The 72,089-nt window shown below is 40.9% G+C and overlaps 2 protein-coding genes across 2 annotated transcripts in view; both read right to left on the minus strand.

The window, feature by feature from the left end:
- Positions 1 to 17,131, minus strand: part of pla2g15 (phospholipase A2, group XV) — an 18,684-nt gene extending 1,553 nt beyond the window's left edge. The window contains exon 1 of the mRNA XM_048605715.1: positions 16,757 to 17,131. Coding sequence (XP_048461672.1) covers positions 16,757 to 16,892 — 136 coding nt within the window. The 5' untranslated portion in view covers positions 16,893 to 17,131. The remainder of the gene's footprint in view (positions 1 to 16,756) is intronic.
- A 6,277-nt stretch (positions 17,132 to 23,408) lies between these two features.
- On the minus strand, positions 23,409 to 51,568 carry lcat (lecithin-cholesterol acyltransferase). Its single transcript, XM_048605714.1, has 6 exons — positions 51,394 to 51,568; positions 38,775 to 38,931; positions 37,278 to 37,393; positions 34,486 to 34,581; positions 33,308 to 33,532; positions 23,409 to 24,013 (listed from the first exon to the last, which is right to left on the minus strand). Exons 1-6 carry the CDS (start codon positions 51,566 to 51,568, stop codon positions 23,469 to 23,471), a joined length of 1,314 nt encoding a protein of 437 aa, XP_048461671.1. The 3' UTR covers positions 23,409 to 23,468.
- Between the last annotated feature and the right edge of the window lie 20,521 nt (positions 51,569 to 72,089).

The following is a 72,089-nucleotide window of genomic DNA, read 5'->3' on the forward strand; positions in this document are numbered from 1 at the left end:
CCTTATCAATTTATGAAGATCTATCAAAAAAAAGCTGAAAATCCTGCAGATGTGCCTGCCTTTAGAACCATAGAATCCCTACAGTGTGGAAACAGGCCCTTCAGCCCAACAAGTCCACAGCGACCCTCACAGCATCCCACCCAGACCCATCCCCCTATAACCCACCTAATCTACACATCCCTGGACACTCTGGGCAATTTAGCATGGCCAATCCATCTAGTCTGTAAATCTTTGGACTGTGGGAGGAAACTGGAGCACCTGGAGGAAACCCACGCAAACATAGGCTCTTTGGCCCAAAAAGTCTACACCAACAAGACCCTCAGAACATGCCACCCAGTCACATCCCCCTAATCTACACATCCTTGAACACTGCAGGCAATTTAGCATGGCCAGTCCACCTAACCTGCACATCTTTGGTCTGTGGGAGGAAACCGGAGCACCCAGAGGAAACCCACACAGACACAAGGACAACGTGCAAACTCCACACAGACAGTCACCTGAGGGTGGAATCGAACCCAGGTCCCTGGTGCTGTGAGGCTGCAGTGCTAACCACTGAGCCACTGTGCCAGCCTTTCGTTTATGTTCACCACCTGCAATTTCAGTGCTAGCAGTGGCTGGTTTGCTGGTTTTAAGAACCACTATGCTCTTCATAATGTAAAGTTATGTGGTGAAGCTGCCAGAGGAGACAAGGGGAATGAGATGGCATTGCCTCCCAAAGTTAAGAGAGATTAATTGATGAAGAAGGCTACAACTTAGATCAAGTTTTCAATTTGAATGAGACAGGTTTATACTGGAAGTGAATGCTATCAAGAACCTACATTTCTAAGAATGAAGCACACACTCCAGGCTTTAAGGTGGCAAAGGATCGTATGACTATGTTGCTGGGTGCCAATGCTAGTGGAGAATTAAAGCTTAAGCCCACAGTGGTGTACAACTCTGATAACCCGCGAGCCTTGAAAGGCTACCTTAAATCTATGCTAGGCGTCTAGTTTAGGTCAAGCAAAAAGAGGTTGGACAATGGGGCAAATTTTTTCTGACCTTATTGTTAATGATTTGGAAGATGTTTTTAGAAAGTATTGCAGGAAAATAAAATTGGATTTCAAAATTCTACTCATCCTGGATAATGCACCAAACTCTCCTCCCATCATTAGTGAGCTTTCTGAATACATCAAAGTGCTATTTCTACCCTCAAACACAACCTCTTTCCTTCAACCCATGGACCAGGGTCCAATAGCAGCCCTTAAAACTTGTTATTTCAGGCACACATTTCACAACAGAGCAACGTCAAAACCTCCTCCCCATTAATTCATCTTGACATTTTTTTCAAGGCAAGGCATTAAATTTACTTTTATTTCATACTTAGATATGAATTAAACTTTCATCCAAACTGTGCTATCTTTTGTGTTAAGCTTTTAAATGATTTTTGAGCGATTATTTTGGTGGTCTGCCCCTAACCTCGCTTTTACCATTGGCCCTGTTGTTTCTATAGCATGATTTTCTATATTGTGATGTTGTGCAGGAATGCAACTATCGCGTTATAGCAGAACCCCCTGTATTAAGTTTTAAATTAGAAATTAAAAGCTCACATCACTAAGTAATCACAAAACTTTCAGATCTTTGTGAAGCCCAACCTTGTTCATTAGCTCCCCTCCGGAAAGGCAAGCTGCCATTTGTGTTCAATCTGGTCTGTATGTGACTCCAATCCCTACACTGATGTAGCTGAATCTTAATCACCAAGTAGTCAGTTGTGGCAGTGAACAATGGGTGTCAATGATAACCATGTCCCAGAACATATTTAAAAAGCACTCTTGCCTACATTGCTTTATGATATTCATGACAGACAAATGTTAAAGATGTGCACCAGATGCGACATTTATACGTGGATATTAAAAGCAATGTCAGAAAGCATTACAGCATAGCAGTGGTGCCAGCTATGATCCAATGTGTCTATTACAGGGAAATCACGTCAGTAAATAATTGGACATGGAGCACATGAGAATCTTATGAGGAGGTTGGCGTCTACCCATGTGCCAAGGGCTGGCTAGAAGCCAAGGAAACATTTAATTCTCGATTGAGAAAATTAACACATTAATTACTCCGAAGGACAGAGCCTGCATCAATAGTAACACAAAACAAGTCAAAAATAAGGACTTAATACCAGAATGCACATCTCTCACCAATTTAGGAGCTTCACCCTGGTTGGTAAAACACATTATTGTTTGGTAATGCACAAATTCAACCAAAACCCATGGGTAAAGCACTTTCTAGGAGGAGATTGGTGGACTGTTCGATATTTGCCGACATTTGATGGTGGATTTCCTAATGTATGACCGAGGTGGGGGGAGACAGTACATTTGCTATGTCAAGTTCAGTGACATGGAGCAGCACTAGATCAAGTGAAGATGGCCATTCACGACGGGTTCAAACTTCATGTGGAATTCCCATGTTGCTCAAAAAATAGCCAAATTGCTGCTGTAATGTAGAAGCAGGTTATAGATTGAGAAAGAGTGGGCTCCCGGTTACTCAGAGGGGAGTGTAAGACTGATCAGGGCTCTGCCTCCTGTATTCCTCTCTGTTATGACTGAAGCTCTTAGGGCCATACCTGGCATAAAGAAAGATGGTTGTGGCTGTTGGAGGTCAATCTACTTGGGAGTTCCTCAGGGTACTGTTCTAGGTGCAACTATCTTCAGCTGCTGCAATGAAGTTCCCTCCATCATAAAGTCAGAAGTGGGGATGTTCACTGATGATTGCATAACGTTCAGCATTATTCGCAACCCCACAGACACCGAAAGAGTCCGTCTCCATATGCAACAAGACCTGGACAATGTCAGGCTTGGTCTGAAAAGTGGCAAATAATATTCATACCACATCTGCCAATTAATGACCATCTCCAACAAGCAAGAATCCAAACACCTCCTCTTAATGTTCCAAGGCATTACCATCACTAAATCCTTTACAACTTCTTGGGGTTACCACCAGCCAGAGAATGAACTGGACCAGCCATATACATATTGTAACAGCTGGAGTCAGAAGCTAGGAATTCCACAATGAGTAACTGCCTCCCCAAAAGCTGTCCACCACCTACAAGGCACAAGCCAGGAATGTGATGGCATATTTCCCCCATTTGTCTGGATGAGCGCAGCTCCAACAACACTCAACGGGATTAACACCATCCAGGACAAAGTGGCTCACATGATGAAATCTCATCTATTATCTCCATGATTTATTCCCTTCATCATAATCACAGCAGTGTGCACTCTGGGTCAATCTACCAAGACACCTTGCAGCATCTCATCAATGCCCCCCTCACTTGGAACTCCACAACCGTTCCTTCATTGTTGTAGATTGAAAGTCCTGGAACTTCCTCCCTCACAGCACTGAGGGTAACCCATAGCCTCCAGGGGTTCAAGAAGGCACGTCACCACCACTTTCTCCAGAATAATTAGGTATGGGCAATAAATGCTGCCCTTGCCGGCAACACACATCTCGTGAACAAACAACAATAAAACGTACTAGGACAATAATCATTTCAACTGACCAAATTGTTTAGGCCACTGACTCTGTCTTTTGAATGCAGCTTTTCAGTACTTCATGTAAGCAGAGGCAATAACATCCAGGACCTACAGAACACATTGCTAGAAGTTGAGGGTTTCAACAATTCCTTATAAATTTCTTAGCATTCTTAGTATTAAACCAAAAAAAAAAAACACCAGAAAACTTTAATTTTGGTCAGCTAAGAATGGAATAAAACAGAAAACATTAAGCTTCTTCAACTGACCACTTGGTCCTGTCCTATTCTTCATTTACATGTTTTCTTTTGGCAACATCCTGGAAAAACACTTCAGGTTCCATATTTACACAGACAATACCTGGCTGTACCTCAGCTTTCAAACCCACATAGACATCATCATAAACAGCAGCTATTTCCAGTCTTGTGCACTCCCAATTCCACCAGTGCAGGAACCTGCATGCTATTGGAATTCTCATCCATGTCTTTGATACTGCGGGACTGGACTACTCAAACTCACTCCCTCTTACATTTTGTGAGCTTATTCAAACTGTGCTGTCTGTATCCTGACAGGTACCAAATCCCATCCGACCAACATTCTCCCCCTACCACCCAGCATTCACTGACCTCCACCAATTTCTACATAAGCAATGCCTAACTCTAAAGTTCTCATCCTTGTTCTCAACTGTCTTTGTAACCATCTCCTACGTTCTTCCTGGATATTTGCTTGTTCTCCTATTCTTATGCTTTGCACCATTCTGATTATAATTGCACCATCACTGGTGGCTGTGTTTTCAGCAGCTGAGAACTTATCAACTTTGGAACTCCCTTCCTCAAACTTCTACACCTCTCTTTCCTTCTTCAAATTGCTACTTAACATTTACCAATTTGGTTACATTTTTGATCACCTGCATGGATGTATTCCCATGTAGCTTAGTGTCGTGTTTGGTTTGAGAATATTCCTGTGAAGGTCCTTAGCATCTTGAATGTAGTAAAATGTTCGATGTCGGTGTAAGAAGTTGTTGTTGCTGCCTGAATCTGATCAGAAGGCAGGCTGTCTCTGTAATTTGGCTTTCAGAAACATATAACATTGAAAATCAATGGCACATCTTCTGCATGAAACCTGACCATAGTTTCCCAAATGCAATGGTATTGTCAGTGGACTAGTAACCTGGACCCCAGGCAAATGTTCCGGGGACATGGATTCAAATCTCACCATGGCAGACGGCGACATGTGAATTCACTAAAATCTGGACTTAAAAGCCAGTCTAATGGAGACCATCTAACGATTGTTGTAAAAACCCATTTGCTTCACTGGTGTCCTTTAGTGCTGGAAAATTGCCTCCTTACCTAGTCTGTCCTGAGAGAAAGCAACATGGTTTGCTGTCAACTGCCCAATGATTTGGAGTGCAAGACCAGCATGGCCAGGCACTTATGGACTGTGGTGTTGAACGGTTAACTGTGTTTCTTTGTTTTTCTACTTTTTAGTAAGAAGGACTATAACGTTTAACTTCTTAAACTTAGTTTTCTTTATTTTTCTGCTTTGCACCAGGATTCTGTACCTAGGTAGGTTCGTACCTAAGATAATGCTGTAAGTGGCGATTTGTAAACTGTTCGTGCACTCATGTGAGTACATGTGACAATAAATCTAATTCAATCAATTCAAAAACAGCCACTTTGTTAAAGACGAATGGACAAATGCCAGTCTAGCCAGTGATACCCACATCCCAAGAAAAAATAAAGAAAATTGTTGCAATGGATTTTAAAAGTTTTTCCATCATGAAACCATCTCGGACATCATTATGGCTCACTTAACTCCCTTATTGCTTTGAATCCTGTTGCATGATAAATTCTATCGCCACACCTTCTACGAATTCCCTAAATTCCTTCATATCAATTTGGGTATTAATCTCACAACTATGTAAAGGCACTAGGTGTTGTTTTGCCTGCCAAGCATCACACGGGCATAATTAAACAAAATCACACGACTTCATTTATTTGCAGAGTTCTTCAAAGCAGTGAACCATCTACCAAGATAGTAGGAACTGCCGATGCTGGAGAATCTGAGATAACAAGGTGTAGAGCTGGATGAACACAGCAGGCCAAGCAGCATCAGAGGAGCAGGAAAGCTGACATTTCGGGTCAAGACCCTTCTCCTGAAGAAGGGGCTCGACCTGAAACGTCAGCTTTCCTGCTCCTCTGATGCTGCTTGGCCTGCTGTGTTCATCTAGCTCTACACCTTGTTATCTCAACCATCTACCAATCTTTCTTTCTTCCCTTATCTGACTGACTTTTAAAACCAAGCTTGATATCCTCCTTAATCACTTCTTCTAAATTTTAATCTCCAATCTTTCATTTCTATTGCAGGTGTGCTGCACTCAGAAACCTTCAGGTTTTTTAACAAGAGTTACAATAGTTACATGCATTGGAGGGCTGACTAACTGCTCCAAGGTTAAGAGTCTCCTTGAACACATTCTAATCAGTACAATATACAAAAGGGAGTGCTACCATCATGTTAGGTTTAGTGAGAGAGATCAAAGCAAGAAGCCATGCCTTAGCTTCATATTGCACAGGAGTAATACACAGACTACCTCTTGACCCAAGGGATATTTTTTTTTGTAATCAAACTGTGGAGAGCTGGCATCTCTTCCTGTATCTGTGCTCAGTGTGGGTCAGTGCACTGAAATGTTTGAGAAAGCTGGGGATACTGTAAGACCGAGATATATATTAATGACAGACCAGTTTGCCAACTACCATCTTTGGTTTCTTACCAAGATGGAACACATCTATTTACCTGGGGTTACGCAAAGCATAATATTCAATGATTGGAATTGCTCCATCTTTTAGACAAATGAGTATAGGATTTGGTCCAGCCAAGTTGTATGTACTGAAACTGAACTGGCCACATAACTGCTGTGGCTACAAGAGCTGGTCAGAGGCTGATCTTGCAGCATTTAAAGACCAGAAGATATAGGAGCAGAATTAGGCCATTTAGCTCATGAAGCCTGCTCCACAATTTGATCATGGCTGATATGTTTCCTCAACCCCATTCACCTACCTTCTCCCTGTAACCTTTGATCTGTTTACTAATAGACTCTGTCTTAAATACACTCAGAGACTTGATCTCCACAGCCTTTTGCGGCAGTGGGTTCCACTGATTCACCATCTTCTGGCTGAAGAAATTCCTCCTCATTCTCAGTTCTAAAGGGCCATTCCTTCACTGTGCCCTCAGGTCCTAGTCTCTCCAACTAGTGGTAACATCTTCTCCGTATCCACTCCATCTAGGCCTCTTAGTAGTCTGTTAAGTTTCAATCAGATCCCCCCTCATCCTTCTAAACTCAGAGTACAGATCCCAGAGTCCTCAGCCACTCTTCACATCACAAGCCCTTCATCCCCGGGTTCATTCTTGTAAACCTCCTGTAGGCCCCCTCCAACGCCGGCACATCCTTCCTTAGATACGGGGTCCAAAAACTGCTCACAATGTTCCAAATGCAATCTGACCAGAGCTTCATATAGTAACTCACCTTCTCACTCCCCAAAAGCTGTCCACCATCTACAAAGGCACAAGTCAGGAGTGTGATGGAAAACTCTCCACTTGCCTGGATGGGTGCAGTTCCAACAACACAAGATTGACACCATCCAGAACAAAGCAGTCTGCTTGATTGACATTGCATCCACTCCTTCCACCACTGATGCTCAGTAGCTACAGTACATGCCATCTACAAGATGCACTACAGAAATTCACCAATTCTCCTTAGACTGCCCCTTCTAAAGCCATGATCACTACCAGCTAAAAGATAAGGGCAGCAGATAGATTGGAACATCACCACCTGCAAAATTCCCTCCATCGCGCACCATCCTGACCTGGAAATATAATCACTGTTCCTTCACTGTTGCTGGATCAAAATCCTGGATCTCTCTCAATAATAGTATTTTGAGTCTACCAGCACCTAATGGACTGCAGCAGTTCAAGAAAGCACCATTCTCTTTTCAAAGGAGAGGCAATAAATACTGGCCAGCATCATCCATATCTCATGAATGAATTTTAACAAAGATAGAATGCGGTAGCTTCATGCCATAAACTGACAACTTAAGATAATGCGACGGTAAGCTATTATGAAATCTTGCTCTTACAGTGAGGCAAGTTGACTAATGCAATATCAGTAATGCAACCAAACATCTGCAATAAATTACTCAACAACATATTGCACATCGCTGAGAGCAAGAAACCTTCAAGCTGATGACAGATTCTTTCCTATGATTATCTGGTTACTTGGACAACTGATTAAACAATACAAAGAACGAGTGAATAGAAAGAAATCTACTCCTTTAAACAGGTTGACCACTCTATGCACCAAGTATTTAACAGTGGAAGAACTCATTTACACAGAGCAAGGTCTAATGGGCATTTAAAAAGTATTCAACTCCCAGGCAATTCACATTGCATGTTCTGACCCATTCCGAAGTTTTCTTTTCACAATACACAATGGTTCAGCTCAGCAAACCAGGTCCAAAAAGCCTTAGGTCTGTGCAGAATCGGGTACCTTCAGTGAGATGGTGGCAAAGTGCTGCTAACGGCTTCACTGCTCTGGTCTAAGGAAGGGCTAGTGACAATTGGTCAGCTAACCTAGTTGATCTCTATTGCTGCCCCGGTTGCAAGTTCCACATCAATGGTTATCAGTTGATGGTAGGTGCAGGGTTGTCTGCAAAGGAGCGATAGTTGAATTGATTGAAACACTTGCACGAGAGAGCACACTGAGCGAAGTAGTTGTGATGCTACTGGCCAGAAGAATACAATGATGATAAGCAAGTGTATTAATACATGTACATCTATGAGCATCAGTAAAACTGTATTGAATCAGAATCAATAAATGTCTCAGTCTTGCTTTTCATTATTATTGGCAATTGAACAACAGCATGCAACGCAACTCTTAAGATAATGCGTCTTTGAGCAAATTTTTAAACTATGTCTCTTGTTATTAAATATACTGTCCTCAGCTTAAGAGGTATAAATAAAAGCAACATCATGTCAACTTCAACACCTGTGACACACAAAAAACGCTCCATTCGAAGAAAGGGTTGATTTTTAACTTCAACTTTAGCTTTAGCTTTTCAATTTTAGTTCAGTTCCACTTGCCTTACAACACAAGGTCTTACAGGGCTAACTCAGGGATGGCATCACCCATGCGCAAAATTCACAGCCAAATGTCAACACAAAATCATTTCCTTCACAGTTCATGCTAATTTTCAGCTAAAGATAGCCTAACATCTTCTGAATCTTTCCTCAATTTCATTTCCTAACATATCCATTGTAAACAACTAATATATAGCTGCTGCTGTGACACCATTCTCCTCCATTCTTTCCTAATGGAAACATGGATCTAAATTCCCTGCCAATTTAGTTTCCTCTGAGTGACATGGCGATATGAACAGCTTGTTTCTCTGTCCATTTAGTAACAGTCAGTCATGTGATTGAAGTGTGGAACATGTTTATTGTTAAACTCCAACTTGTCACACTTAATATGAAATGAAAAACAGATTTATAAGTGCGTGCGAGTCAAAAGGAAGCTGCAAAAGGAACTTCTTTCCTTCTCAGGCTGGAAGGATTTCGGCATTTTAAATCCCATTTATCATTTATTACATTCCAAGTGACAACTCTTCCAGACATGGAACTATTCACTGGCACTGGATCTCTGTAATTCCTCCCTTGCTAGTGATGTTGCTAAGCTGATTTTTAGAACGAAGCGATTCTCACATGACGAAAGGTTGAACCTACAATCATTGGAGATTAGAAGAAAGTGAGGTGGTCTTATTGGAGGGTAAAAGAAAGATTGAAGGGGCTTATTGGGGTAGATGTTGAGAGAATGCTTCTCCCCGTGGCAAAGTCCGGGATAAAGGCCTCCCATTTAAGACAGCAATGAAAAGGAACTTCTTTGCTCAGGGAGGTGTTAATGCTTGGAATTATTTTCCTCAGACAGCAATGGAGGCTGGGTCATCAAATATATTTCGGGCCGATTTGAAAGGGATTTTTTTCCTCGAGGTAGTCAAGGATTACTGAGGGGCAGAAAGCAAAGTGATGTTCAGTTCTCAGTCAGATCACACATGATCTTAGTGAATGGATAAACTGGGTTTGATGGACCAAATGGCCCACTCTCGTTATTTGCAGGGTCTTATAGTCTGCACCACATGGAATGCAGCCGCTCCAAAAGGCAGTGCACCATTTTCAAGGGAAATTAGGAATGAGCTGGCTTTGCCAGGGATGCAGTCATTCCATAAAAAAATGGGAAACAGAAAGATAAAAAAAACAGGCTGCTCCCATTCCAAGGTAGAGTTTTGAACCGGACAGACTAACACCACCCAATCTACCAGATTGTACCTGGGCTACAGAGTCTGAGCTATGAGAAAAGATTGAATTATTACATCCATTGAAAAACACTTGCATTTTGCCAAGTTTGCTGGTCGATGCTACAAATATAATTTAGAGGGTGGCCACTTTAAGTAGGCAAGTTCATCAGCACCATTTGGAAGGATCAAATCTCTGACCTGCTGCTGTAACAAAGTTCCACAGAACTGCTGACCTCTAGAACATGACTGTGTGTTAACCAGGAGTGGGGTGGGAACGGATCTCGAGATTGGTGTCACACTGAGGTTTTAAATGTGGCTTCTTCAGTGCACGCCAGGTCATACTCAAAGTCCTTTCATTGACATCATGAGCTTGCAAGTAGCAGCAATGATTCAGATTTGCCTTATACAGAGTTTTAGGTGCTCTAAGCTGGAACTTATCACTGTGTTTTTAACCTATATGTGTACAACATTACAGGAAACCCCATGTACAGGAAGGAAGGCGGTCCAGCTTGGTTACTGACTAAGCTAATGTAACTCCATGTGCTGAAGTGCTATCACGCAGGCTTACCAGTGTCCAATCCACTAATGCACACACTGGGCTTCATTCCTGGTCCCACAGTGAACCCATCAGCTCTGGGATTTCACCAGATCCACTGCATGCTGGGCCCAGTCTCCCCTCTGGCTGCTTCACATTCAAGCAAAAATAGTGTGCCTTTATAAAGCACCTTTCACAAACACAGACAGTCCCAGTGGGCTTAAGCCCACTTAGTACTTTTGAAGCTTGTCACTGCTGTGATATAGAAATATTTCAGATGGTGGAATGTTCTGGATCTTGCTGCCTATCCTGGGGCCCAGGATTTCACAGCTGTTTTAGATACTGGACAGCTGATCTTTGCGGAATAGTGAAGACTAAGATGCAGACACATTGCTTTAGTAACTCATTGCTGATGGTGACTATTTAACAGGAAATAGCTTTACTGTGACCCCACTTCCCTGCTTCACGTTGTGACTCCCTAGTCTAAGATGTTATCTATAGACAGTGTTTTGAGTGGCTTTCTCTTGATACCAAGAATATGAATCTGTGTGGCAAGTTTCATTTTAAACTATTCTGGCAATACGCTGTGTACACGCACATTTCCTGCAACATACCAACTGAAAAGAGGCTAATTTGAGAAAGCATTTACGAATTGAACAAACGTACGGAGCTAAATTTTTATTCTAGTTCAGACACGTCCCTAAGCAATTGATTATCCATTTAAGCATGGAGTATTCTCAATATATGCAATAGAGAGGAGTGAGAACAAAATTATCGAAAAAGAAATTAAGAGAGGCAGACAGAGGTATAAAAGGGGGAAAATCTGCATGCCCACAGTAAGAAAGATGAATGAGAAGGTAAAGACAATAAGCAGGGGGATATGTGAAATGGGGAGTTAACCAGGGATAGAGTTCCAGGAATATTCTTTACTTTAGTCTGACAGTGACACCAAAGGCAGCTAAACACCTTAGGTTAAAAAAAAACACATTTAGCTAGTATCAAAACCCAGTTTCTTGAAGTCAACTGTTCAAACAGAGACAGGTTTAAAAAGTCTGAATGTCAACTCTCAGATACTTCCTCCTATTTCCACCTGAACTATGATACCACCACTGACCATCGAGCTGTTGTTTCCAGGACTGGCACTAGCCTCGTCTCCACTGGAAATCCCCCCTCTACATCTTCCCACCTCATTAGTTCCACAATCCTATCACACACTTCTACTCCTTCCCAAAATCCACAAAACAGGACTGCACTGATAAACTTCTTCAGAGAGAAGGGTCCAGACCCGAAACGTCAGCTTTCCTGCTCCTCTGATGCTGCCCGGCCTGCTGTGTTCATCAAGCTGTACACCTTGTTATCTCAGACTCCAGCATCGGCAGTTCCTACTATTTCTGCACTGATAAACCTGCCTGTTTCTACCCCACTGAATTTACTTCTTCCTACCTTGACTATTTTTGTTCCCCTCATTCAATTGCTTCCCACTTGTAAAGTGATCAGAAGAATCATAAATGATGTTTCTTGCTCACAATCATTGAGAATTCTTGAGTAGTAAGGGGATCAAGAGGTACATGGAGAAAGCAGGAGAATGGGGGTGAGAAATATGAACAAAACATATAACATGATCTAATGGCGGAGAAAACTCGATGGGCCGAATGATCTAATTCTGTTTCTAGATCTTACAGTCTAAACATATCAGTTGCACAACTTCCAGTTTCCTAGCCCACCAGCCTCCTCCTCAACATGGACATATAGCCCCTCTACAGTTCAATCCTTCAGCAGGATGGTCTGAATATTTGCCATTTCTTCTTTGAAAAGGAGGCCTGAACAGTCCCCATGCGGCACCCATCTGTGTCTGGCTAAGCTTGTTCTTATTTTGAAGAAATTCTCCTTTAATATATTTCACTTTCTCCAAGTACGAAGCACGACTGACTACCCACACGGGTCCCAGTTTGCCTGTCGCTTGCAGGGGTATGTGGAAGATTCCATGTTCCAGTCCTAAATGGGGCCCCTCCTACAACACTCTGTTACATCAATTACACCAATGATGCTGCTTCTTGCTCTCGCCCAGAATTGGAAAAGTTTTGCTTCCAATTTACATCTTTCTCTCACCTTCACCTGGAAATCTGACTCATCCTTTCTTTGACTTAACTTTCCGTTTCTGGGGATAGGCTGTACATTAGTACCAACTACAACCTCACTAGCTCCCACAGTTACTTTGACCAGATTTTCTCTCACTCTACTTCCTGCAGGGCTTCATTCCATTCTCTCAGTTCCTCCACCTCTGTTGCAACTGTTCCATTGATGGGGAAATCCAACACATGATCTTTTTCCTCAGTCAAGGATTTCCCCTTATCCGCCCGCATCTCCAGGGTTGACACAGTCTCCTGTATGACTCACTTCTCGTATTTCTGCCCTCACCCCTTCGTCTCCATCTCAAAACAGTGACATTGTGCTCCCTATCCTCATTTTCCAACCCGTCAACCTTTGTATTCAAAAGATCATCCTCCGACATTTCCATCACCTCCAGCAGGAGGCACAATCAAACACACCTCCTCCTTGCCTCCCCATGACAGTCCCATCCACTATCCACACTTCTATCACTCTCAATGCATTTTCACCCCATCCTGGCACCTTCCCATGCAATCACAGTCCGTTCACTTCCTCCTACCTCACTGTCCAAGATCCCAAACACATCTTCCAGGTGAAGCAGTGATTTACTTTCAAATCTAGTCTACAGCACTCAATGCTCAAAACATGGTCTGCTTGACACTGGCAAAACCAAACACAGACTGGGTTGCCTTCACTCTGTCTCACAAGCACGTTGCTGTTAATCATTTCAATCCACTATCTTGTTCTCCTGGAACATTTTTGGCTCAGGCCTGCTGCAAACGCTCCAGTGAAGCCCAGTGCAAACTTGAGGAGGGAAACAGCACCTCAGTTTTCATTGAGACACTTTACATCGAGACACTTTACATCCTTCAGGATTCAACATTGAGTTCAACAACTTCAAAGCACGAACTTGGACTTCCATTCCAGAAGAGTCATATGGGACTTGAAATGTTTACTCTGTTTCTCTCGTCACTGATGCTGCCAGCCCTGCCGAGTTTCTCCAGTACTTTCTGTTTATATTTTCAGTTTTAAAGAGGACTGTGTCTCTGAATTTGCACATTAGTTCTATAACCCTGAATCATCATCATGGAGTTCTCCACAGGAAGGCAGGACTAATACCCATGATGGAGGTCGCTGTGGAAGACAAGGAGGCAGATCCCGAGTCGATCCCACTAGAATAGGGGTCAAACCTTGTGTTATTGGCACCAATTAGATCCATAATGGCCCCCCAGGCTATGGAGCCAACTAGCCCACCAGCAAATCTGCATTGCTCAGGCAACTTATACCTTTACTTACATGTTATAGCATGGAGCTTCTTTCCATCACATGACTGAACAGGAGTCCCTCTCTCTCTCTCTCTCAACACCAGTGGTGTGTGTTTTAAAGATTTAAACATTGATAATCAACTTGTGTTATTAGCATGCCCTCCTTGCTGATCAAGTCCTGGAGTGAGAGATAAACTTGGAGCATCTGGCTGAGAGGCAGAGACTCTACTGACTGTGCGACAAGACCTCCTAATCCTTCACGAATATAAAATTGCCATTTTTGACAGTTATCTTGTCGACCTAACCCCTTTTGGAACAGGGGCAAAGATTTCCAATACTCTGAGTAAAACAATGCAGAATAAGGCTTATCAAGTAAGGTAAGTAGGGCTGATTGACACTGCTATCAGATCCCATGTAGAAAAAATATTTTAACTATAACCACTGGTATTCCTCACTCTGCTGGTAGCAGAATTAGGCAACATGTAAAATTTACATACAATAGCAGATATCAGGAATTGGTAGTAAAGTGGAGAGACAAGTGAAGTTAGTTAATGATAAAAATCAACAACTTCATCTGACAACTGCAACTTAAGTACTCCTGAAACAGGCTCAGTTCTAGGGCAAAGGCAGTGATGCCAGACTCAATATATTCCACCTCGCAGCTAAATATTTCAGCGGTAAAGAATAAAGGTAATTGATCGAAACAAACCACTCCAACCGCTCTTCCTCAACCAGTCCCATTAAGTCTGTGAAAAGAACTTGGATTTATTTAGTTATTTAACACATGCTCAGGACATGACAAAATGTTTTAAAACCAATGAATTATTTCTGAAATGAATTTAATGAGCAAAGTGAGGCAGCTAATTTGCAGACAAGGTTCTACGACCAGCAGCTTTGATGGTTGATCAGATGGGGAGCTCTGTTTTGCAGACTATAAACTCAGGCACTTGAGCACAAAAGCTAGGCAACAACTTCTGTGCAGTAATAAAGAGCACGTTATATTCAGAACTTCAAAGTTTTAAATGAAATTTCTGCCACCTTGGAAAGATCATAATAATGCCATTTGAAGAGGAGAAAAGTTCTCCCAGTGTCTTGGCCGAAGACCATCTCTCACTCGCACCATTCAAACAGATTATCTGGCCAATTGCTGTTTTGGGCACTTTAGATTATAATCATAGAATGATTACAGCACGGGAGGCCATTCGGCCTATCATGTCGATGCTGGTTATCTGCCATTTGATGCCACTACTTCACCTTTTCCCCACAGCCCTGAAAATCCTCCTCCTTTCAATAATTATCCAATTCTCTGAGGAAAATCTAGACTGAACCACTGGCAAAAGAAAGGCAGTGCAATCCAAACCCTAACCATTCATATGAATATGAGCATCAGGAGCAGAACTAGGACATTAGGAGCCTGCTCCACCATTCAATAAGATTATGGCTGATCTGTTTGTGTTCTGGGTTTCATACTCTCAGATAACCCTTGATTTTTTTTACTTGTTGGTATGAAATGGGCATTGCTGGATAGGCCATCCCTTATTGTCAACAATACTGCTGTGGGTCTGGAGCCAATGCAAACCAGACTAGGAAAAGACAGCAGACCTCCCTCCCCAAAGGGCAGTGAACCAGATGGGTTTCCATGACAACTGACAGTGGTTACATGGTCACCGTTCAATTCCTTCACCTTGCAGGAATCTATATACCTCTCCCACAGCAATGCTTCAGCACATTTACGCCAAAATGTATTCACCACGTATACATTTTTCAGGTTACTATGACTTCTTTTGTCAATCAACTTAAATCATTGACCTCCAACTGTTGTGTTTTTATACTTTACAACAGAGCCTTAATTTCACTGGCTAACATAAGAAATGGGAGCAGGAGTAGGCCATCTGGCCCCTCGAGCCTGCTCCGCATTCAAAAAGATCACAGCCGATCTTTTTGTGGACTCAGCTCCAGTTACCCGCCCGCTCACCATAACCCTTAATTCCTGTACTGTTCAAAAATCTATTTTTGCCTTAAAAACATTCAAAATAGCCTCAACTGCTTCACTGGGCAGGGAATTCCACAGATTCACAACCTTTTGGGTGAAGAAGTTCCTCCTCACCTCAGTTCTAAATCTACTCCCCCTTATTTTGAGGCTATATGCCCTAGTTCTAGTTTCACCTGCCAGTGGAAACAACCCTCCCTGCTTCTAACTTATTTATCCCCTTCATAATTTTATACGTTTTTATAAGATCCTCCTTCATTCTTCCAAATGCCACTGAACATAGTCCCAATCTACTGATCTCTCCTCATAAACCAATCTTTGGAGTAGTGATGAAAAGGACTCTACAAACATAAAGTTCTTACTACAGTTCAAAACAACTTCAAATGAAAATACAGTACAGGTGTCATTTTAGCTATTACTGTTTGAAGGGTAAACATTTGCACCTAGTTTCACATTAAAACACAGCGATGTGATGGAGAGGGGCCAATGTGCGGCAGGGGGAGCTCAGGCATTCTGGCCTGCTCTTTACTTCCCTTCCTCAGTCACTACATATACAGATTGGTACAGCTCGATAACAAATACCAACACAGGAACACCCCAAGCAGTTTCGAGTTCGGTGCATTTAGTCGGAGGAAAAGTGAATATTGGATACAGTTGGATACAGCGATTCGACCGTAAGAATATTATCTATACAGTAATTACCCAATCCATTTGTAAATGTTTAAACAATACATCAAGCATACAACACTATTAAATATTTTACTGCCAGGCTGAGGCTGTTAAAAGTAAACATATAGATCAAGTATATTTTGTTTTAAAGGAAGTAACATTTTCACACGGTTAAAACAAAAAAAACAAATTCAACTGCAGGCTCACGGGCATTAAAGCTAAATAATAAACTTGGTCACAGAAACTGAGTTTTTTAAAAAAAAAATAAATAGCGTGCCTCAAAACACGTTAAGTAACTAGACAAAACCGAGCCTTTTTTTTGCTCGTGAACTCACCCAGTACGACAGGAGGTCTGGTCACCTTTAAGCAAGCCGGCGATGACGGCTTATCGTCGCAGGCGAAGGAGGGAGCGCCGGGGCAGGCAGCGGCGAGGAGCAGGGCGAGAGTGAAGAGGCCAGTTCTGGAAATCATTTCCCAGGTCTCATAACTCAGGGAGGAAGGTGCAATTGTGAGAAAAGGAGCTGGCCAGAGCGCCGAGAGGCGATGGAACGCGGCGAATACGATGTTGCAACTCTGCGGATACAATGTAACTAACACTGACTTTCACTGGGAGATATACATGAAGGGGAGCGCACATCAGCCGCTCTGTAACTCGGCCCGTCCATAACAAGCAACAACCCCCTCCCCGCCGCATAGCAAGGCTCAAATAACACTCCAGGCTCTACCAATCGCAACTTAGACGGATGCAAAACGCCACCCTCGGGATTCGGTTGGTATGTCTTTACCCAATAAACCAATACAGAGAGGCAGGATTGGGCCCGGTGGCATCGCGAAACAAGAAGCGAAACAAAGGAGTTGTAAGCAATGGAATGGTCATTTTTATGATCGTTACCCACTACACAGTCCAGTCTAGTCCCTGGGAATATCAAATAAAAACCGACAGGACTGCGGATGCTGTAAATCAGAAACAAAACAAAACAGAAATTGAATCAGAGATAGTAGGAACTGCAGATGCTGGAGAATCCGAGACAACAAGGTGCAGAGCTGGATGAACACAGCAGGCCAAGCAGCATCATAGGAGCAGAAAGGCTGACGTTTCGGGCCTAGACCCTTCATCAGAAAAAGTAAAACAGAAATTGCTGGGCATGGAAGCTGCCTGATCCGCTGTGATCATCAGCATTTCTTGTTTTCAGTACAAATTCTCGCATCTGCAGTAATTTGATGTTACACAAATTGCTGGAAAAGCTCAGTTCTGAGGATGGGTCACTCCACCCCAAACGTTAACTCTAATTTCTCTCCAAAGATGCTGCCAGACTTGCTGAGCTTTTCCAGCAATTTCTGTTTTTGTTGCCCTGGGAATATGCTAGTGTAGAACAACAGGTCGAGATCCTTCTCAAGAAGAGTAGCTGTCCTAGATAGGGTCACTGTTTTCTCCCTACAGATGCTGCCAGACCTGCTGAATTCCTCCAGCAATTTCTGTTTTTGTTGTCCTGGGAGTATCATGCTGTTGTAGAACAACAGGTCCAGATCCTTCTCAAGAAGGGTCACTGGACTGGATAGGATAACTGTTTTCTCTCTACAGATGCTCCCAGACCTGCTGAGTTTCTCCAGCAATTTCTGGTTTTGTTTGTTTCTGCTCTCCAGCATCCACAGTACTTTGTGTTACTTTTTTTTAATTGTCCATTTTCTCCTGAGTAACTCTAAAATTTTCACACATCTCTTTCACCTGAGTCTTAAGTTGTCCTGAATAGATCTCCTGGCTTCGGAAGAGATCAAGACAATTCTCTGTTCTTCCCTGACTGTTGGGCCAATATTTCTCTCACAACCCTGAGCAGATGTATTTGGTAAAAGCAAAATACCACATATGCTGGTAATCTGAAACAAACACAGTAAATGCCGGAGCAAATCAGTAAATTTGCTAAAAAAGAAAGTAACATTAGACAAGAAATGTTAGCTCTTGTTTCTTTCTGCACAGATGCTGCCAGATTTAGTCATTATCACGCTGCCCTTTGTGGGAGCTCACTCCATACAAATTAGCTGCCATGTTCCCTATATTACAACAGTGGTAGCCACTTCAAATGTATTTAATTCATAGAATCCCTACAGTGTGGAAGCAGGCCATTCAGCCCAACATGTCCACCATGATGAGCATGCCACCCAGACTCACCTTATCCCCTGTAACCCTGCATTTTGCATGGCCAATCCACCTAACCTGCACATCTTTGGACTGTGGGAGGATACCGGAGCACCCAAAGGAAACCCACGCAGACACAGGGAGAATGTGCAAATTCCACACCAACAGTCACCCGAGGGTGGAATCGAACCTGGGTCCCTGGCACTGTGAGGCAGCAGTGCTAACCTTGAACAACTGTGCCAATTTGCTATAAAGTGCTATGGGATGTCCTGAGTTATGACAGGCACTATGCACAGATAAGAGTATTTCACTTTTTCATACAGAACAAGTCTCATCACCAACTGATGGAAGTTTCTGCAGAAAACAGCTTTGTACATTTCCAATATTGCTCCTGATAGATTCTGATGTTAATCTATGTGTACAAGCTTGACTGAGGAGGTTGCTGTGATGCAGTGATAATGTCCCAAACTCTGAACCAGGAGATCTGAGTTCAAGTCCCATTTGCTTCCAGAGGTGTGTCATAACATGTCTAAGTTGATTTGAAAAAAATTAGAAGCTAGGCTGAGAGGGATATCTTTATATCAAAGCTTATGCACTCAGTAACAAATTAATGAGGAAGCTGTCCCTAACTATGGCAAGAGGCAAACATGTAATATCACTGACATCAGGGCTGGGTTCCCATGTCAGGTTCATGACTGTTTCAGTAATTGGGGGAGCAATTGAATTAGTTCATTGACAGTTGAAGGGGAGCTGCTCCCAATAAAAGAGTTCAGCTCCAGCCACTGAGGTTCCCTGTGGAATATATCCATTCCCAGGACTTGTAATTAAAAAAAAAATTCTTGGGTGCAATGTTGCTCTCAAGGCCAGCATTTATTCTCCACCCTCAATTGTTCAATGAGACCATGAGTGATGGCAACCTGCCCTACACAGATGCAGTGGAATAGCTCCAGTTCTGAAAGATATCTTGGTATCTACTGCATATTGGTTCTCTTTATGTTTGATTCATGTTGGTATGAAAATACAACAAGTGGCCATTCAGCCTGTCATGTCGGTGCCAGCCAAGAATGAGCAATCCGACTTATCCCAGCCTCCAGCTCTTGCTTCATTGTCCTCTTGGTTATGGAACCTGAAGTGAATATTTGAGTTCTTTTTGTGGGTTTCTGTCTCATTCACACATTGAGTCCCAAATCCCCACCAGCACCTGGGTGCAAAGTTATCCTTTAACTCCCCCGTCCTTCCACCAATTACTTCAAATACCCGTCTCCTGCTTCTTGATCTGTCTGCTAATGAAATAGATCCTTTCTGATCCCTCAGAATTTTCCACAATTATACCTACCCTCGGACTTCTCTATTCCGAAGAAGACAGCCCCAGCCAATCCAATCTTTTCTCATTGTTAAAATTCTCAATTTCTGGAAATATCCTCATTGATTTTCTTTCTGTCTTCCTAAGTGCAATTATATCCGACCTCTAATACCAGATCAGCATAAGGCTTCTGTCCATGATTGGTCATTCATACCTAGACCATGTTTACTTGTGTGAATAGCAACAAAGATAGGATGAGGTAGTACTTTGATGCACTCTATGGTAAGGTAGCCTGCTGTTCCTTACTGTGTATAATTGCGACTTACACAACATTTCACTGACCTGTGAGCTCATTCCTCCTGTAATTGACAAGAAAGAAGCTGAGAAGGTAATTGTAGAGACAACCTCGTCGTGGGAGAGAGGAAGTTCAAAACATTCTCCCTGGGCTGTCACACAGCACTGCAGATGGGGACCAGCCTTGGAGCAGTTCCTTCACCCTCTGTGTTGCCTGCAGTTGTATACTATCTGGGAAGCAATTAGGACTTCAACTAAAACATTACTTTGAATATACAACTCAGAGAGAGGCCCAAATGATCAATGCTAATTTTCATTGTCCATGTGAGAGTCCTCTTGCCTTACTTAATCCAATCCTATAAAGCAAAATACCGGGGAAAGTGAAAAGTCTGGAAAAGGACACAGAAAATCCTAGAGTAGCTCAGCAGGCAGGCAGAATCTGTGGACAGAAAAAGAGTGAAGGTTTCAGATCAATAATTAGACACTTCATATACATGCTTTAAATGAGTAGGCAGAAACTTGGCTGATAGAATATAATGTGGGAAAATGTGAGTGAAGATGCTCATTCCAATTAGAATCAGATTTATGGACCATTCAACCGGTGACACTGGAGGGTCAAAATCATTCCGTATCTGCTACAAGGTTTGATCTCCTTATTATGCCTAAGTGATATGGGACCCATCAGCCACATTAAAAAGGACTGCATGTGTTATAAAACAACTAGTTCAAGATGAAGAGTTTGCTGATAATTACTACACCAGTCAAAGTTAATATCTTTTTGTTTAGTTATTTCCATTAAGTTAATGAAGAATACATCTGCAATATAGTTTTAGAAAGACCAAAGAACGTCTTTATTTAATTCTTTCATAGGACATGGGTGTAGTTGCCTTGGTCAACATTTATTACCAATCCCTAATAACATATGAGAAGGTGATGGTGAGCTGCATTCTTGAACCACTGCAGGCCATTTGGTGTTGGTAGACCTGTTACACTGCTAAGGGTTGGGGTGGGGGGGGCAGGGTGGTTTCCAGGATTTTGACCCAGTGATAGTGAAGGAACAGTGATACGTTTCCAAGTCAGGATGGTGAGTGACTTGGGGGGAAACTTGCATGTGGTGGTGTTCCCATGTATCTGCTATCCCTGTCCATCTAGATGGTAATGGTCATGAATTTGGAAGGTACTGTCTCAGGAGACATAGGGAACTATTAAAACGAAAAATATTCTGAGAAGGGACTGTCTCGCCAACCACTCCACCCCCACCCCAGGTATATATAATCAGTGTTAAAATTACTCTTTGTCCAGGAATTCACTAGCAGCAATTAACTTGCCCCTTCTACCTTCTTTCCTAATACCACAAGATCAGTATTATAAAAAAATCCACATCAACCAACAGCAAACATTTCTAAAATCCAGGAAGGCTCCAGTTTAATTTCACCATCAAGTATCTGTTTCCAGCTACTTGGCAATTTCAAGTCAGTTTCAGCAAAAAATAAGTGAAACCACTGCTTAATTGATTATGAGACACGAACAGAAATTGCTAAACTCAGCAGGTCTGGCATCATCTGTGGGAGGAAAACAGGGTTAACCCTTCAAGTCCAGTGAGTCTTCATCAGAACTGATGTTTGTAAAACTCCCAACTTTATTTATGCACCTTTTGAAATAATGCAGAGACAAACTCTACTGGTGTCAGCATATTCTACATCCATATTGGGTATAACACAGCCAGAAAGGAAATAGTGCAATTCTCTGCCCTAACTGTTTGCCAAAACCCCAACTCAGAAAGTGGCTTCCATTGGAACAATATGACATTTTCCACAACAGTCATCCTGAGGCCTGTCCAGGTGAGAATGTCAAGTTGTACTTAACAAGGGCCAGTTATGCCCTGTGGGCAATAGGATTGATATTGGAAAATATTATTTCACAGGAGGACAAGGTATAGCTAATAAACTAATGAGAATGAGAGAAATCTGACTGGGGTAGTGTCTAACGCATGAGATGTTTACTTTTTAACTTTTCTGTGACCTGATACTCCCAGAAGCTATGTATCATGAGCATGTGGTTGATGCATTATGTTTCATTTCGTGGATGATTTCGCAATTACAGAAACTCTTTTAGCTTTCAATTTCAACATTGACTCATGGTAAATAATTCCACTGTTTGTAAAACACAGTCCTGTGCACACATTTCAACATTTAGAATGGGGAAAGGAGATGTTAGAGCCTCAATTAACTTCATGTAAGCAACTTCAATTTTTACATTTTGAGTTTTACATTGAAGTGTAGCAATTAAAATGTTTTCTACAGAGAGGTTTAATATTGCACCGTTAAACATATAAAAATATTTTGTTGTTGCACATTTAAAGTTCCTTTGCCCCACACGACTGACGTCAGTTTACTCTCTCTGGGAATTATTTTTCAAGGTGTGCCCTCTAGTGGTTTCTCTAAGAATTGTAAAAGCCGTCCCAGATTATGGATCAGTTAACTTCTGAAGTCACAGAATCATAGTTGGCCCGGTCAAATATTGCCTGAGAGCTCATTCATATTCCTCAGGATGACAATCATTTTTATTTAAAGAAAATAAACTGCAAAAAAAGGTTTTTCGTTGAATTAAGCAATTGATTGACGCTGTAACTTTGAGAGCATTCTGTAAATCACCATTGAAGATATCAGCAAACAACATTCAACTTGCTTGTGCGGCCTTTCTCTGGAATTAGCTGATAATTTGGGATATAGTGCAATTCTCTGCCCTAACTGTTTGCCAAAACCCCAACTCAGAAAGTGGCAGACATGCTGAGCGTTTTCAGCAACTTCTGTTTTATAAGGGAGGACGTAGGTATGATCGTGTTCAGCATTGTTAAGATATTGATTTCTGGGCTTAGGTTGCTTATACAAATGTGAAGGCTCACTTAGCTGGGTCTGATCATAATTTGTAGTTTGCAAGTTCAGAATTCCTGGATGTAAGCAATGAAAAATGGCAGTGAACCTCCCAACAGATGCAGTTATTACAACTTAAAAGATGCCATTGAACCTCTCAGAGAAGCCCATTGCAGGTTAAAAGCCTGGTTTGGAAATCTGAAGTTAATGTGTACCTGAATCAGGGTACCCAATCACTGAGAAAACCAAATAAAAACCGAAAGAACTGTGGATGCTGTAAATCAGGAACAAAAACAGAAGTTGCTGAAAATGCTCAACATGTCTGCCAGCATCTGTGAAGAAAAAATCAGAGTTAACGTTTTGGGGAAGGGTCACCGGACCCGAAACATTAATTCTGATTTTTTTCTTCACAGATGCTGCCAGACCCACTGAGAAAACCACATCTAGTTGATGGAATCGACATGGTGTTTGGAATAATTTCCTAACAATATATCTTGAATGACCTCTAAAGCTTGAATGTCATAAATTGTGTCAAAATGATGTTTGCCACGAAGTTCTATGACATGAACTTTCTGCTTTTGCTGGTCCTTCCATTGTCTACAAAGAGACAAGCTTTTCTTATTAACAGTATTGTCACCAACTCCGTAGATAATCTGTACCGGCTGGTTCGATGGGAAGCTTTCATTATAGACATAAGTCATCGGTGTTGGGACTTCTGTTCCATACATACAATACAATTCCACCCCTGGCGGAGGCAGGTCAGTCAGAAAACTTTTGCTGTATTGCCACTTGAACCAGCCATCTTCATATCCTATATCAGTGAAGAATTTCCTGTAGTCTTTGTATGTGTAATTGTAGGTTGGTGTGGAGACGAAGATATGATCCGCTGGCCAGGCCTGTCTGGTAGGAAGTAGCCAAGGGTTCGTTGTTGTAGTCCGTTGTTGCTGTCGTATCTTCATGAGGTCAAGAGCGAGACCATAGTTGTCCCCTGGAAAATGAGTATTTGAGAAAGAAAAGCACAAATATGAAATCTCCTTCCTCTTATATGACCACAGATACTGTACAGTGGGGTTGTGGGGTAATCACGTCTGTGATTTCTGTGGTTGCCTGTTGGCAGTAGAAACTCAGCAGGTCCGGCAGCGTCTGTGGAGAGAAAGCAGAGTTAACGTTTCAGGTGCTGTGACCCTTCTTCGGAACCCTGGTTCAGAGATTCTGAAGGAGGGTCACTGGACTTGAAACGTTAATTCTGTTTCCCCTCCACTGATGCTGCCACACTTGCTGAATTTCTACCGCAACTGCTGCATTTGTTTCAGATTTCAGCCATCCACAGTTATTTTCCGTTAGCCGTTTCTTTTTCGCAAGGGAGCTGTGTCAAAAAAACACAGGCTTTGAAAGCACAGATTCAAACCCACGAGAATGCCTCTTCTTATTTGTTTTCTTTTGGTACTGGATGGTCTTTAGTTTTCCCCTGCCTTTTCAGCCTCATAGTTCTTTGTGTAGCATTGTCTGGACTAAGTGTTTCCAGAGTGACACAATAATGATAGCTGAAAACAATATTCATGCTTAGCCTGAATATGTATATATTAATTTTAGACTAATTTAACAGCTTTAAAGCACAGTCAGCTTCATTTAATATTAATCTACAGTGAATGGACAACAAAGGAAAACCATATTCCCATGTCATTAAAGAGAGTCTTTTTATTTATGGATATTCTGTTTAATCCATTCCCTTTACTGCTCTGAATTTCACTTTCCATAGTGCTGTCCACTTCTAGAATCTCACTACCAAATGTCTTATTTTTCCATCTGCCTTGGTTGCAGTGTCATAACACCACAGCTATGAACACTTGCCTAATGCATGTTTGATCCATACTCACTACATGAGCAGGTAAACTTGTTCCTAAGGTCAATGATCAACTGCAAAAAAAATCAAACCTCACTCGATGTTTACATAATTGATACACATGTCCTCTTGATCTTGATGGACTCCCGCATTTTGTTGCCTGCAATTTGTGCTATAAAAGCCAGGCCTTGGTGAACTTTGTAACCCTCCGGGAACAAACAGTCCCAAAGGGATGCTGTATTTGACTGTCCCAACATATTTGTTACATTCAGCACTGCCTAGGGATTTTGCAAGGTTTTCAACAGGTCACTCAAAACAGTTCAGGTGTCACTGAAAAGCAGTCCCAGAGTCACAGTTAGCTTGAGAAGATGGCAGATAGAGTCAGAGGCATTCTCCATGCAGAAAAGAATTGTTGTGTTGTCGAGGGGGGTGATTTAGGGCAACTGACTGTGCAGGGTGAACTCTAAAAAAGTTTTTGGTGTCAGTGGATGCATAATTAATGGTAAAAATTGGGGACTTAATGAGAAGTCAAGTTGGATAGCTCTGTGCAGTCAGAACACAGGAAAACATCCTAGGAGTTAGTAGGCAGCTAAATGTTATACTTAGGGCTCGAAGGCAGACTATGCATCATTAATAGTTCAATATAGTTGAGACTTGGAGTTGAAAAGCCATAAAAAATAATTTCTTGGTGCATTTGAGGAAGATTAGAGCTCAGGAAACAAACCTGGGGCAGTGCTAGCTTGGTAAAGCTGACTGTTGGTGAAAAGCTGCCGTTATGCCTCTGACTAAGCGCTGAAATGCAGTTTCTACAATCAAATGGAGTGTTGTGCCATGAAAAGAAGATGAACCTCTAGTACAGAAATAGTTGTTGAGGCATTCCTTAACAGAGTAGTCTTTGAGACAGTTCAAGACCAGACTGTTGAAGATGAGGGATTGCAATCCCTTGTGAAGGTTTAATGAGATTTACTGACTCACACTGTGACTAACATCTGGAGGGGGATTGCTAATAAATCTGTGATATCTCTTTGAATCATGTTTGCTGTTTGACATGTTCTGTGGATGTTCAACCTTAGTTTGGCTGTTCCCCATATTTACTTCATATTAATTTTGGGATGTTAGACTATGAGTTATATCTATCTTGGTACAGTTTCAACCTTTTTTTATTAATAATCTTTGCTTGTTTGTTTGAATAAGTTTTATTTGTAAATACCTTGTCATTCTTTATTGACTAAAGAAGCCTTTAAGGTTCTTGAGTAAATTTGTAGCTTGGGTTGTGGATGCTGTGGTTGGTTCGCTCACCGAGCTAGTTCATTAGTTTGCAGATATTTCATTACCCTGCTGGGTGACATCATCAGTACTGCTTCTGATGAAGCGCTGTTTTGTTTTCCCACTTGTTATTTAAACTCTGGGGTCTATTGGAGTTGATTACCTCATTTCCGGTTTTCCTTCACAGTGGTATGTATATAGGGTCTAGTTCTATGTGTTTGTTGATGGCCTTCTTGGTGGAGAACCAGGCCTCTAGGAATTCCCATCCTTGTCTCTGTTTGACTTGTCCTGGGACCCTGACATTTTCCCAATCGAACTGATGGTTCTTTTTGTCTGTGTGTATGGAAACAAGTGAGTATTGGTTGTGTCTTTTTGTTGCTAACTGATGTTCATGTATTCTCGTAGCCAGTTTCCTTCTTGTCTGTCCAATGTAATGTTTGTCACAATCCTTGCGTGGGATCTTGTATATTACGTTACTTCTGTCCATAGCGGATAAGGGGTCTTTGGTTTTGGTAGCAGTTGGCGTAGGGTTGATGTAGGTTTGTGTGCTACTCTGATGCCCAGTGGCCGTAGAAGTCTTGTGGTCGGTTCAGATACATTCTTGATGTATGGTAATGCGACAAGTGTTTCGGTGCGTACTGTATCTTCCTGTTGTTGTTTGTGTGACAGGCATTGTCAGACCCAGCTGTTCAGGTATCCATTGTCTCTAAATACTTGGTGGAGGTATTCTTCTTCATTTTGGTGTAGTTCTGGGTTTCTGCAGTGTGTTGTGGCTCGTTTGAATAATGTTTTTACAAACTCCATTTGTGGGTGTTAGGGTGGTTACTGTTGAAATTTAGGACTTGATCCGTGTGTGTGGCCTTTCTGTATATTTTGGTCAAAAATTCCCCATTTGCCCTGTGTTCTACCATCATGTCCAGCAATGGGAGTTGTTTGTTCTTTTATTCTTCTCTGGTGAATTTGATGCCGGTGAAAATGGTGTTTATAAGTTGTGTACAAGTACTATGGTCACTGGGCATCAGAGTAGCACACAAACCTACATCAACCCTACACCAACTGCTAACAAGAACCAAAGATCCACTATGGACAAAACCAATGTAATACACAAGATTCCATGCCAGGACTATGACAAACATTACATTGGACAGACAGGAAGGAAACTGGCCACAAGAGTTCATGTTACCAACTGGCAACAAAAAGACACGACCAATACTCATCTCCATTCACACGGATAAGGAGGACTTCCGGTTTGATTGGGACAACACCAGGATCCTAGGATAAGTCAAACAGAGACAAGCACAAGATTTCCTAGAGGCCTGGTTCTCCACCAAGAAGGCCATCAAGAAACATGTAGAATTAGACCCTATATACACACCACTGCAAAGAAAAACCGGAAATGAGGTAATCGACTCCAATGGACTCCAGAGTTGAAATAACAAGGAGGAAAACACAACAGCACTTTTACCAGAGGCTGCACTGATGGTGTTACTCAGCAGGGTAATGAAACGTCTGCAAACTAATGAACCAGCTCGGCGAGCGAACCAACCACAGCAACTAAAGAAGCCTGTCTGATTTGTTTGACCAGACAGAGCCTGACACCTATGTAATCTGACGTCAGTAATAGTAAGAGATAGTAGGAACTGCAGATGCTGGAGAATCCGAGACAACAAGGTGCAGGGCTGGATGAACACAGCAGGCCAAGCAGCATCATAGGAGCAGTAATAGTAATCCCCTTAACACACCTAGCTCAAATGTTGAATTGACATGGACAGAAATTCATGATTTTAAACACCTGAATCTAGTTCATTCTGGAATGGGGAAAGATTACCAGAGGTAAATGATGATAGTGGTTAGAGAGGACAGGTTCTCAGTATCATGCTCACCCTAAGCTTCCTAAGGTCTAAGATCCAGCTCCTTGCCTTCAGACCATGAACCATTCTGAGATTCATATTTATCCATACCCACCCATCCCACAGGCCCTGATCATCTACATATCATCCCCCACCACCCCCCAATCACAACACAGGAACATCTCCCAGATTCTCCCCCACTTCCTCCACATGCTGTGAAACACAGTTAGATCCAACTCCTTTCCAGAAACCATGAACCCCTTCCTCGCTCTGCATTATGGAAGATGAGTGAATTTCCTGCATTTGCCAATGCAGTTGTTAGATGCTTACCCTCCAATGTGCTAATTCTGTAACTCTCCCTCTTGAAGGCTCCCTTTTGATCTGGGACCAACTTTCAGGTAGCTGAGCTGACATCATCTTCTTTCCCAGATGGAAGATGACCAGTCTAGAGGCTACATATCACTCTCTGTTGCAGTTACCAAACAGCAACACTTGGAAGTAGTTTAAATGATGTTCTACAGAGTAGCAGCCAAGTTGGTAATCAATAGACCATTATTCAATTACTAATCCTCTCCTTGAAGCAACAAACCCATAGCTATATTCCATTAATATATAAATATTTGTGTTTCTCCTAAAGCAAAAATTCCTGTTAAGTTTATCTAAATAAGTTCAGATAACAACAGTTAAATATTAATTGTGATTTCACTTTTTCCCAGTGATTTTCTAGCCTCTCTTTCCCTGTTCCAAATGCACCAATCTGGCTTCTGTGTGGCCCAGGCTATTTCACAAAATGAGGAACTGAAGGGGGTAGAAAAGCAAACATGTTTTGTAATCCCTCATATGGGTAGCATGATAGAAACCAGGTCCCCCTATTCTGGGAGTCAACACAAAAGTTAAAGATTTTATCAAAGCAAAATTCTCTAATTTATCCCTTTGTTTAACACCCAGGTTAACATAAAACACAGCTAGGATGAGTGGATTCTGCTTAATGTGTGTTATCTGTAACTCCAATTCTTCATTGTTCCCACCATATTGGGCTGTCAGAACCATTTGTCCTCTTGGGATAAGTATCATTCCATCTAATAGCCTCAATCTTAAACTTCAAGGACTTCATTTTGGGTCACCATCTTGAGCCAATTTGCACAGGTCTGTGAAGTTTATGCTGTTCTACAAAACACTCAGTTGTCTATCTGACATTTAAAGTTTGCTTGTTGCTCTTTTTATGCAGTCATGATTCTAACAGTCACAAAGCATTTATCACCTTTGGATCTGACCGTACCAACTTGTTGTATGGTGTCGTGTGATTAATCAGAATCATTAGATGAAATCTATCCAGCAGCCATCCTTACAGGTTTTCCTTGCTTCTTTCAGCTTCTAAATTGCTGATTTACTTTCTTTCAGTTGCAGCATTGCTTGGCCTGTGCTGGATGTACTGCATTTTCTTTAGTGTCCTCCAGAATATTCACAATCTGTTCTCTGGCCTTTATCTTTCTGCTGAGGTTTCTGATAGTATTTTTTCTTTATTTCATATATTATGTCTTTATTTAGCCTGCAATGTTTCTCAGCATAATGCAAAGCTTTATCTTTTCTCCTATTAATAGACATGCGATGATTGACATACTCAGCACTCCAGCAATTGTAATTGTTTTCTTGAAAGTGTTTCTCCTCTCTCAGTAGACATATTTGCATGGCGGGATCCCTTATGCCTAATACAATCCTATCCTGATGAGATTACCTTTCTGTTATCCAAACGCACAACATTCAGATAGAAATGTCCGTGCGGTCATTTATTGATCAATAGTTTCCCTTTCCCCCAAACTCTGGTCTGTACATAAGTAGCATTAATGTGGGTTTTAAAATATGATTGAAAAGCTTTCAAATTTCTCCTGTATGGATTTCTGTTCCTCAATGACATTTAGGCTACAATTTGGCTTGTGGCACTCTTTCCTCAGCACTAATCACAGGGCTGTTACATTTATCTGTTCAGCCTTGTTATTTAACTTTGTAGCTGTTATCACAGTTTTACCACCGAGTCGAACAAATTCCAATTCTGACTCATATTTCCATTTATTTCCAATGCAGTAGGGAAATTCACAACCATCCTGCCTCACCCAGTAGTTCAAAGTTGCAAATGTGTGGTTTTAGTTCTTCCTTGCTATTCTATTTTTTTGTTACAGAAGCTTGCTTTTTTACAGCTCTGAAAATATACATAGTTTCAGTTGGACATTCCTGATTTGTTTAATTAATGACTGCCACAAACTAAAGTGATAGTACGTACAGTGATAAAAGGAGCATGACTGAGGCAAGGCGACTCACAGTGTGACAAATGTATTTCTCTAAATCAAAAGAATCTAGCAATAAAGCTGAACAAAAAATTATGAGTAACTTCATTCATCAGCAAAATATGTTATCAAAGCACTGGGATTTATTCCTACAGGTACAAAATTCAAAAGTTGTAAAGTAATGTTATACTTGTGTAGGATACTGGTCAGAGTACACTTAAAGCAATGCCTACAGCTGTAATCTCCACACTATAGAAAGGACATAGAAACAATGGATGCAAAAAAAGATTACTTGGTAGGACTGAACATGAAGTTACCTCTTGTATAGAAAGACAAGACTCAGAGGTGGCACGAGAGAAGCTTTTCAAATTATAAATACATTAGGCAGGATAGGTATAAAGTCAAAGGACAGTACCTTACAATTTTGGCTATGTTTTAGTTCTGTCAAGTTTCATGGAAGGTTTATCACTGCGAGGTTTAGTGAGGTTTCTTGCTGTATCTTACCAAACATGCTTTATTATCTATTGACCCCACCCTTAGGGCATTCCTGTTGTTTGATTTTAAACATGTCCTTCCACCCACTCTATTCCTGGAAGAATTCTTCATTGAACGGACATTGTAGAATTGACTGGCGTCTTTGGCACTCGTGGAAATTTTAAAAGGTAATTGTGCACCCAGACAAGCACTGTCAGTCTGGAGCTGCACTATACTGTTCCTGACATTTACCCTGGGCATGGCAAACGAGGAAAAACTGGTGCTTCACTTTGTGGGCAGGGCCATGGAGGTGCTACAGGATGGGGTGGTGCAGACCAGGTCACCCTCTTCTCCCAGGGGTACCAACTGCGTCTGAGATTGCCAACTGCATCAGTGCATCTGACTTGAGGAATGCCCAGTAATTTCGGAAGAAGATAGATGACTTTCTGCTCTCTGCCAGTGTAAGTACCATCATATTCTCTCCAAGACCTCTCCTACTGTGCACACCAATACTTACTGCATACTCCCAATATTGCCTGCAACATTATCACCCACCCCAACCTCAGCAATCACTCACCCTGCATGCCCTCTATGCTGCCTACTCACTCACTTGGACACTTCCCCACTTTCACCAGGAATAAAACCATGCCACTCACTTCCATCTTCCTTAATACCTGCCTCTGTCTCAAATTCTAGGAAGAACACAGGCCGCAATTAGGTAAAAAGCGACAATGTGGGTGATGGACTGAGCTCCTCACTCCTTAAACAGACAGCATCCTGACTGACCACTCTGGGCAGCTAACTGACCGTGCCCAAGTCCCTGGACTGGTATTGGAGGCTGCCCTTGACTTATTGTGCCAAAAACCCCTGACAGAAGGCTACCTCTTTTGACTTAGAGTCATACAGTCATGGAGACGTGCAGCACGCAAACAGACCCTTCGATCCAACTCGTCCATGCCAACCAGATATCCTAAATAAATCTAGTCCCATTTGCCAGCATTTGGTCCATATCCCTTTAAACCCTCCTTATTCATAGACCCATCCAGATACCTTTTAAATGTAATTGCACCAACCTCTACAACTTCCTCTGGCAGCTTATTCCATACACACACCACCCTCTGCATGACAAAGGTGTCCCTTAGGTCCTTTTTAAATCTGTCCCCTCTCACCTTATACCCATGCCATCTAGTTTTGGACTCCCCACCCTGGGAAAAGACCTTGGCTATTCACCCTATCCATGTCCCTCATGATTTTACAAACCTCTATAAGGGCACCCCTCAGCCTCTGATGTTACAGGGAAAATAGCCCCAGCCTATTCAGTTTTTCCCGATAGCTTAAACCCTCTAACTTTGGCAACATCCTTGTAAGTCTTTGAAATCTTATTTGAACCCTTTCAAGTTCAACAACATCCTTCCTATAACAGGGAAACGAGATTTGAATGCAGTATTCCAAAAGTGATCTAACGAATTTCCTGTACAGCCGCAACATGACCCCTGCACTGACCAAAAAAGGCAAGCTTGACTGAGCATTGTTGATATCCATGTCAACCATGAGATATAAAAACTGAAAATTCCTATTTGAGTTGCAATAAGCCTCTCAATGTTATGCTGTTCTAAGCCCGAGCCAAGAACCATGAGGTGAGTGCTCTGAATGTCAGGGAACAGATTTCAACAGAGTCCATGGGAGGGACTCGAAGGAAATAAACACTGTTGCAAACAGTTGCTTTGGAACTGCTCTGTTCTCTGTTTTGAACCTGAGTGGAAATCAGAATGGACAACTGACTAAACACCATCAGTTTTAGTTCTGGGCACCAAGCTGAAAATCTGACTCCCCTCAAATGTCTGTTTTCTCCTTTCCCCACCTATACCCAACCACTGAACAGATAAAAGCAAGAGTCTATCTGCATTTTGTTTAATGCTAACTGCATTCTGAAATATTCCATTAAGTTCACAGTTTGTGTAAACATTTCCCTAACCAACGAAATGAAGAACACAAGTTATGAAGGGATTGCAGGAGACTGGACTGTGAGTGTTTACTAGGCTGGCCTTCAACTCTCACTTTCATTGCACAAAGTCCTTTCCAACTCCTGGAGATATGTGGGGTAAAAGCATTAAGAATTAGTGAGCTGCATATTCATAAATTCTGGCTCTCCCTCTATATTCCAATGACTATGCAAATAAATTTTGTGAGGTGAGCCTGTCAACTTTCTGGTCTCCATGCAACATCTAACCCCACATACTGCGAGCAACGCAGCAAAAGTCAATCACATTATTAGCAACTTACAGAGATCTGAGATAATAGGTAGACTCAATGTGCACACACTCTGCTAATACTGGCGCCATGGTAGGGGATAGTGAGCTGAAAGCAGCATGAGGTGAAATGAAAGCCAATCTTGAAGCAACTATTACTCAAATTTCCAGATTGACAATAGGATTTTCTGAATCCTACTTCTCTTTATGACTGTATGATGGCGGAAATCGTTTTGTCAGGTTTTATAGCTTCACTTACATCTCTGGAAGTTGCACAAAACAAGGGTGGGAGAATAAATATGCACACATAATTGTTACCTGAGGCAAGCACAGCGAGAGATTTCACTGTTCCACCCCATGGGGCTCCGAGTGATATGAATCCATTAATGAATTTGTCTTTCCATTCCTGAGACTGCTGTTTCAGGAAGTATAAGATGTATAGATTCCCCATGCTGTGGCCCAGCAGGTAAACAGGCTTGTTCTGCACTGTGTACATTTCCTCAATCAGTTTTTTCAATTTGTCAAAATATTCTTCTTGCTCATCTGTGAAACAAAGAAGTGCAAAGTGTTACAATCACCAAGAGCCCCATTGTACTCAAGTGCTATATTATATTGTCTGACAGCTTGGAAAGGATTGAGTTCATGCACTTCACCCAGTCAGTTCCTAATGCTGTTATGTACAGAGGCGATACCAGCACCATCAGTAATTTGAGAAAATTAGACTGTAAACCAATTTTTCCTTTTTGCACACAAATTAATGTTTTACTCCAATTCAGTTAATTGACAGATTCATCTCTTGGGCACTTCTCCAGAGAAAGGGTCACCTGACCTAGGGCTGACATAGTCCCCATGGCATGGTGAAGGCTTGAAGCCAGAACACTGACAAAATGTTGGGACATTTGTGGTGGAGAGATCACATCAAGAGGAACTGGATAAGAAAATGTAAGACAATTACAGGTTTACTACAATGCTGTATTTTAATTTGATATCTGGTTGGAGGTAGGAAGTGGTTTGTTGCTTATTTTTGATAAGAGAAACTGTTTCTATTAACAGAAATGATGCAGTTTAAAATCATTGACAGATAAAAATGGAGGTCAGATGGGAAGATCATTTTTTTAACATAGTGAGTTGTTATGATCTGGAAGCAGGCCCTATTGTGGGTTTCAAGAGAATTGAATGAACAACAAATGGGATTAGCTCAGTTTTAGGATACCTGGTCGGCATGGACAAGTTGGACCGAAGGGTCTGTTTCCATGCTGTATGACTCTAAAAAAATTGCATGGCTTTCAGCAAAATGTTGGAAGTGGGACTAATTTGGATAGCTCATTAAAAGAGCTGGCACAATAATGATGGGTTGAATGGTCCCCTACGCTGTTAGATCATATGCTCAACTACCGCTGAAGACCACATTCAGAATACAGTATTAATTTTTCATCTAGTTAGCACTTTTGTCAGAAAGGTAATGGCTTGACAAGATGTCCACTGTCTCTACTCACATGCTGCAACTCTCCAGTCATAGGGGGCTGCTCGCACAGTCTCGTCACGAACATAGCCTGCATTTACCAAGAACTGCACCAATGTGTGCAAGTACCCTATCAAAACAAAACAAAATTAGAGTTTCTACTGTCATACATGGCTGAGAAATACCTGCTTACAAAATGGTTTGATACTGCATAATTCCCCCTCCCCCAGCTTATTGAACCTTACTATTTGCATTGTGGGTTACAATGGAAGAAATCATTAAAATTGAGTCAATGGAAAATTTCAAACCCAACAATGATTGCTTTTACTTAGGTAAAGGTATTAAGGGATAGAGAATTATAAATCAATAAATAGAAATCAGGATGTCATGTTGCAGCTTTATAAGATTTTGGTGAGGCAGCATTTAAATTATTGCATTCAGTTCTGGTTACCTTAATACAGGAAGGATGTGGAAGCTTTGGATAGGGTGCAGAAGAGGTTTACCAGATTGCTGCCTGGATTATAAAGTATGAGCTATAAAGAGGGGCTAGAAAAACTTGGGTTGTTTTCTTTGGAGTGGCGTAGGCTGAGGAGAGACTTGATAGAAATCTATAAGATTATGAGATGCATAGATAGGGTTGATAGTCAGAATCTTTATCCCAGAGTCAAAATGTCTAATACTAGGAGGCATCTATTTAAGGTGACAGGAGAAGGAAAGTTCAAAGGAGTTGTGAGGGTCAAGTTTTTTTACAAAGAGAGTGGGAGGTGTCTGGCACATGCTGCCAGGGGTGGTAGTGGAGGCAGATATGATAGGGGCATTTAAGGGGCTTTCAGATAAGCACATGGATATACATGGAATGGAGGAACATAGACCAAGGGCAGGCAGAAGGGATTAGTTTAATTTAGTGTCATGTTCGACACAACGTTGTGAGCCAAGGGCCCGTTCCTGTGCTGTACTGTTCTATGTTCTATAAATCAGGACATAAATCATCCATGGTCTAATGGATTGTCAGAATATGTTTGAGGGGCTGAATGGCCTATTTTCTCTATGTTCCAAATAGGTCAAGCATCAGGTACATTAGGGACATGATCATAGGGGAATTTGCTCATGGACTTATTGTAACAAGAACTTCATAGTTAATTTTTTGTGAAAACGTGGGTTTTGAAAGATTGTGGAAAAATAGATTGATTTGAAGTTTAATGGAAACCTGGATTCCTGAAGTCACTTTAAGAGCTAGCTTCTGTTTGAACAGTATTTTGCATGCAGTTGGATATCGTTAAGTGTGCAATTGGGGAGAAATGTCTGCTGAGGAAAAGGGTGTGCAGCTCATTTCTCAGCCTTTCTGAAGTACCCTTGTTGTGAGTCCATCGTAAAACCTGATTGCCCTCTTGAAGAGCATTTGGAAGGCTTCTTAATACTATGTTTACTGAGCAAGCTGCAACTGACAAGACCCCAGAGACAGCAGCTGTTTCTCTAGTCTTTATTGTGTGTACGTGTTTGCATGTGTATGTATATTTCTGTGTGTGTTTGTGTTATTTAGAGAGGTGAACTTTTTTTTAATTCATGGGATGAAGGCATCACTGGCTAGGCCAGGATTTATTGCCTGTCCCTAATTTCCCCAAGGACAGTTAAGAATCAACCACATTGCTGTGGGTCTGGAGTCACATGTAGTCGAGAAAAGGTAAGGATAGCAGTTTCCTTCCCTAAAGGACATTTGTGAGCCAGATGGGATTTTCCAACAATCGACAATGGATTAATGGTCCTCATTAGACTCTTAATACCAGATATTTATTGAATTTAAATTCCACCATCTGCCATGGCTTCAAATCTGGGTTCCCAGGTCACTGGATTACCTAGGTCACTGGATTAACAGTCCAGCAATAACACCCTTTCATTTTGAAAACTGTGTATGTTAACCAATTCTGCACCTTCACTGAATAAATTTTGTTTTGTGATACATCAAAAGTTTTGCTTTTTTGTTAACCTGATTGATGAACTTCTTTAAATTCCATGTCTAATTTGGAGAGATAACTATGTTTGGCCATATTTGGAACTGGGTAAAAAGCTATTTTTTATATCGTGACCTGTGGAGTATTGGAACTAGGAGTTCCACTGTGGAGTACTGCATTTGTGCCAACTCAGTCATTTTGCTTTATTTATACATTGCATCAGATGCAGTATCGTTAGGAGAACATAACATAGTTGCAACCTTATCTATTACAATAAGGCTGGGTGTAGATTGCCGATTGTTGGGATGGTAGAGGTACATTCACCATAGTCCCAGAGAACCATAGGGCTGCCCTCTCATTACAGACAGGTGACTGATGGTGAGTTTAAACTGAGTGTTACCAGGCCTACGACGAGGCTGGGAAGGTGGGACTTACATGTCAGAGTGGTAGGAAAGAGCTGATCAATAAAGAAATCGCTGAATTGATGGTCACATGAATAAATTCTGACTCTGTGACAGTCCGTTAATTTGTACATATGATTTTGGAGGGAGATGAGAAGTTTGGTTTAAACAAAGAATTGACAACTAATAAGTTGAGAACATGGTCATTATCATATTACCGTTTGTGGGAGTTGGCTGTACAGAAAATGGTTACTGTGTTTCCTGCATTAATGCACTGTCTACATTGCAAAATATTCTTCATTGGCTGGAAAGTGTTTTGGGGTGTCCTGAGCCTTATGAAAAGTGCCCTCCAAATGCAAGGCTTTCTTGTTGTACTGTGGATTTATTATTCACCTGCACATGGTATATGTTAAGAATTGACAAATTCAGGGCATACTAGTCACCAGCAGAGAGTTTGTCAGCTTTCCCAAACAAACCTGCTAGTTTAAATGGATCCAGATATTCCACAGAATAGGTCTTCCCAAAGCCAGGAACTCGGGTCACCACCCCAGGAGAATTGGAACTCCTGCTTGTTGTTCGGTTATAAACAAGTCTAAAAGAGATTCAGTTTTGTCAATTTTAAAAAAAAATTTAAACCTTGTCAACGTAAACTGCACATTATGTTTGACCGAAGTGACCTCTCTGAACATTAATGGCTTTTCACAGGGCTAGATTTTCGAGTTACCAACTGGCGCTGATGGAAATGAAAATTATGCAGTATCTGTAACAACAGCTCTAATCCTGGACAATAATCTGAAAAGTCACTTCTTAGTATCCAAGGCTTTCACATTCAGTTCACATCTGCTCAATTCCTGTTTAATTCTGTTTAACATGAGGTTCTGTACATGGGAGATGGAACTCCGCAACACTTCCCATTCTAGTGAATTCCAGCCTTAGCTTTGCTGCTATGGGAATGAACCCCATAGAACGCAAGTGTTTTCCCCTAGGAGAAGGAGAAACATTTCTAAACCATGCTATTACTAGGCTTTGGCATTTGTAAGAAGCCTATCTAATCAGCTGAGGAAGTGAGAAGAAGAGGGTGACTTTGAGGAACTGGAAAACACCATCAAGAATGAAATGAAAAGCAACATGAACCACACTTCTCCATATGTTTCTATGTTTCTACATGTAGAAAGGTGGCTCAGTGGTTTACGCTGCTGCCTCACAGTACCAGGGACCTGGGTTCAATTCCAACCTCAGTCTGTGCAGAGTTTGCATGTTCTCCCTGTGGGTATCCGCTGGGTGCTCTGGTTTCCTCCCACAGTCTAAACATGTGCAGTTTAGGTGGATTGGCCTTTCTAAATTGCCCACAGTGTCCAGAGAGGTGTGGGTTAGCTAGGGAAGTATGTCTGAGTGGGATGCTGTTTGGAGGGTCAGTATCAACTTGATGGGCCAAATGGCCTGCTTCCACACTGTAGGAATTCTGTTCTTTTCATTAAGGTTTTACTTTGATCTTATGGCACACTAAAGACAAAAAGAACCTTACTTCCTGCAGAGAAAACCCGCAAAAGAAAAATAATTTGATCCTTAATTGAAGAGTTTTTTTAAAATAACTGTCTTGACCTGATTTCTCAGTGGTTGAATGATGCCCACTGAAGCAAATAGAGTGCTGGTAACAGTGGGGGGGGCAAAGGAATTTGAGATCAATGGTGAGAATTTCCATGGAAAATCTTCTATTGGCCACAATATGTTTATTTAAGACTGGATGAAATCCTGTTTACTTATCGATTGCAGGTTCCTGCCAAAGTTCTGGCAGCATCTAGTTACTAAGGAAGGGGACTATGACGACATGAATCTTTGATCCCACTACGGCTCTGAAACTCATACCGAAATCTGTAAACAGGAAAATCCCCAATTTGCACAGCTTATAATCAAAATCTAGCATATATGGCATTGAGAAAATGGATTAATAAGGTACTGAGTGGCAGCAATACCTGATATTGTCTATCCAGCAGTCAATTCCAATGGGCAGGAACATGTTCAGGTTGAGCCACAATGTGAAGTAGTGGTTACTGTTCTTCATGCATAGCCAGTGGACTGTAGTGGGTTTGTCTAGCTTTGCTTCCAGGCGATTTCCAACATGTCCAGGCACTTGTCACAATAGAAAAAAAATCACTAGATTATAGAGAGTCACCTACCTAAAAATACCATGAATTACTTTTCTAGTTTGACACCTGGATGTAGATTGACATTACCCATTTATAGAAACCTTTTTCACATCTCCCTTAACATCTGTTAAATCCATCATGTGATGGAATGCTGTCCACTTGCTTGGATGAGTGCAGCTCCAATAGTTCTGAAGAAGATTGGTACCTTCCAGACCAAAGCAGCCAACTTGTTTGATATCACATCCACGAACTTAACATTCACCACCTGACCTCTGGTCCAAAAGATGCACTGCAACTGATCACCAAATGTCCATCGACAGCACCTTACAAACCTGTGACCTGTAAGATGACAGGCTGCTCAGTGTCAATGTGTGCCTTTAGAATTAAGACAACCCTGCACCTCCTTGTACAAGAGTATCAAGTATTTGTCGAATCTGCAGTGACCATGCCTCCTCATATTGGTTAGGTTACAATGATTTGTCAATGAGACTCTTTTAAGGTGTAAGTTGCAGATTGAATATGTATCCTGTCGCAGTGTACACTTGTACTGTAAGCAATGCAAGAATTATAAGGTTGTTTGAAAGTTTATCGTTGGCTAGTGTGAAAGACAACAAATTGTAAACGTACTTCTGCTTTCTACTTGCAACTCTTAGGCAGTTGTAACATACCAGTATTTTTAAATCTGGCAATTTTTTCTGTATTCAAATATCCACGTTTTAACTAATTTAGCAAGAGCAGGGAAACCAAAAAACAGCAGTGAGGAGCAGAGATGAGGTCTTAGATCAGAATAATAAAAACAAGAAAATTACAAATAATTCAAAGTTTGCACAGGTCAAATTGAGGATCTCTATTACAAAGTTACATAGGAGATATTAAATTGCGTATATATCAATGGTCGCTGTACTGCATATACTATAGTGAGTTACAAGCATAAATTGTCACGAGGGATTATGAAATGGTCGCATTAGTAGATACATAGCTCATCCAAGGCCAAAACAAAATGTTTAACATTCCCAGATACCAAGTATTCAGGAAGGAAAGAAAAATGTAAAAAAGAGGTGTGGCAGAATGGAGTAAGGATAATGATACAGTTCTGTTGTAACAGAAAGATGCTTCTAGGAGTGTATCCATTTAGCTTGAGTGTTTTTTGAAGTCCAAACATTGAGGACCAGAACATTTGGTGACAACTTTCAATGGCATATAATGAAACTGTGATAATAATTTCAGAAGATTTTTATGATCTGAATACAGAATAGAAAGAAGAAAGTGATGAGAAAAAGAAAGTAAAGGAATTTCTGTTAAGTAACCTGGAGAATTTGCTTGAGCAATCTGTCTCCAGACCAACAAGGTAAACAACAGTGTTGATTCTTGTTTTGGGAAATAAAACAGGATTAAAAAGGATTTTTTTTTTACTTCAGGGAATCATCAGGCTAACAGCGACAAGACATTTTGATTTTGAGTAAAAAATGTAAAGATATCAGAAAAAATCTAAAGTAAATCACTTAACCAGGAAAGAACTAATTTTGGAGATGTACAGTTAGAGTGGAAAAGGAATAAAGCAGTAGTGAAGCTGTGGCAGAGTGCTGAAAAAGCATATTCCATTAAAAAGGTCAATGCATCCTGAGCTAATGCCTTCTAGGTGTTAAGAGAAATAAAACCTAAATTCAAACAGAAAACAGAGGATTAAAACAAATATCAAGATAAATTTCATTTAATAACCAAGAAGGTGATGGAAAATACATATGACCCAAAGGAAAATCTTCATGGACCAAAGGGACATCACTAGTTTGCATTATTGTATCTCCCACTATCAACATCCTACGTGTTACCATTTACCAGGAACTAGACTGGAACTGCCAATACTGTTGCGACAAGCATGGGTCAGAGACCGGGAATTCTGTGGTGAGCAATTTACCTTGTGACTTCCCAAAGCCTGTCCATCATCTACAAGACACAAGTCAGGAGTGTAATGGCATACTCTCCACTTTCCTGGATACATGCATCTTCAACAACTCTCAAGAAACTCAACATCATCCAGGACCAAGCAGCCCATATCCATCATCTTCAAATTTCACTCTCTCCACCATGGATGAACAATGTAAATAGTCTTTACAATTTACAAGATGTAATGAAATAACTTGCTAAAGCTCTTTAGCTATCATCTTCCAAACCTACAACTACAACTCCCTAGAAAGACAAGGCATCATATGCATGGAAACATCAGCACCTGCATCTTTCTCACCATGTCACACACCATCCTGACTTGGAACTATGTAAAATAAAAACGGAAAGAATTGCAGATACTGTAAATCAGGAACAAAAACAGAAGTTGCTGGAAAAGCTCAGCAGGTCTGGCAGCATCTGTGAAGAAATATCAGAGTTAACATTTCTCTGAGGAAGGGTCGCTGGACTCGAAATGTTAACTCTGACTTTTCTTCACATATGCTGCCAGATCTGCTGAGATTTCCAGCAACTTCTGTTTTTATTGGAACTATGTACACTTGTCTTATTTGTTCATGGGGTGTAGGTGTCACTGGCTGAACCACCATTTATTGAACATCCCTAATTGCCCTGGAGAACATGGTAGTCACTTAAGAAGAACTGCCTTCTTAAACGACTTCAGTCCTTGTGTGTAGGGACATTCACAGCACTGTTAGCAAGTGAGTTCCAGACTTTGGCCCAATGACAGTGAAGGAATGATGAGATAGTTTCAAGTCAGGGTGGTATGTGACCTGGAGGGGTGCATGAGATCTTGGTGTTCCCATGTAACTGCTGTCCCTACCATTTTAGGTGATAGAATTGGATCCTACCCAGAGAATGTTAAAATAGAGAGAATTCAGCAATGATAATGTCATGGAATGTCAAAGGACGATGGTTAGATTTGCTGTTTTTGGATATGGGCCATTGTCTTGCACTCGTGTAACACAAATGTTACCTGTCACTTTTCAGGCAAGGTAAGGTCTTTCCTTCCCTTTTAATCCAGTAGTTACTAGGAGGTTAATGATGGCAGTTAGTGGAGTAGTATGCACCTCCTGTGAGAGGTGGGAGATCAGGGAGAAGTCAAGTGTCCCTGACAACTATGTCTACTGGAACTATGTCCACTTGCTGCTCCTCTCAGACTGCAAGGATTGTTGGAATAGCAACTGGACTCACTGAGGAGCATACATGAGGGAGAGAGTGTGAGAGATAGTAGTTTCAGGGATGTGGTCACACCAAGGGTTCAGCCAGATAGACGGGTGACTGCCGTAAGGGGCAGGCAGGCAGCGCACGGATCTCCTGTGTCTATTCCCCTGTCAAACAATTATACCTTGGATACTGTTGAGGGAGATGGCCTCTCAGAGGAAAGCAACAGCAGCAGCTACATCTGTGGCACCAGGATAAGCAATGTTGTGCAGCAGAGAGGGTCGAAGTGTAGATGAGCAGTAGTGATAGGGACTTGATAGCCAGGGGCACAGATAGACCTTTCTGTGTTATGAGTGAGACTCCAGGATGGTGTGCTGCCTCCCCGGTGCCAAGGTTAACGAAGTATCTGAGCGGGCAGAGAATATTTCGAAGGGAGAGGGTGAGCAGCCAGAAGTTGTGGCCCATATTGATACTAATGATATAGGCAGGAAGAGAGATAAGGTGCTGCAAAGGGAATTTAGTGAGTTAGGAAGTTGAAAACCAGAATGTCTAGGTTGTAATCACAGGATTACTCCCTGCACCACATGCTAGTGAGATCAGAAATAGGAACATAATACAGTTGAATGTGTGGCTGAAAAGCTGGTGTAGGAGGGAGGGCTTTAGATAGCTGGATCTTTGGGATCTCTTCCAGGGCAGGAGTGACCTGTACAAGCACAAATTGCACCTGAACTGGAGGGGTACCAATATCCTTATAAGGGGTATGTTAGTGCCACTCTGGAGGGTTTAAACTAGTGTGGCAGGGAGCTGGTAACCAGAGCAGTAGGTCAGCATGTGGAGTGATTGAGGAGCAGGCAGAGGTTCAGTCAAACAAATCTAATAGGAAGAACAGACAGGACCAGGTTAATGAATACAGTAGGACTGGCAGTCTGAAGTGTATTCATTTTAATACAAGGAGTATAACAGGAAAGGCAGATGATCTTAGAGCTTGGATTAATATATGGAACTGTGATGTTGTAACCATTATAGAAATTTGGTTGAGAGAAGGGCAGGACTGGCAGCTCAACGTTTCAGAGTTTAGATGTTTCAGGTGTGATAGAGAAGGGTGTAAAAGGGGTGGGGGTGTTACATTACTGATTACGGAGAATGTCGTGGCTGTGAGGGATTCATCCAGTGAGGCCTTATGGGTAGAACTCAGGAATAAGAAAGGTGCACTCACTATGATGGGGTTATACTATACACTTCCTAATAGCCAGCAGGAGATAGAGGAACAGATATGTAAGATTATGGGAAGATGTAAAAACAAGAAGGTTGTTGTAGCGGTGATTTTAACTTATCCAGTATTGACTGGGACACCGTTAGTGCTGGAGCTTAGACAGAGCAGAATTTGTTATGTGCATCCAGGAGAGCTTCTTGAAACGGTATGTAGATAGTCCAATAAGGGAAGGGGCTGCATTAGACCTTGTATTTGGAAATGAGCCTGACCAGGTGATTAATGTTCCTGTGGGGGAGCATTGTGGGAACACTGATCATGATTCAGTATGTTTTAAGATAGTTATGGATAAGAATAAGTTGTGGGAAGGCTAATTATGAGAGTATTGGGTAGCTACTTCAGAAATTAGATTGGGGGGTGACTGTTAAGGGGTAAACCCACATCTGACAAATGGGAGTATTTTAAAGGCCAGTTGATCAGAGTTCAGGACCCATACGTTCCTGTGGGGATGAAAAATAAAGATGGTAAATTCAGGAACCCTGGATGACAAGAGATAGTGAAAGTTTAGTCAAAAAGAGAAGCAAGTGTGTGTAAGATTTAGGAAACTGACATCAGACGAGGCCCTTAAGGAGTATAAAGGAAGCAGTAAAGAACTTAAACAAGAAATTAGGAAGAATAAAGGGCCATGAAATGTCTTTAACAAGTAGGATTAAGGGGAATCCTGAGGCATTTTAATGCATATATATTAGGAAGAAGAGGGTAGCTAGGGAAAGGGTGGGTCCACTCAAGGACGAATGAGGGAATTTAAGTGTGGAACCAGAGGAAATGGGTGACGTCTTTAATGAATACTTCACACAGGTATTCACCAAGGAGAAAGGCATGAATGATGGTAAGATTAGGGAGGGTTATGTTGATATTCAAGGGCATGTTGATATTAAGAAGGAGGAGGTATTGGTGTCTTGAAAATATTAAGGTAGATAAGTCCCCAGTGCCTCATGGGATCTATCCCAAGATACTGAAGGAGGCAAGGAAGAGGGTTTCTGGGGCCTTGACAGAGTCCTTAGAACATAGGACATAGAACAGTACAGCACAGACAGGCCCTTCGACCCACAATGTTGTGCCAACCTATTATCCTACTCTAAGGTCAAAACTAACCTGCAAACCCTTCATTTTACTACCATCCATGTGCCTATCCAAGAGTCATTTAAATGTCCCTAACGTATCTGACTCTATTACCACCTCTGGCAGCACATTCCATGCACCCACCACTCTCTGTGTAAAGAACCTACCTCTGACATCTCCCCTAGACCTTCCTCCAATCACCTCAAAATTATGCTCCCTCGCAATAGTCATTTGCCGCCTGGGAAAAAGTCTCTGGCTATCCACTCTATCTATGCCTCTCATCATCTTGTATCCCTCTATCAAGTCACCTCTCATCTTTCTTCGCTCCAATGATAAAAGCCCTGGCTTGCTCAACCTTTCCTCATAAGACCTGCCCTCCATTCCAAGCAGCATCCCGGTAAATCTCCTCTGCACCCTCTCTAAAGCTTCCACATCCTTCCTGCATTGAGGCAACCAATATTCCAAGTGTGGTCTAACCAGGGTTTTATAGAGCTGCAGCATAACCTCGTGGCTCTTAAACTCAGTTCCCGTGCCAGTGGTATCTTTTTTAGCCACAGACAAGGAGCCAGAAGACTGAGAATAGCCAATGTTGTTCCTTTGTTTAAGAAGGGCAAGAATAATCCATGACATTATAGGCTGGTGAGCCTTGTATCAGTAGTAGGGAAATTACTGGAGAAGATTCGTAGAAACAGGATTTACTCGCCTTGGGAAAAGAGTGGATTTAGTAGGGATAGTCGGCATGGCTTTGTACAGGGGAGGTCTTGTCTCACAAATTTGATTGAGTTTTTTGAGGAAATGGTGAAGGTGATTAATGAGAGTAGGGTAGTGGATGTTATCTATATGGAGTTTACGAAAGCATTTGACAAGGCCGCTCGTGGTAGGCTGGTCCAGAAAATTAAGTCACATGGGATGCATGGTGAGTTGATAAGTTGGATACACAATTGACTTGGTCATAGAATATACAGGGCAGTTGTGGAGGAGTGCTTTTATAACTGGAGATCTGTGCTGTTCCACAAGGATCGGTGCTGAAACCTTTGTTGTTTGTAACAAATATAAATTATTTGGATGAAAATTTAGGTAGCCTAATTAGTAAGTTTGCAGATGATATGAAAATTGGTGGAGTTGTGAATAGTGAGAAATGTTATCAAAGGACTGATCAGTTGGAAAGTTGGGTGGAGAAATGGCATTTGGAGTTTAATCTGGAGAAGAGTGAGGTGATGCATTTTGGAAGGCCAAATGCAAGAGGAAAGTATGTAATAAATGGCAGGACCCTTAGGAACATTTTTTTATCAAGGGATCTTGGGTCTTAGTCTGTAGTTCCCTCAAAGTGGCAACACAAGTGGATAAGGTGGGTAAAGAAAGCATACAACAAGCTTGCCTTCAGCAGTTGGAGCATTGAGTATAAAAGTTGGTAAGTCATGTCGCAGCTGTATAAAACCTTAGTTAGGCAACATTTGGAGTATTGTATGCAGTTCGGGTCACCACATTCCAAGAAGGACGAGAAAGCTTTAGAGAGGGTGCAAAAAGAGGTTTACCAGCATGTTGCCTGGACTGGAGTGTATTAGCTATAAGGAGAGGTGGGACAAAGTTGGATTGTTTTCGCTAGAAGATCAGAAACTGTGGGGTGACCTGTTAGAAGTATATAAGATTAGGAGAGACATGGATAGGGTGGAAATCTTTTTTCTAGAGTGGAAAAGTCAAATACTAATGGGCATAGGTTTAATGTGAGAGGTGGAAAGTTTAAAGGAGATGTACAAGGTAAGTTTTTTACATAGAGGGTGATAGGTGCCTGGAATGCAGTGGAATGGGAGGTGGTAGAAGCAGATACAATAGCAATGTTTAAGAGGCATTTGGACAGACACATAAACGGGCAGGGAATAGAGGCCTGCACATAGTCCATACCCCTCTATTCCCTGCCCATTTATGTATCTGTCCAAATGCCTCTTAAACATTGCTATTGTATTTGCTTCTTCCACCTCCCGTGGGCCATGCACAAGCAGATGGGATTAATTTAGAATGGCATCACGGCCAGCGCAGACATGGTGGGCTGAAAGGCCTGTCCCTGTGCTGTACTATTCTATGTTCTGTGTTCATCCCAATATCCAGGCCTTACTGTGTATGGACATGAACTGCATCAGTATCTGTGATGTCATGAATAGTGTTGAACATTATGCAATCATCAGCAAATATCCCCACTTCTGATATTATGATGCATGACAGGTCAGTAATAAAGAAAATGGTTAGGTATAGGAAAGTAACTTGAGGAATTTTGGCATGATATCCTGTGGTTGAGATGATTGAATTTCTAACAGCCACAACCATCTTATCTTCCTCTGTGTCAGGAATGACTCTAATAAATGGAGAGTTTTTCCCCAAATCCCATTGACTCCAGTCTTGCTAGGACTCCTTTATCCCACATTTGGTCAAATTTGACCTTGGTGTCAAAGACAGTCACTCTCACCTCAACTCTGGAGCTTAGTTCTTTTGTCTATGCTTCACCAAGACTGCATTGAGGTCAGAAACTGAACCCAAACTGAGTGCCACTGAGCAGGCTATTGCTTTGTATGTGCTACTTGATAATACTAACTGTTTTCATCACTTTGCTCTTGATTAATTAGGCAATAAAGCAGTAATTTTCAATGCTGGATTTGTCCTGCTTTTTGACGTATGATGTACTTGGGCAATTTTCCACATTGTTAGGTAATTGTTATAGCTATACTAGAATAACTTGTCTAAGTTTGCTGCTAGTTCTGGAACTAGTTTTGTATTCACTGTCAGGGCCCGTAGACTTCGCAGTATCCAGTGCCTTCAGCCATTTCTTGATATCATGTAGAGTTAATCAAATTGGTTAGAGACTGACATCCGTGATGATAGAGACCTCAGTAGGAGGCTGAGATGAATCATTCATTCAGCACTTCTGGCAGAAGGTGAATGCAAATATTTCAGCCTTGTCTTTTGCACTGACGTACAGGGCTCCCTCACTGTTGAGGATGGGGATCTTGTGGAGCTCCCATATCCTGTTAATTGGTTACCTGCTATCCCTTCACTGTCACAGGGTTCTGAAACTCTCTAACAGCACTGACCATGTACCTACAGTCATGGACTGCAGCGATTCAGGAAAGCAACTCAACAAATGATTACCTTGTTAGCAATGCCTATATCTCATGTAAAGAATGAAGAAATATTATCTTTACAGAGGCATTAGGTAGAGCAAATGTCCAAAAAAACTAGCATTTGGTATGTATCCTCAGAAGTAAATGTAAAAATCACAGAGGAATTGGTCACAATTCTTTCAATTCTCATTCTGTAGAGGGGTAAATTAAGGAGGAATGAAGGAGGTTAAAAATACACCATGAAAGGGATGGGCATAAATCTAATAATTATAGACCAGTCATTCTGTTATTGATGATGGGAAAATTATTGAATCCTTTATTAAGGAAAAAAATAAACTTTCATTTGTAAAGGCACTAATTAATGAGGGGGAGCCAATATTGACTTGCTCAAGGTAAAACTTGTCTGGTTAACTTAGTTGATGAGGTAACTGATAAAGTTGATCAGAGTAGTGTACTAGATAATAACTTTCAAAATGTATTTGCAAAGTGCCATATTAAGAAAATGGAGATCCATGGCACTAAGAGGAAGGTGGCAGTACAGATGCGAAGCTGGATTGTTAACTGGAAAGGAACTGAGGCTATGGTTACTGCTTTTCAAATTGGGAGATTGTTTGCAGCCATGTTAAATTTGAGTCCAATAATTTTCAAGCAAGTCCAAATTGAGTCCAAAAACCTGCAATTTTTACGTATAGCCTAGATTAGAGCGTTTTAAAGTTAGCAGAAGATACACAACTTGACAAAGTTGTTGATAATGATGAGAATAGTTATAGAATTTGGCATGACATTGGAAGGCTGGTAAAATGGGCAGAAACTTGGCAGATGGATTTTGATGTGGAGAAGTGTGAAGTGATGCACTTTGGGAGAACTAATCCTGAAAGATAAATGCCATAAATAGCCCGATTTTCAAAAATGTGGATGAGCACAGAGATCTTAATGCCCCTTTGCATAAATTCCTGAAAAAGGTTTGGCAAGTTGATAAGGTGGTTATAAAATCCATTTGACTGCTTGATTTATTAAATAGAGGTATATGTAATAGAAGATCAAAGAGGTTTTAGTCAAAATTGACAACATCATGGGTTATTTAGTTGGAACATTGTATACAATTCTGGGCACCACATTTCAGGGATGATGTAAAATCTTTAAAAAGGTTATGAAGAAGGTTTACCCCCAGGATGTTACCAGAGTTGAAAGACTTCAGTTATGATAGGAGATGGAAGTGTTAGGTTTGTCTTTGTTGAAATAGAGAAAGTTCGGAGGTCACTGAATGGAGATTTTTCCATACGTTGAGAGGTCTTAGTCAGAGTAGATGGGGAAAGTTTATTCACAACAACCAGACATCACATCTTCAAAATTATTTTTAAAAAATTGAGTGGAAGGTGAGAAAAAGTATAATTACTCAGAGTTGTTGGAAGCTGGAATGTTCCATCTGAAAAAGTTGGTGGAAGAAGTTCCACAGAAGATTTTAAAGGGAGTTGGAAACATAATTGAGAATGCATGAACTGGAGTTGTGTATGAGCTCTGAAAGTTTATTCTCCATCAAGTCTGGCTTTCATCCCCACTTCACTTCCAAAGGATTGGAACTACAGAGGTTTGGCCTTGCCATCTGTGGAACTGCTGACCGGCAGCTCTCCTGCTTTTAGTGCCTGCCTGCCATCAGGAAGGAGTTCCTGCTTGGCAGCCAACAACTTTACACATGCTACCTCCCACGAAAGCCAACAAGTCCTGGGATGGGAGTCAAACCTGGACCTCCTGGCCCAGAGTTAGGGACACACCTCTTCTGCACACAAAGCACAGACCCAATTTCCAAAGTCCACAAATGTGCAGGTTAGGCGGATTGGCCATGCTAAGTTGCCCATAGTGTCAAGGGATCTGCAGGCTAGGTGGCTTAGCCATGGGAAATGCAGGGTTACAGGGATAGGGTAAGGGAGTAGGTCTGGGTGGGATGCTCTTCACAGGGTTGGCATGGACTCAATGGGCCGAATGGCCTGCATCCACGTTGTAGGGACTCTATGATTCTAAGAGTTACGTACAGGGCTGCATACAAAAATTGAGGACATGGGACTAAGCACAACTGCACTTCCAAAAACAGTCAGGGCAGGCATGATGGGCCAAAAGGCCACCTTCAGTGTTCTACATTTCTATGATTTTATCTGTCCACTGGATCTTGATGTCTGTGGCACTTGTTCAGGTCACTACCTTGTTCAGTTCTGTATATCCTGCTCCCTGTACCTTAGGACAGATGCAATGAGTAATAACAGTTCTTGTGAAAGCTTTCAATCTAACTTGCTAAGTTGTTGTCTCCTGTGAAAGGCATGCTGGGATACCAAACAGCTGTTGTCACCAGGCCTTGCCTTCCATGGTAACTGCTTCTTTCTCAATGGACGTTTTGCTCTTTAAATAGCAGCACCAACCTTCAAAAACGGGATGGATCTGTCCATTTGAACAACAACATGAACTTTGATCCACCATTTCTTTAAAAACAACCTTCAGGCTCAATGAAAACACAGCAGGATGTTCATACAAAGATAACAAAATGATCATGATCTTTGATGCTATATTACATCATGGCTGATATTTTTGAAACTCTAGCAGAAGTCAGACTGAACGAGATTATAATCAGGTCTTTCACCCATTACACAAGGAAATGCAAAGACAAATAGCCACATTAATTAACTTTGTACCTAAAATGGGATTAGTACTACCAAATAAAATTCAAAAGTTTACAGAATAAAATCTCAACTCAAACCAAGCTTAAACTATCCAAAATCTAAGTACAGTATATCTCCCCACTCTAAAACTACATGTTACAGTATGATAAAAGTCATTTCTCATTTTCACAAGAAAAATGATATCTTTCCTCAGCCACATTGCTAAATTTTACACAGCTGAATATTTCACAAACAGGACAAACAATTGCTGACTGAGTCTGCTTTACTGTGGGACTCCTTTATCCCAGACCAATAATACAACAGACTGAATCTGGACAAGTTATCAGAATAAGCAGCATGGTTTATCAACTAGGAGTATGGGAAAAGGGCTTAATCCCTGTGTTGGATATGTCAGTTTTATATCTTACATAGGGGCAAGAGAAACTCGGGGCTCAGAGTGTCTGGTGTTACTCATGTCACAATGGGTAGGTATCACTACAATGGCTCCGTAAGATCTAGACTACTACCTCAACTGTTCAAATGCACCTCTCCCCATAATTTGAGGCTGAAACACAGGGTGGGAGTGCTGCTCTGCAAGTGTTTGTAGAATTTTTCTGATCTAATATTATCATCCAAATAATCTATAACTTTGAAACAGGCACACATTTCATTCATACAAGTGGATAATACATGCCTTATGTATATGATGAGTGTGGATTTTCAAACTTTTCCCAGCCATAAAACTGGCTTTGCCGATTAGCTGTACACTATAAATTTGAAGATTTCAATTGAAATGAAAGCAATGGTTTCTATAACCGCTGACTAACCCAGTAGCAAAAATGGCATCAATGCCAAGGTCACTGCTATCAACTTGCCCTCTCACTACATCTCCAACTGTTTCTTCCTTTAACTACCAAAAGTTACATGTAAGAAAACTCTTTTGAAATCCTCATTATAGCCTCCATCCCACAGCCTGGGTTCCTGTGATGTCTTTGGAAATGCCAATAGCGGAAGAACTATTGAGAGATGACTTGTTCCTGGGCATGAATGGCTAGGTTGGATGGATCTATAGCTTTCTGAACAACAGAAGATGTCTTTCTGTTAAAAAAAACTCAACACAATTGATTCCTGCCACTTGCTCCCATGATTCCCACTTTTACCACTGATATGAATGCCCTCTGCTCCCCCAGCGATCCAACCATAGTACAACTGTTACTATCTCTGCTTACCAATGATCAGGGGTGGGGGTTCGTTATGCTTAAAGTTTACATCTTCAGGGCCTATCGGTGGAAACAAAACGTTGAGAAGCCAATCTGTTGGTGGTTGATCAGATGCTGACAGCTGGATAGAAACAGCCCCCAAGATCAAGGAGAGAGCGAAATTCATTTGAGAACGATCTCTCATTTTTCACTGCTCTCTCACAGCCTGGAATGTTCTCACTGAGACGAAAAGAGCTTTCAAAATCCTGACTTTAGCTCGTCAGATAGTACAGGCTGAGTAAATACTCAATGGGCTGATACACAGTCCTCTGCCAACAATGTATTTCTACTCTAATCTCAGAGCCAGTGGTTCTGCAAATGATAAAAAAAAACAAAACCAAAACTTCCCAATGAGTGAACATAGGAATTCTGGAAGAAACAATAGTTCTCATGCTTGTGGACTGCATGTTTCCCCTTTACACTTGCATTTTGTATGAAAGCTTTCCCAAATTCAGGATGCCTCGAAACAAGTGAAGTACTTTCTAAAGTAGAAGAACACCTATAATGTAGGAAATTTTAGGCGGGATTTATATGCAATTTAAGCTAAACTGGCATCACTGTGTTTGTTATGAACTGTCTTCGGTAGCATTGTATCTTTCTCTCTCATTTTGATGGGAGATGTGCTGCCCACCAGATTAATCGTATTGCTAGAGAAATAGGCATCGAGGAAACAGCCATTAACTCTTTAACATGTGCAAATATAGGTTCAAAAGCCGTTTTGAAGTGCCCTTGGCAATACCGTTTTGTCTTGTGAAATCTAGCAACAGGTCAATTTTAAAAACATGGAACTTGACAGACAGTCCTTAATGGTCTCCAAAACTCCTCGTGTTTGTTAAAAAAAACTGAATTTAGATCCATTAGGAATGTAGGAACATAAAAAATAGGATCAGGATTAAGCTATATGGCTCCAGAAACTTCTTCGAGATCATGGGTGATTAGATCTTTGTCTCATCTCCACTTCCCTGCCTGTTGTGTATGATTGATTCCCTTAGCCTCTATCTACCCGAGACTTCAAGGCATCCAAAGGGATGGATTTCACATCCTGCTACTTACAGGTTTGAAAGCTGAGGGTCTCTTAGAAACCAATATGTGGCCTGCCCACCCACCCCTGACCTGTCTGATATTTTATGAGGGGCCACAGAGACATCAGTTCAATGTGTTGCTGTGTTCATCCAGCTCTGCACCTTGTTGTCTCGGATTCTCCAGCATCTGCAGTTCTTACTATCTCTGATTCAATGTGTTGTCTCTCTGTTTCTCTCTACATTCCCAGTTCAGTCCTTTGTCCTTCATTATTTCCAGTTCAGTGTGTGGTCAATCTGTCTCTCTCCATTCCCAGTTCGGTATGATATCACATTCTCTCTCTATTGCCAGTTCAATTGTGTTCACTCTCTCTCTCTCTCACACACACACTCTCTCTCTCTGTCCCCTCCTCTCTCTCTCTCTATTCCCAAGTTAAGAGTGCTTCCATACTCTGTGTGTGTCTATCTCTCTCTCTCTTCCTAGTTCAGTATGTTGACACTCTATCAGTCTCTCGTCACAATTTTCTGTGTTGTCCCTCTCTCTATTCCAAGTTCAGTGTGTTGTCACTCTGTATCTCACCATTCCTAGTTCAGTGTGGTATCACTCTGCCTCTGTCTGTCTATTCCCCGTCGAGTGTGTGGTCACTCTGACTCTCTCTATTCTCAGCTCAGTGTATGGTCACGCTGACTCTCTCTCTCTCTCCCTCTCTCTCTCTCTTCCCCCCTTCTCTATTCCCAGCTCAGTGTGTTGTCACACTGTCTATCGGATTCCATTTCAGTGCTTTATCACTTTGTTCCTCTCTGTGTTCCCAGTTCAGGTTGTTTTCAATTGCTCTATCTCTATTCTCAATTCAGTGTGTAGTCAGTCTGTCTGTTTGTACTCCCGTCTCAGTACGTGGTCACTCTGTCTCTCTCTCTCTCTCTCTGGGTTCCTTCAGGACCTCAGTGATGATTTGTGGGCATAGTGCATATCATCCATGTGATATATGACTCTGCAAAGACCTTGTAAGGCTTTGTTCTTTTAAAATTCTCTGGTGTAGATGCAATTCCAAAAGATAATCTGTTCAAATAAAATCTTCCAAACAAATCTTAATTGCTTAACTAGAGGCACTTGCTAAAAGCCACTATTTTGCATCGAGTTTCCTGAAAAGTCTGGTCTCGGATAGTTTAGCTACACTGCATCAACTACAGATACAGTGTGAATCTCTCTCGTTATCGCCTTGTTAAATTGTGTAAATTCAACATGGATTGGAGAGCTCCATTAGGCTTGGGTACTGGGAGCATGTTTAGCACCTGCACACCACTCCTAGAGGAATGACTTGCTCTCTTGTCATTTCTTCAAGTTAATTCTCAATTTTATTAAGGGATGTGTTGTCATTGTGGGTCTATCAATATATGAGTTTAGCACCTTACCTCAGTGCAATGTTTTATTCAGTTTTAACCTTCTTAATTTTGAACAAATTAGAATATTCCTTTCCAAATGAACTCTTTAGCTTCTATTGTTTGGCCTTTCCCACTAATGGGATTGAGGCCAATACACACCCTTATACTCAGGTTGCACAATTCTTAGTTGTGAAGAATGTTCCAACAAGATGAGAGGATTCCTTTCTTTTTATACCCTTTACGCTTCTCAGAACAAGTTATTTTGTTTTTTTTTAGTACATAACTGTCACATTTCAATTAATCATAGTTAATCAAATCAAAAAAAGGACAGCCAATTCCAAGACAACAAGGTGCAGGGCTGGATGAACACAGCAGGCCAAGCAGCATCATAGGAGCAGAGAGGCTGACGTTTCGGGCCTAGACCCTTCATCATGCTGCTTGGCCTGCTGTGTTCATCCAGCCCTGCACCTTGTTGTCTCAGATTCTCCAGCATCTGCAGTTCCTACTATCTCTCAGCCAATTCCAAGGTTGTCTTAAGTGAAAGCGTGGAGTTTTATTTCCTATTAAACCCAAGGTAAAGAAGAAAATTAAACATCAAACACAAACATGCAAATATAAATAATAAAGTTTTCATAGAAATGAGGTGGACAGAAGGGTTTCCTGTGCAGATAGGGATATAAAAACAAATGTAGGTACAGTTCGTAATGGTCTCTTGGGTTCCAAGAATAAAAAACTTGAGTCTAACTGTTTAGCTGCTGTCTTGTTTTCACCATACAGGTGAAATTGCAGATGTCCTGAAGTTCTCAGTAAATAGTTGTTATGATTACAAGATTTTATTTATTGGCTATTTTCTAAGCTTGAGGGAGATCGAGCAAGAATGGAAGATAAGAGCTTTCAGTATTCCTGCTGACATCAGTCAATGCTGCTTTCTCTCTCTTGTTCCTTAAATTAAGCTGCTGAAATGTGGTTCATTTGTACGTTACAAGTCTAACTCAATTATCTTTTACAAACTGAACACTCTGCAGGTAATCTTTCATCTCCCAATTTGTGAATTTATCATGTAAGTGTGAGTAAAACCGGAAATGCAGATTGCAATGAATTTAAGTGACTCTTGACCAAAATATTATTTCCAAAGTGACTGGTTTTGTAAATTCTACATTGGTTGCCTGGGCTTGTCAGTTGAACACAGCAGCCAGCTTAGAATCAGTAGTGTCTTTTTCAAAATAATTGTTAATCTCAGGGATTAAAGCCATAAAATGAAACTTGAATATTGATAGTCTATTTTCACTGCGATTATAACAGATGCGGTCTTTGGTGCTCCCTGTGTTGGAGACTTGCTTGTAGTTGTCATTAAAAATGAGTGCAATCTCCCTTTGGCTGATGTAGGCTGACCTTCTGTGAGCTATAAACAGATGTTTTGTCAAAGAAGCATTTATTTGACAATATTGAGACACTTCCTTTTGTGTCCAACTTGGAATTTCTGAGATGCCCATCGATGTAAATATCTGCATCCCAAAATGTTTGGCTTGGCTCATTGTTTACTGTATGAAAACTTTGGGGTTATCTTCTACTGAGCCTGTTCTCCCTCTTTTACCTCTGGTTCTTTGGTCTTTTGCTTTTGTGTGGCACATTGTCTGAAAGTAACTTTACAAAAATGAATTCTGGCTTTAAAAGTTGGATACTATTTGTGCCTCTGGGGTTTCTTTCCTCTACTGTGTTGGTAAGGACTTTATATATCTCTTGTCTATCCTATCCACTGCATTGGCTTATCTGGTTTGCCTTTTGTCATTTTATATCTTCAGAAACAAATAATTTCTGTAGACCTCCTGTGCTAAGTTTAATATTCTTCTCTTTGGATTATTTGCAATCGAATGGCCCTCACTAGAGTTAGGTCTTCTTTGAAGTGTAATAAATCTAACATAGATTCATCGGTGATGCCTACAACATTCTAACTTCTTATGAATTCTAACTTTAACTCATCATAGCCACACCTCTCAGCTAGCCTGCAGATATCATTTATTGAATCAAAAACAAGAACTGTGGATGCTGGCGATCCGAAACAAATAAAAAGAGAAATTGTTGGAGAAACTCAGCAGGTCTGACAGCATTTGTGAAGAGAAAACAATGTTAATTGTCAAATCCAGGACCTTCTTCATAAAATCAAATTTCAATTCACGTGGATGCTGCACTCTTTTGTTGAATTTTACCCTTTATTAATAATTATCAAAGACTTTCAATACTTTTTTGAATTTGTCTGATAGAGTCATACTACATGGAAACAGATTCATTTAACCCTTGGTGAGCAACAACATTATCTGCTATACTTCCAATTACATAAAGAAGTGTATTTACGTTTTCAGCTTCTATCTTACAATCCAGTCTGGAAGTTAGTCTATATCAAGAACTGTGTTCTTCAAGACATCAATTTTGTGCTCCATTCTGCCCATCTCTGTAATTAACTCTAACTGGCATGACTATGTCTCATGCCCAGGCAGAAATGGTTGTTCTCTCATGCTTTTCTGCTGAATTGAATGTTTTCCCGTGTTTTGTGGCTGTAATGAAGATTTTCCTGCAGTTTAGAGTCTCACTACGATGTGATCCCCAGAATTTCAGTGCTATGTCAGAATTGTGCAATTCTTCAAATTGCCCAACACTTATCTGCTTTATTTGGCTTCTTTTGTGACTTGTCCAGCTCTCCATTCCCGCAAGATATACATTTTCTCTTGCAGCTCTCTTAGTTTCATTTCCCCAGCTCTGCCTCCAATGTTCCCTGTGACTTAGGATCAACAGAACACTCAGTGTATGCTGGAGATACGTTCAGACCATCCCTCCATCACTCTAGCTTTGGGTGAACAACATCAATAGCTAGACAAGGGGGGGAGGTACAAAATGCCTTGACCTACCTCCAACTCCCCCTTCTACTCATGGAGACAAGGAAACGCCATTGGGCACCCACAGGGAGGAGGAGCACCAGTTAGTCACCCAGGGGGCTTTAATCTGAACCTGATGATCTCACTCCAGAAGTGCCATTCCTCTCAGTGTCTCCTTTGTCAGTGACCCCATTGCTGCTGTCCTAGGGTATGCCTGCACCTATGCAGCAGACCCTCAGAATGGCAGGGCCCTCTGGGCATTCAGCCCACAGAAGACGCCATTCAAGGTCATCATAATCACCAGAGCTAGCCCAGTCAGCAACTGTCTCCAACTCACCTCAGTGAGAATGTTTGGGCTGTTCTAGATGTAATGGTAGGCAAGGAAAGAAAGAAACATTTTGAGGGCACATAGATAGCAAGGACACTAAATCAATGTATATACTCTGTGGTCATATAAACTTATGGTCACTTGCACTGTTTATAAATACACCATGGTCTCATTAAAGCTCTAGGAGCTGACATGTTTGGCTACAATAAAAGAAGTGGGGCATCTTCCTCCATCAGAATGTGATGATTGAGAGTTCATTAACTGCTTCACATCATCAGTGATGTGTGTGTGACTCATGCAGATCTTGTTGTCTAGAAAAAGGATAGACTCTTGCACAATTAAGTTACCCTAGCTAGCTTCCTTCTTGCCTCTTGTGGGATCAGAATTTTTCACCCTTTATGATTCATGACAATCCTTACCTTTCAATGTACCAACAAGTGTAAGCCTGTTAAATTCAACTTTTCTTTGTAATGACAACCCCTTCATCCAAGGAATCAACCTAGTGAACCGGCTCTGAACTGCTTGCAAGACAAGTATGCCCTTCCTTAAATAAAGAGATCCAGCTCGGTTCTATCCCCGTACAATTGTAGCAACATTTCAGTACATTTACAGACCATCCTTCTAATGAAGGCCAATATTCCACAGCCTTCCTGATGACTGGCTCCACCTACATACTGAGATTAAATCATTCATGGATGAGGACCCTCAGATCCCTCTGCATCACAGCATTCTGCAGACATTGTGCAATTATGTAATGTTCATTATTTCGATTATTATTTTTTCTGTTCACTTTTTTTTCAAGGGGTGGTCAATTATCAGACTGGGACTAAGAGACCTTTCCAATTAATGAGAGTGGGTGGGTTCCACAGGTGATAAAACCAGTCAGGACAGCCAACAATGTGGGCAGTATATAGTCCTGTCATCAGGATTAAATACCTCATTGAATTTCCTCCCTCCACCTCCCACTCCCCCTTAACCACATCCACATCAATTAATATCTATTTGGCGGCAGACTCTCATTCTTACAATTTCTCCTAGATTACTGGAAGGTCAATGCTCCATTGACCACTGTGCTCCTGTTTGGATGATTGCAGAGGCAATTATAGCCTTCAAGACTGAAATCAATATATGTTTTGATAAATGTAACGAGAGTGCAAAAGTGGATAGATCTGACCTACAGAGCAGCAAACAGAACCTTTGAAAACAGTACCTTCACCATTGCTGCATTCAGATAACACACCAGGGTGCCAGCTTGGATTTGCTTCTTTCATTTTAGGACTGGCACATAAACCCAAAACTGGGAACTCAGGAGTGAGAGTGGTACCTACTGAGACATGGTTGACGCTGCAGAAGCATCTGATTATTCCAGAAGGTTAACCGACACAGATTACAGCTGGCACCTTTAATGACATTAATATAGAAACGTAGAAATTAGGAACATAGAGTCATAGATTCATACAGCAGGGAAACTGACCCTTCCGACTACCCTACATCAACCATGTTCCCGAACTAAACTAGTCCCACTTGCCTGCACTTTGCCCAAATCCCTCTAAATCTTTCCTATTTATGAACTTATTGAAATGTCTTTTAAATGTTGTAACTTTACCTTCATCCACCACTGTCTCTGGCAGTTTATGCCAGACATGAACCACTCTCTGTGTAAGAAAGTTGACCCTCATATCCTTTTGAAACTTTTGCCTCTCACTTTAAAAATATGCCCCCTAGTTTTGAACTCCCCCACCCGAGGGAAAAGACCCTTGCTATTCCCCTGATCTATGGCCTCATGATTTTATAAATCTCTATAAGGTCACCCATCAACCTTCTATGCTCTAGTGAAAAAAGTCCCAGCCTATCCAGACTCTCCTTATAACTCAAACACTCCATTCCTGGCAACATTCTGGTAAATCTTTTCTGAACCCACGCCAATGTAATAATATCCTTCCTATAGGAGGGCGACCAGAACTGCATGCAGTACTCCAGAAGAGGCCTCACTAATGTCCTGTAACAACCTCAACATGACGTCTCAATTCCTAGACTCAAAGTTCTCAGCAGTGAAGGCAAGAGTGCTAAGCACATTCTTAAACTCTCTGTCCACCTGAGCCTCAAATTTCAAAGAATTATGTACCTGAATCCCTAGATCTCTCTGTTCTGCAACACTCCCCATGCCGTACCATCAATTGTATAAGTCCTGTCCTTGTTTGTTTTAACAAAATGCAATACCTCGCATTTATCCAAATTAAACTCCATCTGCCACGCCTCAGCCTATTGACCCAAATGATTAAGATCTCTTTGTAATCTTAGACATGAGTAGGCTGTTCAGCCCTTGGAGCCTGCTCCAATATTCGATATGATCATTAAGCTTAATACCCTAATCTCGCCCTCAACCCCCAATCCCTTGATCACTTTAGCCCTAAGACCAATATCTAACTTTTTGTTGAAAACATTTAATGTTTTGGCTTCAACTGCTTTCTGTGGCAGAGAATTTCACAGGCTCACCACTCTCTGGGTGAAGATATTTCTCCTCACTTCAGTCCTAAATAGCCTTTCTTGTATCTTTAGACTGTGACCCCTGGATCGGGACTCCCCAGTTGTTGGGAACATACTTCCTGTGTCTTGTTAGTCCTGTTAGAATTTTATAGATTTCTATTGGATCCCTCCTCATTCTTCTAAACTTCACCGAATATATTCTTATCCAGTCTCTATTCATGTGTCAATCCTGCTATCATAGGAATCAGTCTGATAAACGTTTCTTGTACTCCCTCCATAGCCAGAACATCCTTCCTCAGATAAGGAGACCAAAACTGCACACACTACTTCAGGCGTGTCCTCAGCAAAGCCCTGTACAATTGCAGCAAGACGCTCCTGCTCCTGTACTCGAATCCCCTCACTGTGAAGGCCAGCAGACCATTTGCCTTCTTCACTGCATGCTCACTTTCAGTGACTGGTGTATGACGACACTTTCACCTCCCCCTTCTCTCAATCTATCATCGTTAACATTATAATGTGCCTTCTTGATTTTTAAGGATAACCTTACATTTATCTACATAATACTTCATCTGCAATGCATTTGCCCACTCACTCAACTTATCCAAATCACGCTGATTCATCTCTGTAGCTTTTGCACGTTTCACATTCCCAACCAGCTTTCTGTCATCTACAAATTTAGAGATATTTCTTTTAGTTCCCTCATCTAAATCGTTCATGTATTGTGAATAGCTGGGGTCCAAGTACTGTTCCCTGTGGTATCCCACTAGTCACTCCCTGCCACTTGGAAAATGACCCATTTATTCCTATACTTTACTTCCTGTCTGCCAGTCAGTTCTCTATTCACGTCAGTACATTACCCCAATCCCATGTACTTTGATTTTACATGCTATTCTCTTATGTGGGACCTTATGAAATACCTTCTGAATGTCCAAATAAACTACATCCATTGGATCTTCCTTATCAACTCTACTAATTATATCCTTGAAAATTTCCAATAGCATGGTCAAGCATGATTTCCCTTTTGTAAATCCATGCCCAATCCTGTCACTATTTTCCAAATGCTCTGTTATTAAATCTCTTATAATGGACTCCAGCACTTTCTCCTCTACCAATGACAGGCTGACTGGTCTATAATTCCCTGTTTTCTCCCTCCGCCCTTTTCTTTCACATTAGCTAACCTATGATCCATGGGAACTGTACCAGAATCTGTAGAATCTTGAAAGATGACCAACAATGCCTTCACTATTTCTAGTGCTGCTTCCTTAAATACTCGGACGTGTAGATTATCAGGTCCTAGAGTTTCATCCCTTGAATTTCCCCAACACCACTTCCTTACTAATACTGATTTCCTTCAGTTCCCCTCTCTCATTGGACTCTGCATTTCCCAACATTTCAGGGTCATTATTCATGCCCTCCTTTGTGAAGACAAAAACAAAGTATGTATTTAATTGTTTTGTTGTCTCTTCATTCCCATTTATAGCTTCCCTACTTCTGACTGTAAGGGAACTACATTTGTGTTCAATAATCTTTTTCCCTTCACATACCTGCTAAAGTTTTTCAATCAGTTTGTATGTTCCCCACAAGCTTACCTTCATATTCCACTTTTCCCTCTTAATCAATCCCTTTGCTGAAATTGAAACCGCTCCCAATCCTCAGGTCTGTAGCTATTTCTGGACAATTTGTATGCCCCTTCCTCAGATATAATACTATCCCTAATTTCTCTTGTTGGCCACAGTCAGGGCCACCTTTCCTGTTTTATTTTTGTGCCAGTGACACAGATTCTTAATCCATTCACATTAACTGCCACCTTGCCAAAGAGAAACATTGTCAAACACTCACAGAAAAAGATTTTTATATGTGGTCAGCATGCTTTTGTAGGCAAACTCTCCAGATGAGCTATGCCCCACTATCAGCAGTAAGTAAATGACTAATTAATACCTATTTTGTATTGGTGGTATTACTTGGGAAGAGAATATTGCCTAGGCTGCAAAAGGCTCCAATTCTAACTAATATCTGAAAGACTGGCATTGGAGTTCTGGAGTTCTCTGGGTAGGATATAATTCATACATGATAAACATGTCTCTCCGGGGTCTCTGCCAACCCTTTGCCTAATTACTCTATGGGCTACCCTTCCAGTGACATTGAAGGGCAAATCGTGTTTGACTAATTTGCTAAACTTTTTGAAAGATGTAACAAGCAAAGTGGATAATGGGGATCCTGTGGATGTAATATATCTGGGCTTCCAGAAGGCATTTGATAAGGTACCACGCAAAAGGTTATTTCATAAGTCTGGATCATATGGCATTAGGGGTAATTTATTAGCTTGGATAGGTAACTGGCTAATGGACAGAAGACAGCGAGTCGGGATTGGTTGTTTTTCGGGATGGAAAGAAGTAACTAGTGAGCGCCACAGGGTTTGATCCTTGGAGCCCAGCTATTTACAATCTACATTAACTACTTAAATACAGGGATAGAAGGCTCTATAATAAATTTGTGGACAACACAAAATCAGGCGGGATGGTACATTGCAATGAGGAAATAAGAACCTTACAAATGGATATAGAGAGATTAGGAGAGTGGACAAAAATGTGGCAGACGGATTTTAATGTTGATAAGTGTGAGCTCATGCATTTTGGTTGGAAATCTGGGAAGGTGACCTATTATCTAAATGGGGAGAGACTTTGGGATGCTCTGGTGCAGAGGGACCTGGGGGTCTTCGTTCATGAGTCACAGAAAACTAACATGCAGGTCCAGCAGATAATAAGGAAAGCGAATGGAATGTTGGCTTTTATAGCTAAAGGAATAGAATTTAAAGGCAAGGAAGTACTGTGGCAACTATACAAGGCATTGGTGAGATCACACCTGGAGTATTGTGCAGTTTTGGTCCCCTTATTTGAGGAAGGATGTAGTGACATTGGAGGCAGTTCAGAGGATGTTCACTAGATTGATCTGAGAGATGAGGGGTTTGCCTTATGAAGAGAGATTGAGCAGTTTAGGCCTATACTCTCTGGAATTTAAAAGAATGAGGGGAAATCAAATTGAGGTATTCAAGATGGATAAAATGGATGTGGAACAGATGCTTCCTCTTGTGGGGCATTCTAGGATGAGAGGTCATAGTGTTAGGATAAGGGGTAGCAAATTTAAAACAGAGTTGAGGAGAAACTACTTCTCCCAAAGGGAGGTGAATCTGTGGAATTTACTACCGCAAAGTGTGGTGAATGCTGGGACAGTGAGTAAATTTAAGGAGGAGTTAGATAGATTTTTCATTGGTAATGGTTTGAAGGGTTATGAGAAAAAGGCAGGTAAATGGAAGTGAGGAGCAATCAGCCATGATCGAATGGCGGAACAGACTTTGATGGGCTGAATGGCCTAATTCTTCCCCTTTATCTTACAAACTTATGAACTTATATGCTCTCCAGATATTGTGCTGGAGATTTAGCCTTGACTGTGACTTAAACCTACCACCATCTGACTGACAATACAGAGTATGACTGCTTAGCCGGGCTGATACCACTGAGCACTTTAAAAATTTATTTCAGTCTGGCATTCGACTCTGGCAGTTCCCTTGCTTGTAGTGGATGCCCCGCAAGGTATTAAATCATAAACTTCATGCAAACAAGCCTACAGTGTTGGAATAATTCAGTTGCAAAGATCAATTTAGTTTCCCATTCTGTTAGGCACACAGCAGTGCAAACAAATGTTCTTGGTTATCATCATCTGCTATTGATTATTTTTTCAGTGCAGAGAGTTACACCATGTCACAAGTGACCTATCGCTGCTTATTATAGGAGTGGAGATAACTGCAGAGAAATCGAAGGTCCAGTTTTTAGACTGAGCTAACTTTGGTAAACACAATATATTGAAGTTAGTGACAGCAGTAGACAGTGGTAGGCTATTTAGCTTCTCAAACACACTTCTTTATCCTATTAGATCATGATTGGTGTGCACTTTCAATTCATTTATTTGCTTTTACTCCATATTACTTAATAACTTTATCAACTACAAACTATTGATCAGCGAGGACAGCATTAATCTCCTGATTGAAACCTCCAGGTCCCATGTACCTCATCACCGCTGGTGATCAGGTAGTATCTTTATTGAACAATTTCACACATTTACAGTTGCTCTCGAGGCAAATGATCTGAGGTACATTGTAAATTAGGCTGTTGTAACATTTTCAATGCCATCTACCTTTTGAAACGGCATTATTTCTCTCTTCTGGGTATGTAACGGATTAAAAAGTGAGCCACAAATTCAATTCATTTGGTTATTTATCTTGTAACAAGGATGTGAGGCAATGCCATTCTGTAAATCTGCTTTAACTTGGGTGGACTATTATGTAACATTGTACACTGAGGGGACGATCATTGTAAAAAAAATCCAGCAACATTTTTAATCATAAATGTGACGCTAATTGTCAATCAAATGGGGCTTCTGATACTGGATTTATCACTAAGGTGGAAAACAAACCTTTCTGAGGAAGCCCCAACTCAAATAATCCATAGCCATTGGTGGTTCAGTGGTTAGCACTGTTGCCTTACAGTGCTAGAGTACCCAGGTTTGATTCTAGCCTCAAGTGACTGTCTGAATGGAGTTTGCACTTTCTCCTCATGCCTGTGTGGGTTTCCACTGGATGCACTGGTTTCCTCCCACAGTCCAAAGATGTGCAGGTTAGGCAAATAGGCCATGCTAAATTACCGTGTAGTGTCCAAGGATGTGCAGGCTAGGTGGGTTAGCTGTGGGAGTTGCGGGATTACAGGGAGAGGGTTGGCGGGGGGGGTGGTAATTGGGATGTTCTTTGGACGGTATGTGCAGACTTGATGAACTAAACAACCTCTATTTGCACTGTAGGGATTTTATGATTTGTTGACTACACACCTGTCCAATTGTAAATAGCAGAAAATTTGTGTGAATTCCATTTCTGATCCTTACCTGATGCAATGGACCAGCCCAAACCCCCTTCAAATATATCCAGGAGATAGCCTAGTCCCTAACTTTTATCTTATTTAAAGGCTAGTGTAAGATGTTGTGTTCCAGAAGTAATTTGATTGGTTACACTATTCAGCTGTAAGCAAAACACACTTTATTCTTACCCTAAAGTTAAAATGCAAACAAAAGTGTGAAGAATTGATTCAAGTTTAACTCTATTGGAAAACTCAACAGGATAGTAAATTATTTAACTACTAAACAGCAACTGTTGCAATGTAGTAATATCCCAAGAACACACCCTTGGTAAAGGCAAATTCAGTAAAATAGATTTTCTAACATGGAATGTTTCCCTATATATAGAAAATTCAATAGAAAATTCTATCAGAGAGAGAGAGAACTCAAATGTTTTGTTGTAGCAGGGAAAGATATATGGAAGCTCCAAAACACCAACAACTATTGAAAGCTAAACTAAAACCCTGATTCTGTGGGAGCCTGACTCCACCAATTCATGCTGCTTCTAATGATCCAACTTAAAAATAAAGCTCAAGGCCTCACAAGCTATTTACTTTATTGGCTTAGAACAGTCCACTTGATACTTCTGTCTCAACCTCTCCTCATAAAAACTAAAGGACACTCCCACAGGCAATCTATAATAAGGTACATCTTGGTACATGTGATAATAATAAATCAAACCAAATCAAATAGTCACCATTGTCCCATTCTCCCATCAGAGAGAGACAACTGGTGACAGTTTAACCTGATGACAGTGAAGTTGAGAAAGTGGGACATTTATGTTGACCTTGGCCATTATGGGAATTGAACCTATGCTGTTCAGTCTGCATTGCAAACTAGACAGCTGATCTAAGGGGAATTACTAAATAGCACAGTAACCCAAGCCTAAGAGTTGAGAATTTTAAAAATAAATTGCAATTCAGATCAAGTGCTATACCATAACAGGCAGATACCCAGAGGCATGTCTAGAAAGTAAGAAATGAACTAAGAGAGCAAAGAGAGAAACTTGTATAATCTGAGAGTGGAGAGCTGGGAGAAATAATGAAATAAATGCCTGGCAATTTAAGGGAATGGGTGATTCTGCCCTAACATGGAAACTTTTCCAGAAATAACATTCCATCACAAAAGGCAGGAAATCCTCCATTACAGTTGGAATCCTCTAGGAAAGCTACAAAGGGCTGGAAAATCCTCTGGTACAACTGCAAAGTCTTGGAGAACCACCACTACTACAAAATCAAAATCTCTGATGTAGATGAAATACATAATCACATTAGGAATCCATGACATCAGAAATAATACTGCCAAGATGATTTAATTTCAGAGATGGGCCAACAGGTACAAATAGATTGGACATCCTGGTGAAAACAATTTTTGAGATATTGAAGGGCTTTTAAACTGTACATTAAGTCAGAAGACTGAAGAAATATACTTCCATACAAATTAGGAGTTTAGCAGATAATGTTATTGCTGACCAAGGGGTAAAAGAAGCAACAAACACATTTAAAGGGGTACTGTATACCTTTGGTAATTAATTTAACCTCAGAACTAATAATTTTTTTGAAAAAGTTTGACTTAACAGAAGAACACAACATTCAGCAGAATTAATAGATGATTTCATCAATGATCTCCATAAACGAATAGGGAAATGCAACTACAATGACTTAAATTTTGAATTCATAAGAGATTGATTTTTTTATAGCCATTACTGATGAGTCTTTGTCAGGTTTAGTACAGTCCATAGAAGATCTGACTTGAGAGAAAGCCATTCAGACTGCACGTAAGACAAAGGTGCAGAAGAATTACAGATTGACTGTAAGGGGAAACTTGGAAGAGGTGATCTTTAGAATTCATTCAATTTTTAAGTCACAGAACCACAAAAGTCACATGTGATAAGTTTATGTAGTGGGTAGGACAACACCAAGCAAGAAAAGCCCTTGCCAACATTGCAGAGCAAAGATACCTTACAGACATGGACAGTGCCCTTCTATTAAAATTGAAAAGTTTTACAGCAAAATAACAGGTCTCTAGTGGAAAACGTGTTGAAACAGGACAGATCCACAGAAAAGCTAAGGACTAAGAATTAACCACACAAAAAGGTAAAGGACGTAGAATATTTTCCAGAAGAAGACAAGCTCAAAGATTTCATAGCGAAAATTGGTGACCGAAACGAAACATTATGGCCTGCAAATATTTATGCCATGGGAATCTCATGAATTTCAAGTTAAATACAAAGGCAATTGTCTGAATCTTGTCAGGTACTGAGCCTTGGTTGACCACTTTACAGTCAATAGAGGTTGAACTCTGGGGAACACTATGTTTAAGGTATCCTAGAAATTCTCAAACATAGGAGAGATAACAAATCTTAGAAAACCTATATATCCTTCACAAACAGACATTCTGAGTCCCAAGGAGAAAGCTTGTGTATTGACGTCATTCTCATTGAAAAACAGCAAGCGGGTAAATAACATACAGTCAAGGAACAACTAGCCAAGACACAGCTGGTCAAAGATCAGTTGTTACAAGATTTTACATGGCACTATACCTTATAGCAGAACCTAAATGAAAAAACACAATTCCCTGAGGTTAATTACATTTGAATAAGAAATTTATTTAATACCATGAATGAGTTGGAAATCTGTGACTATAATAATTTGGTAAAAATATTTCCCACCGTTATCAACATTGAAGATTCTAAGTGCCAATAAATCTTGGGAAGAAAGGGAAACGAACAGGCAGCAACTGAACAACTAAACCTCACTCAAAAAAATTGAAGCATCTATGACTGAATTGAGTCAGATTGCAACACAGCATGGTGAACAACTAGTTACAAACAATTACAGTCACATATTAAATGCTCAGATGACTAGGAAGGGAAAAGTTCAAGTAAAATATATGACCTTCCTATCTTTCAAAGAAGAATTCTCAACAATGATAATCGATATCATATCAAGTAAGAGGAATCTTCAGGTAAGACAATTGAGGAAGGGAACAAATTAATTTCACCTATAATTTAATCACTGAGGGCAACAAGAAAATCCAAAGTAACCAGCATATTGATGTAAGAAATCTGCCTCACATAGAACAGATCTACAGGTGGATTGAGAAGATAAAATCCATGGACACAAATTGACCATGTCTTGCATACAACTCCATGAAGACACAACTAAGGATGTGATTCCAGGAGTAAATCAATTTAAATTGCGTTGAGGAATAGAGGGGAAGCTGTGACATTGTCTGGAAACTTGTGAAAGATTTCAATGATACCTAACAAAATTGGAATTGTAATATTAGAACTCTTTGTTCACCCATTGAGTAGTGCGTCCCAAACTATTTCCTGACATGACCTCATTTTAATGCCTCATGATTCCCTGGTGAAAATTTTGAGTGTGTATGAAGGTTGTTCAGCCGTAGGAGAAGGTTTCATTTGCGGCTGACAGTTGGCAATGCTCCATGTCCCATTCTTCCTCCCCCGCCCTGCTCCTTCAGTCACTTGTTTCCCGTATGAGATCAAAAAGATAGGGTTTCCAAAAACAAAACAGGCCCTTGCAGCTTTCAGAAAGCAGTCCATTACAGCTCAGAACTCAAACCAAAACTCAAACCCATGATCCACAATTTGAGAAAGCTTACATTAGAGTGTGTAGTGATTGGAATGAGGTTGACCAGGCAAATTTCATTGAGTATGTGTTCCCTGATTGGGGCCATTAACCTGGGGCCAATCAAGGAGCCCTGGCTGACAGATATAAATAGGAGTCCCAGAGAGTCCCCTCACTGTAGAGACTGGTACTGAGCAAGCTGGTCAGAGCCCATGTACTATGCTTGTGTAACCAAGGGGGGCCTTGGTGACCAGACACCGGCCTCTGTGAGGTTATTTCAGAGTGGAAGTTCTGAAATTAATGGATGGGGGTAAATTTCTGACATACGTACAGGAGAACTTCCTCGATCAATCAGTCTCCAGCTCAACAAAAAAGGAAACAGTGCTGATTCTAGTTGTAAGAAATGAAGTAGGGCAAAAAATGTATGTTTCAGCAGTAGATCATCAACATAATTTGTTTCAAAGTAATTTAGGAATGAGAATGGAAAGTTTCAAAGGTTAAAATGCTCAAATAAGGAAGAGCTAATTTTAGTGATTACAAAAGGAATGCAGCATAGGTAAGTGAGAAAAGGTGATTGTAGGTTAACGCATTTATGGAGGGGTCTCCGGGAAGAGATAATTGACAACAAAGTGAGACATCTTAATTTGAAGAGAAATTATTGTCATCCCACGATGACAAAATAAATAAAATGTAAAGTTAAACTGAAAAAGGAGATTGATGGCAAATGTTTGGACCAAGATTCAGTTAAAAAACCAAGACTATTATGGCAAGTATAGGAAAGAATTGAAAACGTTAGTGCCAGAGACAAAGAGAGGCTATGAGAAAAGATTGACATTCAACATTGAATTGAAGGCAACAGTAAATTGAATGCCTAATCATTTTATAAACAGCTAAAGTGTAAGAAGAAACTGTTTAGCTTTTTGAGACCCAAAGAAAAATGTCAAGGCATAGGAAGTAGCTGAATTTAAACAAGCTAAATTTGTAGCTAAATTAGTTCATTACATCAGTCTTCATAAAGAAAATGGTTCATGCGAAGGTAACAGTAAATGAAGAGAGGTAAGATGTACTAAAAAAAGATTAATATTAATGGAAATTGTTAAGTCACCTGACCCAGGTAGAATGCATCCTAAATTGCTGAAAGAAGCAACAGCAGAAGTAATGGAGACATCACTCACAATCTTTCAATCTTCAGTGGATACAGGAGTAGTGCAAGAGAACTGCATGGTCACTAATATTATACAAACACTCAAGAAAAGGGACAGAGGTAAACATGAAACTACAGACCAATGAACTTAAAGTTGATGACAGTGGAGTCATTTGAAGCTATTATCAGCAGCAAAATGAACTTTCCTTTGAAAAGGCATGAGTAAATCAAAGAGAAATTCCATGAATTTATTAAAGGCAAATCATTTTTGATAAATTTGATTGAATCCTATGATCAAGTAACAGATCATGGCTCTTAAGATAATTAGAATAGTTGTTGAATATGCAGGTTTCAGAAAGCATTCTGCAAAGTGCCACAAGAGTTTATTTTTTAAGACATTAGAAGCTTATGGAATTAAGATGAAAGTAGTGATATTGACACAAATTGCCTTCATGACAAGAAGCAGGTCTTTTTAAATTGGGACATAGTTTGGAACCATGTTCCCCGAAGCCCGAATTTAACCAAAGGCTTCAGAGTCTCGATGTCAGAACCAAAGGGAAATCCTGAACTCCTAGTTGCTGGGATACAGATGGCTGAGACATTTTCCAGGATGCAGACTCCTAATTGGCTCCCTCTGATTTCGTTGTCCAGGCTCCTGATGCTGCTGGTCCACTCAGAGGCCGAGCTACTGTGAAATCTCCAACACCAATGGCTGCACCACTCCCTTACTCATAATGTTATGCAGTAGATAGATCTCCCCTCAGTCTGCTTTGTTCCAAAATCAAACTACCCTAGCTTTTCTAATCTTCCCTCATCATCATTAATATTCTCCAATCGTGACAACATCCTTGTAAAAGTTTCTATTATGCAGCAATCGGAACTACATACAGTACTTCAGCTATGTCCTAACTGGTGTTGAATCATCTCACACAGACTTATGTTCTAACCTTCAGCTAGTAAAGGCAAGTAACTTTTATGCCTTCTTGTCCATTTAGTTTGCCTTTCCAGTCACATTCAGGGATTTGTGGATTTGAACTTCCTTCACTTCCTCTACACTTCCCAGTATTCTACTATTTAGTCACAAAGGTTCATGAGCTGTAACTCACTGACTCCTACCCCGTAATCTGGAGATTGTTTGGCTGCATCATCTGATCTTTGTTCAATATTTGAGGCACGTGTTAATTCCGTTTCTGCTGACTGTACAAATAAGCTACAATGTAATGATTTTTCTGGTAAATGCAGTGTGGAGATCAGGGGTCAGGTTAAGTCAATCATATGATGGACAGAGTGGAATCACATTCAAAGGCAGTCTATTTCTCTCAATTTATTTCTCCCAATATTTCTATTCTGCCTGCTATACAACATTGAGGACTGTTAACAAGCTTTTCCAGGCCTAATTACCCCTGTATATCGTCAATTGCATACATTCCCTACACATCACTCATGATTTTCAACGACTTTATACAAAGAGTGCAATATCAGAATATTGCAACATACAAATAGTCCAGTATGTTCATCAAGTGCCCAATCTTATTTTTCTCCACATGAACCACTACTCTATTTCCATTGTGCTACTTAAGTCAATTACTCTTAAATATTTGCCTGTTTCAAGCAACTATTAAAATATCTTTGAAAGGAATTAATGAACTGTTCTTTCTCAATAGTTTTTTGGTAGAATTCTACAATGATATTCTATGATTCTCACCGTGCTCTACATATATAATTTTCTTCTGATTTTTCAGACAGTCAAATCCTACACCATATGGCCCCTTGTGCTGTAAAAGATCTATCCAGTTTGTACCACTATCTTGCACTTTCTTTCTTTATGACTCTGCAATTTTCTTCTTTTCAAGTATTTGTACTTTTCCTTTTTGAAAGTCACTACTAAATTTACTTCCACCACCTTTTCAGGCAGCACATTCCAGATCACTGCAACGATGTAAGAAAAATTCGCTCTCATCTCTCCTCTGGCTCTTTTGCCAATAATCTGATATCTGTGTCCTTTGATTAATGACCCCCGGCCAACAGAAATTGTTTTCTTTCTTACTCGATCAAATCCCTCATAATTTTGGACACAACTATCATCCTTTCACTGAAACTTCCCTGTTCTGAGGAGAACAATGCCAGCTTCTCTGGTCTCTCCTCAGAATGGAAGACCCTCATTCCTGGCCTGAATCTCAATAAGCTCCTCTGTACTTTTTCCAAGATCTTGAGGTGGAAGAACTAAAGAGCATGAGTGACCACCTTTAACAAGGCCAAAACAATATGTGGTTAGGATATTCAAGGACTGTGCATAGTGGGAGTTTAATTGAAGATAATGTTTGCCTATGTAACAGCATGCCAGAGCTATTCATTTTAAGTGAAATAGTTTAAACTGATGGTGACAAATTTGCTAATGTACTGCATGAACACAAACCTCCCATGTTCTTATGTTGCTTTTAACACCTCCTCGACCAAAGTAGCTGAGAGTTCACATAGAAAAATGGAAAGTGGTGAAACAGAGGCCAGGCCTGAAATAGTTAAATACCTCACAAGGGCGGTGGATTGAGGTATTGGTAACTGGTTTTCCAGGAAGAAAGGTTGTAGTCATTTAGCTTTTAGTTTTATGTAGCAGCTCAAGAATGGATTTGCATGAAATGGCTGACAGTGTGACATGCCTCCTTTGAAGTTGATATACTGTATATGTTGGTGCCCAGCACAGGCAGTCTTGTGTTCATCCAGCTTCACACCTTGTTATCTTGTTCATGTTACCTGTGCATATGCCTGATGTGCATGAATCTCCCAACCTTGCAAACCTCCTGTTAAATGACTTGTGATTGAATGCAGCTTTGCAGCACACAGCAAGGGTTAGTAGAATTGGTCACTTGCCAAATCATATTTGACAAAACATGTATCGGGCTT

Source organism: Rhincodon typus, chromosome 15 (assembly GCF_021869965.1).
Source record: "Rhincodon typus isolate 14 chromosome 15, sRhiTyp1.1, whole genome shotgun sequence".
In the NCBI taxonomy this organism is placed as follows: Eukaryota; Metazoa; Chordata; class Chondrichthyes; order Orectolobiformes; family Rhincodontidae; genus Rhincodon; species Rhincodon typus.

What these genes read in the sequence shown, in the direction of transcription:
- lcat (XM_048605714.1), bottom strand. Translation starts at nt 51,568, where the DNA reads ATGAGAGATCGTTCTCAAATGAATTTCGCTCTCTCCTTGATCTTGGGG. An exon ending in TGCTGGATAGACAATATCAG is followed by an intron (nt 37,394 to 38,774) that starts GTATTGCTGCCA and finishes AATCTCTTTTAG; the next exon opens with ACTTGTTTATAACCGAACAA. An exon ending in GGATCCATTTAAACTAGCAG is followed by an intron (nt 34,582 to 37,277) that starts GTTTGTTTGGGA and finishes TTGTTTTGATAG; the next exon opens with GGTACTTGCACACATTGGTG.